This window comes from Mesoplodon densirostris, chromosome 3 (assembly GCF_025265405.1).
Source record: "Mesoplodon densirostris isolate mMesDen1 chromosome 3, mMesDen1 primary haplotype, whole genome shotgun sequence".
Taxonomy (NCBI): Eukaryota; Metazoa; Chordata; class Mammalia; order Artiodactyla; family Ziphiidae; genus Mesoplodon; species Mesoplodon densirostris.
The window spans coordinates 105,006,197-105,078,285 of NC_082663.1; the positions used below are offsets into that span (position 1 = coordinate 105,006,197).

Genomic DNA, 72,089 nt, shown 5'->3' on the forward strand with positions numbered 1-72,089 from the left:
TCCTTTTTGACCCACCTCCTAGAGCAATGAAAATAAAAACAAAAATAAACAAATGAGGCCTAAGGAAACTTAAAAGCTTTTGCACAGCAACAGAAACCATAAACAAGACGAAAAGACAACCCTCAGAATGGGAGAAAATACTTGCAAGTGAAGAAACTGACAAAGGATTAATCTCCAAAATTTACAAGCAGCTCATGCAGCTCAATATTAAAAATCAAACAACCCAATTCGAAAATGGGCAGAAGACCAAAATAGACATTTCTCCAAAGAAGATATACAGATTGACAACAAACATGAAAGGATGCTCAACATCACTATCATTAGAGAAATGCAAATCGAAACCACAATGAGGCATCACCTCACAGCAGTCAGAATGGCCATCATCAAAAAACCTACAAACAACAAATGCTGGAGAGGGTGTGGAGAAAAGGGAACACTCTTGCACTGTTGGTGGGAATGTAAATTAATACAGCCACTATGGAGAACAGTATGGAGGTTCTTTAAAAAACTAAAAAAGAACTACCATATGACCTAGCAATCCCACTACTGGGCATACACCCTGAGAAAACCATAATTCAAAAAGTGACATGTACCACAATGTTCATTGCAGCACTATTTACAATAGCCATGACATGGAAGCAACCTAAGAGTCCATCAAAAGATGAATGGATAAGAAGATATGGCACATATATACAATGGAATATTACTCAGCCGTAAAAAGAAACGAAACTGAGTTATTTGTAGTGAGGAGGATGGACCTAGAGACTGTCATACAAAGTGAAGTAAGTCAGAATGAGAAAAACAAATACCGTATGCTAACACATATATATGGAATCTTAAAAAAAAATGGTTCTGAAGAACCTGGGGCAGGACAGAAATAATGACGCAGACATAGCAAATGGACTTGAGGAGATGGAAAGGGGGAAGGGTAAGCTGGGACAAAGTGAGAGAGTAGCGTTGACATATACACACTACCAAATGTAAAACAGATAGCTAGTGGGAAGCAGCTGCATAGCACAGGGAGATCAGCTTGGTGCTTTGTGACCACCTAGAGGGGTGGGATAGGAAGGGTGGGAGGGAGACGCAAGAGGGAGGGGATATGGGGACATATGTATATGTATAGCTGATTGACTTTGTTATACAGCAGAAACTAACACAACATTGTAAAGCAATTATACTTGAATAAAGATGTTAAAAAGAAAAAAAAACTGAAGGGATTTTACTAGGCAGGGAAACCTTGAGTGGGAGATCATTCCCTTATAAAAATTTCAAGAGTAACGCTCTAATCGTGAGGCTCCAATGTGAAAGGGAAATCTATGATCACATGTCAGGCATACATGTATTTTAAATGGGATATTGTAAAGGGAGAAATCTTCCCAGTAGAATCAGTCATACTTAAGGAACTAATGAGATCATCTGCCAAAGATAATGAATCCATTAGTTGAAAAAGAAATCAAATTGTAACTCTATATCCTATATTTATGCTGTTATATATAAGGATTGAATGAAATATGAACAAAAAATACCTCATCTTATCACCCATGTGTCCAACTGAACCATTTCCAAAGTAAATAAAAAATGTCATTGAAATTGTTTCTAGTTTTCATGATCTCACTGGGAAGAGAAAGGATTTTCTTCAATAGTCTGTTGTAACTCTGTCATTATGCTGTAGTGAGGTATTTGCTAAAACGGCTGCATCTAATGAGTAAACCTTTCCATCTGGAACAGCCAATATAGACACAAACAACCTCATCAGTTTTAAAAAAACAACAACTCTATTTCACAAAGAAGAATTCTATTTTAAGAAATGTGTCTTAGAACTATACAAAAGCTAGAAAGCACGTGGAGGGGACGACCATCTCTGTCTCTCTTGGTGGAGTTGTTCTATCCATTCCCAGGCTAAGTACATACACACGTGGCCTAAACATTTGCCATTTTGATAATGTGTTGCCTCTGGATGGATTACAAAAAATCAGTACATGTTCATAACAGAAACATCTGACCACCGCCCCCCCCCCAAAAAAAACCGCACAAAAGGAATGCTGTTATAACATGTTAACTCTGCCAACTAGAATGAGTAGATAAAAAATATAGATATAAAAACATGTTTATCTTTCTTTTTATTCTGAGAAATTGTTAGTAGGCCCTTAATGTAAAGTGTCATGGTCCATTCAGAAATCCTTGACACCTCACACTGCACTTTTACTAAGAGATATTCAAGGAAAGCTTTGTTATTTGAATAATTGGTGAAAAACTGCATAATGCTAAAATCTTCTTAACTGCTAATTATTTGGGGTGAGTTCTTGTAAAATATTAACTATTTTTCCTTTACCATGTATCTGTTACTATCTTTCAGCAAATATCCAGGCTGTGATTTGAGTGTCCAAACTGCCTATTTTACTTCAACTATAGACATCTTTTCTTCTGATTAATCAATGAAGCATAGGCTACTCAATTTTTCTTTTTCATGAAATTGGTTTATTTAGTCTTAATCTTAGAAATCCAGTCATTGTGATTTCTCTATTTCCCAATATTGTATGCTTCCTAGGTGAAAATTAAATCTAGACATGTGTACAATTGTATAAAAAAAATCATAGAGTTTAGGTTAGGATTGGATTTCACAGCTCTCATCTTGCTGAAATGTTTTCTAACCAAAGGCTAAATAAATGCTCATTAAAATGGAATCCAGAGAGTTGAATCTGTTAAGGATTTTCAGTGCACATGTTGGCATTCTGGTTTAGAGATCATGGATGAGATAGGGGTGCAGTCTTAGCATGACTGAGCCTCCTGCCAGAAGGCTATCAGTCTTCTGGGGGAGACAATAGCAGGAGCTTTAATTTTTCTCCCTGACTCCTGGGTATGATGTGAAATTAATGTGCATCATGTCAAGGTTATGGCAGGACACTGCTGTCTGAAAGAGAAAACAGTTTTTGCTCCCCACCCTCCAAACAAAGCAAATTTCTTTGTTATTGTCAATAATGGCAAGCTGGTAAAGAGTATTTTCCAGCACCAATTACGTAGGAGGAAGTTGACAGACCTCTAAAATTCAGTCTGAAAGCAAAGAAAATTGTTTATTCATAAAACAAATATAGCTCCACCTTATCTAACTTTAATGTCATAAAAGGAAATTCAGTCAAAAACGTTCGTTTAGCAACTTCACTGTGCACAGCATTGTGTCTTAGTACTAACGGGCTATAAAGAACAGATAAGAAATGGCACCTGCCCTCCCAGTGTTTGAGTTTTAAATCAGTGATTCTTGGACTCTGATCTGATCCAGCAGGCCTCTGACCAGCCCAGAAATCCATATTTTTTTCAAGAAACTCCCACATAACTTTAAAATAAATGGTTGACAGAGAATGATAGTTCTACCCAAAAACGATGGGGAAAATTTAACACCAACAACATATCCCATTTGCTGTCATCATCCAACTCTTCTGAGAGGTCTAACCTCATATACAAACCCACAGGTAGACACATCCTAGCATTCACATGATAAGGTGATGTGTTCTTTGGGGGATAGAATACAGGGTTAACACTTTCTTAGTGGAAAAGATTTTTAAAGTTTTTTTCCTTCTAAGAATGATAGAAAGGAAGAACCAAAAACAAATAAATGTCTGTTGAACAAATTTTAAAAGAATTAAATGAAAGAAAGTGGGTTATAAAGATAAAATTAAGGCAAAACATGGGATTTCCCTGGTGGCTCAGTGGTTAAGAATCCTCCTGCCAATGCAAGGGACACGGGGTTCGAGCCCTGGTCTGGGAAGATCCCACATGCCGTGGAGCAACTAAGCCCATGTGCCTAACTATTGAGCCTGCGCTCTAGAGCCCATGAGCCACAACTACTGAGCCCATGCACCACAACTACTGAAGCCCACATGCATAGAGCCCATGCTCCACAACAAAAGAAGCCACCGCAATGAGAAGCCCGCTCACCACAACGAAGAGTAGTCCCCACTCTCCACAACTAGAGAAAGCCCATGCACAGCAAAGAAGACCCAACACAGCCAAAAAATAAAATAAAACCTGAAGAGTCATGCAATGTAAATAAAATTTAAAAATTAAGGCACAACAGTGGATATAAAACCAGTGTCCAAACTAACTTTTCTTAGCAGAGGTGAAGGCAAAAGGACAATATGCTCTGTTACCTGATTTAAAATGTCGAAAAATGAATATACCCTTTTCTGCAACATATTAAATGCAAATCCAAGTAGTCCTCCAAAGGTAAATTGATTTTAACTGTGTCTACATTTTCTCTACTTCTCTCTTCAGTAACTAATAACGTGTAGTATTACATGTGGATTAGGCATAATACTAGAGCTTTGTGCAGAAGACAGACTTCTAGGAATATGACATGCAAGAGCCTGCTTGATGTTTATCTAACTTTTTGAGAAAACTAGAGTAAAAGAAGGAGGCATAAAATTGAGCTTAAATAATTAGCACAACATATTAATAAGGAAAAGTCGGGGTAATTTTGAGAGCTCCCTCACCTTGCCACATTACATGTGCTAGGTGCTCAGGCTACAGATATTGGGGGAATCCCTTTTAGGGTCATTCTATCTTGCCTCCATATGGCAGCAGGATGGACGGGTCTCCTTGGGCTGCCATTACAAAATACCAGACTGTTGTTTCAACAGACACTTACTTTCATAGAGTACTGGGTGCTAGAAGTCCATGTTTAAGGTGCCAGCAAACTAGGTTTCTGGTGAAGACTCTCTTTCTGGCTTGTAAATGGCTATCTTCTCACTGTGTCTCCAAATGCCTTTCTTCTGTGAGTGCTCAGAGAGAGACTGAGCTCTGATGTCTCTTCCTCTTCTTATAAGGACACCAGTTCCATCATACCTAAGGGCCCCACCCTCATGACCTCTTTTAATCTTAATCACCTCCACGAAGGCCCTGTCTCCAAATGCAGTCACAAAATATGCATTTTGAGGGGGACATAATTCAGTCCATAACAGGGTTGGGGAACCCTTGCACAAGACCACATGTAGCCCATGGGCCACCTGTGCATGAGCTAGACCAAGGTGCCCCTTCCTCTCAGCAGATGAGGTCCTAGTGTGGTTTGTTAATGTGGGTAGCCACAGGATCTGTGGAGTAGGTCACAGACTCAATTCCAGCCCTTAATGACCCTCTTGCTCATGAGTCCTCTACAGGGCACTGAAACGGAGCAGAACCCTGTGAGGCCCTTCCAGGTACAAATCCTTTCCATGTCCCCTCTTCTTGTTTGTAGGAAATAGGCTTCATTCAGCCTCCTTGACCTTCCCTGAGTTCCAAAGAGCAGATTCAAATAGTTGCCCATCAGGGAAGGGAAGGAATGCAGAAACAAAGGAGGAGTAGTCAAGAAACAATACTGCAGCATGGGGCATGGTCCTAGGTCCTCCTCAAGAAATATACATAACAATAACTTTGAGTTCTTCTGTAAGAACTAAGGCCCCCACCCAGGTGGCGGATGGTAACTTCAGGCTGAGCACAAGATTCCTGGAACACCACCCTCTTGCCTCACCACCAACCAATCAGAAGAAAGTCTGCACACAGTGGAAGATAATGACTCTCACCCCCTTCCCCAAATGATTCTCCTTTAAAAACTTTCATGGTCAAGCTGAATCTTCAGAGTTGCTTTCTGGACATGAGTCTGCCTTCTCCCAAGGTTACTGGGCTCCTGAATAAAGAAACCTTTCCTTTCCAACCAACACTTGTCCTTCGAGTACTGGCTTTTAAGCAGCAAGCAGCTGAACCTGAGTTTGGTAACAGTACAACTTATACAACCGAAAGCAGATGTGAAGAATCTAAAGAGGAACCTGAGGCACCTTGGGACATCAGGAATAACAAACAGGGCCTTCAGCAAAAGAGAGTAAGAGGTCAACATTCAATTATGGATACAACGTAAACCCATCCTAAAATGTCTTACTTCCATGTTAGACAACTACTAGGTAATCTGGTATTGTAGACCTGGAACTCAGATGACAGCCTTCTTAGGTTCAGATCAAGCACCCTGATGTAGACCTGCAGGAAATGCAGGCACTTCCATGACACAGACAAGAGTCTATCTGAGATCCAAGCCAAGTACAAATATATTCTTAGATCATGAAAGCACAGAGAGTGCCTCCTAGTGAAGATTAATCTAGCCCTCAAGAAGCCCTTGGCCATGAGAAGTACTGGGGGTCAGGCTTGACTTCCTGGACTGCCCTGGCTGCAGTCTCCTTGAGGAAGGGCAGTAATGTACAATGGATAAGACCCCAGATTCCAAGGCCAAGATACCTGGATTTGAATTCTGTATCTGCCCCTTGTGGGCTGTATGACCTTGGGCAACTTACTTAACTTCCTATGCTTCATTTCTTTCATGTGTAAAATGGTCACAAGTATACTACTTCAAAGGTTGATTGTGGGGATTAAGTAAATTAGTACCTGTATATAATCCCTCATCCAAAATTCTCAAACCAAACAGCTGAAAACCTAAAGCACTGACAAACTTACTTGGCGGCAAAACTTGATCTAAACTGAAATTAGGCTATGTATAATCCTTATTTATTCTACGGAGTGCTAATATTTCTTTTTCTGCTATAAAGATATGAAAATATTAGATTACAGAGAGCTACCTCAGACTTAGTTTGGGTATAAATTTATATTTGGTATACAGACCTTTCTAAAATAGAAAAATACAAAATTGAACACAAGGATTACAGGTAAGGCTTATGGACATAGAACAGTAATTAGCAATTAGCAATCTATTGAAGTGTCAGTTTTGAAAAGTCTGTCCTGTGACTAGGTGTTCTGCAAATTAAAAGGGAGAGCAGTGACTCTATCTACTGCACAGACTTAAACTTCAAACTACAGAATCATAGGATAATAGAGCTAGAAGCAGCCTGAGTGATGATTTATTCCAGTCACACATTTGTAGATCTGAAAAACAGAAATTGCACTTCCAGCCACAAAGGAGTAACAGGGACCAGATTCACCCTCCCACCTGAAATAACCAAAAAATACATAAAACAATAGTTTTCACAGGACATTAGTCAATGAAAAACAGTGATCCCTCAGAGATGGGAAACAAACAAGAGAACCCCTATGACTGCCATAGCTTATTGCCTTGGGAGAGTTTCTAGGCTGTGTTGCAAGAAGGGGAAACCCAAGCAAAGCCCAGCAGAATTCCTGAGTTGTGGATATGAAGCTGCGAGACCAGACAGACCAAGGCAGCTAAAGTCTGCAAACCAGAGTACCAGAGAGAAGAGAACTTTGGAGATCAACAGAGGGTACCCTGGAGTATTCAACTAGTACTATCCATACATGCATATGAAGAAACTGTCCAAGGCTTGAGAAAGGAACACCCAAAAAGAGTAAGAGGGAACAGTACTCAGCACTCACAAAGGACTGGGAACGGTGCCAGTTCCCAAGAGCCAGAGTGGAAAAAAGAATGAAGATTTATGGGGCACTGGGTAGAGTATACAGCAGGGTCTTTTTTCAATACTGGGGAATAATTAATCCTAGACTAAGCATTGCTCTGGTCCTGCCTAAAATACCTTAAAAGCAAGACCCAAAAGGCTGAAGCTGTTTCCAAGCAGCTTAAATGAGTCCCAGAACAAAGTTCAAGAATATCAACTGGAATATGAAATATCCCGCCACAACAAAATAAAAATCACAAAGTCTGGCATCCAATACAAAATTATCAGGTATATAAAGAATCAGGAAAATATGACCCATAATAGGAAAAAGAAATCAATCAAAAGTGACATACTTTTCCCTATTCCTCCCACTATGTATAACTAAAACTCTGGACATTATGTAAAAAACAAACATAAGAAGACTCTGAAAAAGGCAGAGAGAAGAAAGTAGATCAGCTAGGGAACTAAGAACCCAAGAAACAATATGGTGGTGAGTTCCTTGGGTTTTCTTTTTGCCTCACACATCCCAGATTTGGTGCTGAACAAGCGCACAAGCCAAATATACCAATATCTGCAGACAGAAAAATCCTCAGCAAAAGCCTCTTCTTTCTAGCCAAAGAACCATGAGAGGGGCAGCATAACAAGACAGAAAACTTGAGACAACAACCTCTCCACTCCAGCCAGACATTAAAAAATAAGAACCGCAGCCCCACACCATCCGCAACAGCTAAGGGCTAGTGGGGAGCCCGAGTTTCCACCCTATGAGTCCCTAATGGGACACCACAACACCCCTACTGGGGTCATGTCAGAGAAGACCAAGGAGGGAGCCAGGTCTTTTCATCCCCACTAACTAGTAACAAGTCTCCCCTCCCCATGATGTCACCAGAGACCAGGTGGGAAAATAAAACTCCTACCCCTACCCTAATGAAGCTGTGTTGCCCCTCACCCTGCCCTAGTGATGTGAAAGAAAGCTATATAAAATGGAAAGTTTAAATAAGATCCAGAGTCTAATAACATAATACAAAAACATCCAGGTTTCAATTGAAAATCACTCATCACACCGAGACCCAGGAAAATCCAAACACAGTGAAAAATGTCAGTCAACAGATGCCAACATTGAGGTAACAGAGATGTCAAAATTTTCTGGCAAAAATTTTAAACAGCCCTGATAAAATGCTTTGTCTAAGAGCAATTAAGAACATGCTTAAAACAAAGGAAAAAAACAGAAAGCCTCAGGAAAAAAAAATAGAAAGTTCCAGCAAGAAGAACCAAATAGAAATTTAGAGCTGAAATATACAATAATGTAAATAAAAGCTCAGTAAATGGGCTCAGCAGCAAAATGGAGTGGACTTAGAAAAGAACCTTGTGAACTGGAAGACAGAACAACTGAAATTATCCACTCTGAGCCACAGAGAGAAAATAGACTGAAAAGTAAAAGAGAGCCTCAGTGACTGTGTCACTGAGTCCCAGAAGGAGAGGAGAAAGAGGGCAAGACTGAAAAAGTGCTCAAAAAAGAAAAAATAAAACAAAATAATGGCTGAAAACTTATGAAATCTGGCAAAACACATGAACACACAGATTCAAGGAGCAGAGTGAACTCCAAACAAGATAAAACCAAACATCATAATTAAACTTCTGAAAAATAGAGACAAAAATTCTTGAAAGAAACCAGAGAAAAATAACATATATAAGGGACAACTATTTGACGACAGCAGGTTTCTCATCATAAACCACTGGAGCCAGAAGGAAGTGGCATGGTATTTTTCAAGTGCTGAAAGAAAATACCTGTCAACCTAGAATCCTATACCCAGTAAAATATTCCACAAGAAAGAAAATAAAATAAAAGCATTCAGGTGAAGAAAAACTAGGATAATTTGTCACCAACAGACGTACCCTAAAAGAATGACTTAAAGAAATTCACTAAACAAAAAGAAACAATAAAAGACAGAAGCCTGGAACATCAGAAAGGAAGAAAGAACACAGTAAGCAAAAATATGGATAAATACAAGAGATTTTGCTTCTCCTCCTGAGTTTTCTAAAGTGTGTTTCATGGCTAAAGCAAAAATCATAACATTGTCTGATGTGGTTCTAAATATACAGAGAGGAAATATTTAAGACAATTATATTCTAAATGGGGGAAAGGAGAGTGGCATAAAGGGAGGTAAGATTTCTATACTTCACCCCAAATGATAAAATATCAGTACTGGTAGACTGCAATAAGATATAGATAGAGTTATAGATGGATATCTATCTATGAGACCACCAAAATAGCCAAAGAGATGCACTCAAAAACATAAATAACTCCAAAAAAAAAATTCTTAGAAATGTTCCTATAACCCACAAAAAGGCAGGAAAAAGAAAAAAGAGAAATGAAACAGAACAAATAAAAAACAAAATATAAATGGCAGACTGAAGCCCTAACACATCAATAATTACATTAAATTTAAATACGTTAATTAAGAGATTGGCAGAGTAGATTGTTTTTAAAAATCACCCAACTATATGCTGTCTATAAGAAAATCACTACAAATGTAGTGACATAGGCTGTAAGTAAAAAGATAAAAAAATATATAACATTAGTAAAAACAAAGCAAGAAAGGATATATTAAGATTAAATAAAGTACACTTCAGAGCAAAAAACAACAAAAATCACCAGCCCCAATTAGGAACATTATATAATGATGAAAGGGTCTATAGACCAAGATGACATAGCAATCTTAAATGTGTATGCACCAAGCAACAGAGCTACAAAACATATAAAGCAAAACTGATAAAACAGAAAGGGGAAATAGACAAATCCACACTGACTATTTCAACATTACTCTCCCAACAATTGACAGAGCAGCTACACAGAACACCAGCAAGAATACAAATTCAACAACACCAACCAAAAGGATCAAATCAACATCTTTATAGAGCAGTACACCTCACAAAAGCAGATTACATATGCTTTCCAAATATCCATGGAATATATATACCAAGATAGACCATATCCTGGTCCACAAATATAAAAGAACTGAAATTGTGCAGCGAGTATTCTCCAACCACCAAAGAATAAAACTAGAAATCAATAACACAAAATAATTTTTAAATCTTCAAACATTTAGAAACTAAACAACACACTTCTAAATAATTCATGGGTCAAATAGGAAAACTAAAGGGAAATTTTAAAAATCTGAAAATGGGTAAATTATACTTTTTTCTTATCATTTAAATCTTTGTAGCAGATAATTGTTTAAACAAAAATGGAAATAATGTAGTGGGGTTTATAACATATGTAAAAGTAAATTAGACATAAACCACAGCAAGACCTTTTTTGATCCATCTCCTAGAGTAGTGAAAATAAAAATAAAAATAAACAAATTAAAAGCTTTTGCACAGCAAAGAAAACACTAAACAAAACAAAAAGACAACCCTCTAAATGGGAGAAAATACTTGTAAACAAAGCAACCAAGGGATTAATACACAAAATATATAAACAGCTCATGCAGCTCGATATCAAAAAAACAAACAACCCAATCAAAAAATGGGCAGACCTAAATTGACATTTCTCCAAAGAAGAGAAATACATACAGATGGCCAAAAATTACATGAAAAGATGGCCAAAAAGCACATGAAAAGATGCTCAACATCACTAATCATTAGAGAAATGTGAATCAAAACTACAGTGAGCTATTACCTCACACCAGCCAGAATGGACACCATCAAAAAGTCTACAAACAATAAATGCTGGAGAGGGTGTGGAGAAAAGGGAACCCTCCTACACTGTTGGTGGGAATGTAAATTGGTAGAGCCACTATGGAGAACAGTATGGAGGTTCCTTAAAAACCTAAAAATAGAACTATCATATGACCCACCAATCCCACTCCTGGGCATATACCCAGAGAAAACCGTAATTCAAAAAGATACATGCACCCCAATGTTCACTGCAACACTATATACAATAGGCAAGATATGGAAGCAACCTAAATTTCCATCAACAGAGGAGTGGATAAAGAAAATGTGGTACATATATACAATGGAGTATTACTCAGCCATAAAAAAGAACAAAATAATGACATTTGCAGCAACATGGATAGACCTAGAGATTGTCATACTAGGTGAGGTAAGTCAGACACAGAAAGACTATCATATGACATCACTTATATGTGGAATCTAAAAAAAAATTGGTACTAATGAACTTATTTACAAAACAGAAGTAGAGTCACAGATGTAGAAAACAAACTTACAGTTACCAGGGGATGGGGAGGGAAGGAATAAATTGGGACACTGGGACTGACATATACACTCTACTATATATGAAACAGATAACTAATAAGAACTTGCTGTATACCACAGGGAACTCTACTCAATGAGAAAAGAAACTGAAAATGAGTCTATGTATATATATATATGTATAACTGATTCACTTTGCTGTACAACTGAAAGTAACACAACACTGTAAATTGACTACACTCCAATAAAAATGTTAAAAAAAAGAAAACCTAAAAAAACAAAAATAAAAAATAAGGAACAAGGAATGTAAAAAAAAAAAAAAAGACATGTCCAAAATAGGCAAGTCTGTAGAGACAGAAAATAGATAGTAGATTAGTGGTTGCCTAGGGCCAGAGGGCATGGGGGGACTGGGAGGTAATAACTAAAGGTTACAGGGTTTCTTTTTAGCAGAATGGAAATGTTCCAAAATTGACCGTGGCAATAGCTGTACAACTTTGTGAATATACAGAAACCTATTGGATTGTACACTTAAAGTGGTGGAATCTAATGTTATGTGAACTATATCTCACTAAAGCTGTTTCAAACCAACCACCCAAAAAAAAAAAAAAGTAAACTACATGACAAAAATAGCACAAAGGTTGGGACAAGAGCAATCAAAGTGTGCTACTGCGTACAAGTGATATATACACCAATACAGATGAATCTCAAAATAATTGTGCTGAATAAAAAAAAGTCAGACCAAAAAAAGAGTACATATTCTATGACTCCATTTATATAAACCTTTAGAAAATATAAACTAATGTGTAGAGTCAGAAAGCGGATTAGTGGTTTCTTGAGGACGGAAGAGAGCACAAGGAGGAAGCAGGGGAGATTACAAAGAAACTTACGGAAATGGTGGACATGCTTATTACTGTAATTGCCGCAGTAGTGTCACAGGTGTACGCATATGTCAAAGCTTACAAACTAAAATGCTTTACATTTGTGCAGTTTCTGTATGTCAATTCTGCAATAAAGATGTTTTAAGACTATAAAAATGAAATACAGAAATCACCTGAGGTCACATAATTTTATACTTTTATATGTATTTGCTTACTCACTTGTTTTTCTGAGCAATTACAGCTTTTGTTGACTTTAAAATATTTCTGTATTTGCTTGCAGAGATATTTGTTTTTATACTTCCCTATAATTAGATTATAATCTCTGTGGCTCCTCTAAGTATGTGCAAAGGCTCTAGACATGGAAAATGGGCAAAGCCAAGACAGAGCGTAAACAAACTAAATGCCGCCAGGGATCAACTTCAGCTGCACATTCTTTGGCTGTTATTTTTAGTAAGTGAAATTAATGTGAATATTGAAGTGTCTCTGTCTGTGAATGAGGATCTCCAATGTGGATGTGAAACTTTCATCCAGTGCCAAATACCAAAGTGGGAACTGGCTTCCCAAAGTTGTTTTTACTTGTAAGATTTCAAGTAGATATATTTCCATGGTTGTTAAATATCAGCTTCTGGGCATCCTGCCATAATTTTAAGACAGCTGAGAAAAGTGATTCTTAAAGTGTGTGGTCCACAGCCTATTGGAAATTTTCAAAGGGCTTCCAGTTGATTCATAAATGCATCAAAAGGACAAATCATAGGACACTGTCGGCACTTAAGTGTTTTTCTCAATTGCAGGTTTAGATCTATGTTACAAGTGACAAAAGTCAACATTCTCTGCTCCTATAGCATTAATTTAACAAAAACTCAAACTGGATATTAAGAGGCTGATTAATTATGAGTAGGCACTTCTGCATTTTTTCCTCAAAGTGTTCTGCAAACCAACTGTGTACCAGAACCATCTGGGAAAGTTGTAAAAAATTCAAGTGCACACTCCTGCCTCCCACCCAAATCTACTGGACTGGATACATTAGAGATGAGAGCAGGAATCTTCATGCTTGACAAACATCCTAATGATTCTTACATATAACAAGATTTGAATGCTACAGTTTTCCCCATTTGGATCTAGCCCCACTTGAGTAGCACAATATATTTCATGACATTTAGAACACACTACCACCTTGTTTTACTGCAGACTGCTTTGTTGGTAACAACTTATCTTATTCTTCTGCTTATCTCTGTGTTGAACTGAGCTACAAGCAGAACTATAAGGTCAAATTCAAAGATGACCGAGAAAACCCAGAGACTTCCGAGAAGTGGTATGAAGGATAAATGAGGAAGCTTCTGGGTGTGTGTGTTGTCTGTTTTGAGGAACAAAAATATTACTTTTAAATGTTGATAACAAAATTCACTTCTAGTGAACAAAATAATTATTGAAGGCATCACAGTGGAAAAAAATGTAGTGATCATAAGCCTGAAACCCCTAATCTGTCACTGGAAACAATTGTTCTTATAATGTAATGTTTGTTTATGTGATAAATTTAATAACAATTCTAACAGAACAAATTTTCTGTCAGAAAAGTTGCACAGGAAAGTTTTCAAAGATTACTGAGGTTTTATGGACCTAAAACTGTGAGGACTAAAGGGCCAGGGAGGTGGAAATGACCAACATCAAGGAATGTGGCTGCACCTGGCCAACCTTCTAGAAATAATTTCAATTTTCATACTCAAAGTTTCTCATTCATAAGAAATTAAATTAGCACTGTAATAATCTAATAGGTATTTATAGCTGTAGGTTAATAACTGTAGGTTAAATACAAATGTTGGGCTCCCTGGTCTACTAAACCAAGAGATGGTGTAGACGCTACAAATAGACAAAGGCCATGTTTAAAAAACAGCTGAATCAAAAAACACTGTTGTAATGGAGCACATCTTCAGCACAAGGAGAAAGTGGATAGGGCCACAGTGTGTCCTTTCAGTGTCAGAGTGGATTACACTTCCAACACCCCTTTATCTGCTGACTCACCAACATACCACAGCCAGTTAGGGGAGAAGAGCTGGTGAGTCTGAAGGGAATAATCCTGGTTTGGGGAGCTTGGACTATATATCCAGCTTGGGTCTCAATCTGTGAGACTCCAATACTAGCTACTTCTTTGGTGTTAACAAGTAAGCCACAAGTGGCCCCTGCCTTATTGAGTTATGTCTGCCAGGAAAGACAAGCCAAGCCTTGGTAGGAGAGTAAAGCCTAGGCTGTGAGTTAATAACGAGGGGTTGTTTCTCTGTGATACTAAGTGCTTCACATCCATTTTGTAAATCATAAGAGGAAGCTTAGAGACACTGGGAAGCCAAGTAAAACAAAATGTATTTACTATGATTTAAAGAAGTCATAGAAAGAAGCCACACAGTAGATATGGGAAGGTCACACAAACAGAAATTGCTGGTATATGAGCCTCCTACAGTAGTCCAGACTCTTATTATTCTGTACACTATGTGCCCCCTCCTCATCTCTAGAAGATTTGGGGAGTTCACATGAAAAGATGTCACATTCACGGGAAGTCTTCACCACCATCCCTTTCCAGGTCAAAATTTATGTCTACCCCAAATTCAGCTACTTTCCTGAAGCCATACTTCCTCCACACAATCAGAAGAATTACTCTCTGCCTCTGCTTTATTCGTAATAGACTTTTGACCTCTTTTATAGCACATACACATTTCATGGTTAAGGTTTTGCCTGTCTGTCCCCTTTGATTAAGCCCCTAAAGATAAGGTTCATGTCTGATGATCATTCCACCATCCACAGCACAAAGCACATTATCTTGCACAGAACTGCCATTTTATAATGTCTAGTCAATTGAGTTTAAGAGTTATAAAAATGATCACAGAATTTTCAGAGTAAATACAGATAGCCAGATAAAATAATGCATATTTTGTCTGATTTTTAAAATTCATAGAAATATCCACAGAAGTAGATATTAGATTTACCCAATTTCAGCATGGATCTACCTGGATTGGAAGTTCAGCTAATGCCGACTACACAGTGCTGTTGCTATATTTAAATGTATCTGAAATTCATGATTCAAGAGCATCATCCTCTTCACCCTGAGCGTTTGGAATATACTATATATTACTTTATAACTATATACAGAGACCATAATGTCTTTTTACAATCACTGTCTTCTTTTTGCAATTCTTCCATTTTGACTCATAGCTAGGAAGTGTTTGATGGAATAATTTGTTTAGATAAACAGTCTTAATTGATGCTTAATCTCCAAATGATCAGAGATCTATTCAAAGGCCTACCGTTCTACCACATTTTAGTGATAGGAATGCATAATTAAACCTCTGTCCCTAAACAGATACATTAAGAAAATAGAAATAGATACAAATATTTTGAAAACTTGATAAAAATCAATTTATATAGGGAAACACTTACATAATACCATTAATACCATTATTGTAATCAGCTTTAAGATAGTGAAATCTTTTGATCCCTTCCTTCAAAATCAGCTAAATACATAAACTTAGTTAAATTCAAATTGGTTTTCATTCTACAGCAACCTATGTCTTAAATATATACATATGTGTGTAAAGTATACCTGCCCTGTAAATAATTTACCTCCGGGGAAGTTCTACTTATTATTTTCCTCTAATGTAAAGATCAGCTAGACAATTTAGAGGTCAATAGTGAGCATTTGGTAATTCAGGAATGATTAAGAGTATCTTCAGCTATCATTTCAAAAACTGCAAACTGCTAGGATCTAGGGAGCAATTTTATTGGCCATTAAAATGTTCTTAAGCTGTAGAAAAACATATAATGCCTTTACTGATGAGCAGAGCTATTAGTGGTCAGCTTAATTTTAAACAAATTTAAATATATTAATTTTCCTAATAAATATTTAATTGTGTATGCTGACGACAGTAAAGTAATTCTGCAGACTGGAGTTATCTTAAGGTAATCAAAGCCTCAGGAGGACAGAGGAATTGTGACTGTGGCTACTTCTTATAACCTGGGGTTGCAATTTATTTTTCATAACACAAAAAGCCTGTTTTCCTCCTAAGCAAGGCACGTGGTAAATTCAACAATTCCAGTTCAATTCCACAAACATTTATTAAGCACGTTCTACAAGAGGAGTCAGCATCACACAAAGGTTAACGGTGTGACCTCGGGAGCTACTTGGGTTGAATCCTCACTTTACCACGTCACACCTGGGTGCCTGTTAAAGTTACTGAACAGCTCTGTGCCTCAGTTTCCTCATCTGCAAAATGGGGATGATAATAACAGTATCTACTCAAAGGATAAAATAAGTTTAACCAAAATGATGTGCATGAAGTTCTTTAAAAATTCCTGATGTAGGAAGTGCCTAATAAACTGTATTAGTCTGGATTCTCAAGAGAAAAAAAACTATAGATATAGATATCCATTTAGATATATATAGGGAGAGAGGGAGAGAGAGAGCAGTGGAGATTTATTATGAAGGCTCATGTGATTACGGAAGCTAAGAAGTTCCATGATCTGCCATCTGCAAGCTGGGAACCTAAGAAAGCCAATGGTGTGATTCAGTACAAGGCTGAGGCCTGAGAACCAGGGGAGCCAATGGTATAAACCACAGTCCAAGGGCAGGATAAGATGAGATATCTAGTTCAAGCAGTGAGGCAGGAAAAAAGGGGTAGATTCCTCCTTCCTCCACCTTTTGATCTATTCAGGCCCTCAATGGATTGGATGATACCCACACACTTTGGAAAGGGCCATCTACTTTACTAAATCCACCAATTCAAATGCTAATCTCATCCAGAAACACCTTCCCAGACACACCCAGAAATAATGTTTAATCTGGGCACCCCATGCCTTATTCAAGTTGACACAAAACTAATCATCACATCAGTGTCAGCTGTTGAGGCGTACAAGGCACTATGTTTGGTGCTGGGATAAGGCATGAATACAACACAGTCTCCTCTCATAAAACAAGGCAGTTCTGCAAAGCTCCAGCTAACAGTCATCATTCTGGCCTTCTCCGTAATTCCAACTGGGAGCATTCTGAGGTGGAATACTAAGAGGAAACCATGAGAGACCTTCATTTCATACTTCCAACATACCTCATTGGCATACTGATAGAGTTACTAAAAAATAGGGAGAGTTTGGTCTTGAGAAAAGAGCTAATGTGAATGAAAGCCCGAGGAGAAATAACTTTCCTTCTGTTGGTGTCCACCAGCCCTCCAGAGAAAGATACTCCCTGGGAATTGCTTTGTCTGACCTGTTGTTGTTTTAATTGGTTTTCACATATTGTTGGTCTCTCTTACCAGAAAACATGAATTCTTTTCTGGTCCCTTTCCACTTGAGATAAAATTTAAATTTATAAGGTCAAATTAAAAGATCAATACACATTTCCAGACCAGCATATCCTCTTATTTTAAAAAGCCTCTTTTTAAGAATTGAGTGGCTTGGCTGAGTGGACCCCTACCGTTTTTAAGAGTCTATCTGGATTTGAAATGACCCTGGAGGGCCACAGCAGGTAGACGGGGAACATCCAGCATTACTTGGGAATTTTTGGAAATTCTTTTTCCCTCTATATCTCAATAACCTTTGTTCTCTTGGCGAGAGAAATCCAAATGTAGTTGGCTTGCACAAACAAAAGAAATTTCTTGGCTCCCATTAAAGCCAAGAACAAAAACATCCTGAGGTAAATTGAATTCAGGGGCAGCTGGACCAGAATTCAGTAAGTATCATTACAGTTCCATCTTGCATGTGTGATGTCTCCTATCAGCCCAAGAGGCCCATCCTGCTGGCTGTGTAACTGTTGCAGGAAGACAGCATGCACATCTCTCTAGCTGCACCATCTCCCTTCTCTTGGGCTGTACTCCCAGCCCTGAACTAATCTCTGTGTCCAGGGGGCTGGAGTACAAGTCATCTGCCCACCCTGAGAGCTGCACTAGCGTGTAGCAGATAAAAGCCAAAGTCTGGCAACACATTACCCAGGTTTGGATCTCAGTTCCACCACTTAACAGGTGAGTGACATTAGACAAATTGTTCAGCCAACCTGTGCCTCGGTTTTCTCATCCAGAGAATGGAGCCGATTAAGTGTCCCTATCATCATTTTGTTGTGCAAATAGCTAAATTAATACATGTAACAAATGCGTAAGAATAGAAGGCATTTAGAACAGTGCCTGATATCTAGTAACCACTCAGCAAGCATCAGCAGTGCTGCCAAGTGGCAGGAAGAGAAGAAGGAGCAGGAATCAGCTACTGATGTCACTACCAGAGCATATGGAGTAGAGGAAGAACAGTCTTAAAAGGATAGGGAGGGTGGGAGGGAGACGCAAGAGGGAGGAGATATGGGTACATATGTATGGCTGATTCACTTTGTTATAAAGCAGAAACTAACATCATTGTAAAGCAATTACACTCTAATAAAAGATGTTAAAAAAAAAAGGAACTGGTTCAAGGCAAAACAAACAAATAATCCCCCCAGACTGGAAGGTATTTGTCTCTAGTCCCTCCATCAAGCTGTTAGCCTCTGCTGTTCCCCAATAGACTCCCACATAGTTTGGGTGCTGGAAGATACCATCTAGACTTCAGTGAGTAAATCCTCGTGCATGTCCTGCCTTGGTGTTATAAATACAAATATGTTGCTTCTGTGCTTTTGAAAAACATAGAACTTGGTAAAGGTATGGTTTAAGGCTCCTCCAAGTAATTTTCAATTTGTAAATTTCCTCGCTATAAATACGACTCCAGAAATGATGCTAACCATGATTGTGTGGCAGGGTGGGGAAAAAAACTACGTTAGATACCTCTTTTAAAAAATAATGTTACTCACTAAAAACCTTTTTCCGACAGAAAATGGACTGCACGTTAGTTGTGCATGCAGAGAGAAAGGAGGTGGAAGACACAAGGAAGCAAGAAAGGAAAGAGAGAACCAAAATAAACCCTCTCCTGTGTCGAGCGTTGAAAATGTGGCACTAACAAAGACTTCCCATTTCACATAGAATAAGCGCTGGCAGAGGCAGCATGCAGGGCTGTGGGTGTACTCAGCTGTGCAGTGCTGATTATAGAAGATGAAAGGGCTTGGCAATTTATTTCATCTCACACTGAAGCACTGCTGACAACTGAAAGTGAGGACAGAAGGATTCATTTGTTCAACTTCTGTTTTAAAAAGCAGACTTCAAATGATACCACAGAGAAAAAAAAAGGAAATGCTGTGGTGTAATAAAATGTCTTCTTTTTAAAAACACACTAACTGCAGCATTTGTATTTTGTAGATGGGTTTGGAAGGCAAAGGGGTTGGCTTTTTGTGTGTGTGTGTGGTTCTTATCAATTCCAGGGAACAAAATGTACATACACAGAATCAACTACTAATCAGATAGGGCAAGTTAACCTAATTTGACCAAAACACTCATGTCTATTCACCCCTGAATCCAAAGATGGGTCAGAATAAAAAAAAAAAAATTTAACCCTGTAGCATTTAGAAAATTGAAAATGAAATGATTTTATGCAGGATCTTTATGTTAAAATTGAATAAATATATACTACATGATAGAGAACATATCTTAAATTTCATAATGTTGGTCTTTTAAAATTGTTTGCAGATCTAGATTTTCTTCATTTACCTATATTATTTTGTTTGCTTGAAACTTTGGAAGAAAGGTTCAACTTCCTTTTAAATAACATGTGGTATTACTTTTCATCAACATATTAGTGTTTGACAGGGAGAAATATTTTTCAGTTCAAAGACTCATATAAATTATTATGAAATCTAATCCACCTAGCAAAGTGGTCTTATCCCAAAAGATTTATAAAGATGGGTAATATCCCATACTGGTAGCACATTAGTTATTTATGATTAATACACAAGAACAGATCCAAATGTTAATGGCAAAAATAAATACATTCTGACTATAATCATTAATACTAAACTAAAACATCAGTAACAAGAGCACATCATTCTTACGCAATTTCTTTCTTAAGCAATTTAGTTAAATGATTGATTTTTTTCTTTGTAACTTATATTAGAAATTTCCACTGTGTTTTCAATGTAGGGTTGTTTTCTAATTCCAAGAAATCATCAAAGCAATAGAAATGGAAAGGATTATGGCTAAAATAAAATTCACTAGCTTCCTTAGCCTCTTAAAACAATTATATTAAAGAGTTACTTTTTTCAACAAATATTTTTGGAGCACTCGCTGTATGCCAGGCACCGTTTTGGGGACTAGGAATAATAGTGTTTACCAAAAGCTCTATCTGTTATGGAGGGCAAATGTGTGAGGCTATGCAAGCTTACACTGCCCTTCTCCAGAGGCACCATTCACAGAGACCACAATGCAACAAGGCCACCTGAACTGTGCAATGCACAGCCTGCTTCTACTCTAATACACAGAGGGAGACAGAAGATGTACAAGTAAACTAACGCATAATTTAGATCAGAACTACAAGTTAGATAAGAAAAACATGCTGATTGTGTGTAGGAAGAAGAGCCATATATGGGGATTTCAGGGAAGGTCTCATCAAAATCAGACAAAGACATTACAAAAAAAGAAAATTTCAGGCCAATATCTCTGATGAATATAGATGCAAAAATCCTCAACAAGATATTAGCAAACCAAATTCAATAATACATAAAAAGGATCACACACCATGATCAAGTTGGATTTATTCCAGGGATGCAAGGATGGTTCAATATTCACTAATCTATCAATGTGATACACCACATTAACAAAATGAAGGACTAAAATCACATGATCATCTCAACAGACACAGAGGTCATTTGACAAAATTCAACTTCCATTCATGATAAAAACTCTCAACAAAGTTGTTATGAACAGAACATATCTCAACACAATAAAGGCTATTTATGAAAAAGCAACAGCTAACATCATACTCAATGGCGAAAAGCTAAAAGCTTTTTCTCTAAGATCAGGAACAAAGCAAGAATGCCCATTCTCACCATTTCTATTTAACATAGTATTGGAAGTCCTAGCTGTGACAGTCAGACAAGAAAAAAAACAAAAGGCATCTAAATTGGAAGAGAAGAAGTAAAACTGTCACTATTTGCAGATGACATGATACTGTAGGTAGAAAACCCTAAACATGCCACAAAAAAACTGTTAGTACTAATAAAGTAATAGTACTTTACTGAATAAATAAATATTATTAAATATAAATTTATAAATTTATTATTAAATAAATAATTTTTATACTTAATTTTTAATTTATTAAATTTTATAAACTTATTATCAAATAAATTAATAAGTTAAATAAAGTACTAGTACTGGATTCAGTAAATTTGAAAGATACAAGATTAATATACAGAAATATGGTGCATTTCCATACACTAATAATGAACTATCAGAAAGAGAAATCACAAAAAAGTTCTCATTTATAATCACACCAAAAAGGAATAAATTTAGCCAAAGAAGTGAAAGACATATACTCTGACAACTCTAGGACACTGATGAAGGAAACTGAAGACAATACAAATATATGGAAAAATATCCTATGTTCACCGATTGGAAGGATTAATATTGTTAAAATGTTCATAGTGCCCAAAGCAATCTACAGATTTAATGCAATTTCTATCAAAATAGCCAAGACATTTTTCACAGAACTAGAACAAATGATCCTAAAATTTGTATGGAACCACAAAAATCCTAAATAGCCAGAGAAATTTTGAGAAAAAAAGAACAAAGCCAGAGGTATTATGCTTCCTGACTTCAGATTATACTATGAAGCTACGGTAAGCAAAATAGTATGGTCCTGGCACAAAAACAGACACATAAACCAATGGAACAGAATAGAGAGCCCAGAAATAAACCCATGTACATACAGTAAATAATCTATGACAAAGGAAGCAAGAAAGTACAATGGGGAAAAGACAGTCTCTTTATTAAGTGGTATTGGGAAAACTGGACAGTTACATGTAAAAGAATGAACTTAGAAATTTTCTCGTACCATATACAAAAAAACAAATTCGAAATGGATTAAAGACCTAAATGTAAGAGCTGAAACCACAAAAATCCTAGAAGAAAACATAGGCAGTACGCTCTTTGACAAAGGTCTTAGCAATATCTTTTTGGATCTGTCCCCTCAGGCAAGGGAAACAAAAGCAAAAATAAATTTTGTTGCATACCTATTATGTTCTAGTTCATGGACCAAACTCTGCATTCCCAGGAAACCCTGTAATGACTAGCAGTTACTTTTCACCAAGATCTTGACTGCAGGCATCCCCTAGCCAAAATTCATATATATATATCCTGGCTCCTCCCCTACCTCTTCAGAGCAGTTCCTCAGAGCCATCTGAGAGGCTGTCTCCTGGGCCACAGTCCTCAGTAACACCCTGAAAAAACTCAACTCACAGCTCATATGTTGTGCGTTTTTTTTTTCAGTCAACATGAAGGACATCTAAGACAAGAATGTAAACTGGTGGGAATGTAAACTGGTGCAGCCACTACAGAAAATGGTATGGATGTTCCTCAAAAAACTAAAAATAGAGTTGCTATGCGATCATCACTAATTATTAGAGAAATGCGAATCAAAACTACAATGAGGTACCACCTCACACTGGTCAGAATGGCCATAATTAAAAAGTCTACAAATAACCAATGCTGGAGAGGGTATGAAAGAATTTGAAAAAGAATAGATACATGTATATGTATAACTGAATCATTTGCTGTACACCTGAAACTAACAACATTGTTAATCAACTATTCCCCAATATAAAATTTAAAAAATTTTTTAAATGCTGGAGAGGTGTGGAAAAAAGGGAATCATCCCATCTTTCCTTGCCCTGGGTACCCCTCTCATTTCTCCATATGACTTACCTCTATTAAATGACTGTTTCAACTCTTCACTTTACCTACATGTTCAGAGTTCTCTCAGACTCCAGTTTCAGTGCCCTAGCTGCCTAGGCTAGAAGCTCAGGGAGGGAAGCAGTGTGCCTATGGTCACGCAGTGAGTTAAGGGCAGAGCCAGGATTTGAACTCTGGTCTCTCATGCTCCATGACTATATTCTTTCACTGGCTTCAGTGGCCCCCTCCAGCTCCAAGGCACTACTATGTCATCCACTCTCCTTACATTTTATTCTAGGTCATTAAAGTCTACAAAGGCAGTCAGCTACAAGACGGACATATTTTGCTCCAGGCTTGTCACCGACTTAGCCTAAATTAAGGAGATTGGAAGCATGGCTGAGCTGGTGGCTTGTGGCTCTGAGCTCCCTTCCATGGCACATCCTTGAATCAGAAGTCATTGACATCGTCAGAATGGCCATCATTAAAAAGTCTACAAATAACAAATGCTGGAGAGGGTGTGGAGAAAAGGGAACCCTCCTACACTGTTGGTGGGAATGTAAGTCAGAGCAGCTGCTATGGAAAACAGCATGGAGGTTCCTCAAAAAACTAAAACTAGAGTCGCCATATGATCCAGCAATCCCACTCCTGGGCATATACCCAGACAATACTATAATTAAAAAAGACACATGCGGGCCTCCCTGGTGGCGCAGTGGTTAAGAGTCCGCCTGCCGATGCAGGGGATACGGGTTCGTGCCCCGGTCTGGGAGGATCCCATATGCCGCGGAGCGGCTGGGCCCGTGAGCCATGGCCGCTGGGCCTGCGCATCCGGAGCCTGTGCTCCGCAACGGGAGAGGCCACAACAGTGAGAGGCCCACATACCGCAAAAAGAAAAAAAAAAGAAAAGAAAAAAAAAAAAAGACACATGCACCCCAATGTTCATAGCAGCACTATTTACAATAGCTAGGACATGGAAACAAGCTAAATGTCCACTGACAGATGAAAGGATAAAGATGTGGTACATATATACAATGGAATACTACACAGCCATAGAAAAGAATGAAATAATGCCATTTGCAGCAACATGGACAGACCTAGGGATTATCATACTAAGTGAAGGAAGTCAGAAAGAGAAAGACAAATACCATATGATATCATTTATACGTGAAATCTAAAATATGACACAAACAAACTTCTCTATAAAATGGAAACAGACTCACAGACATAGAGAACAAACATGATTGTCAAGGGGGAGGAAAGTGGGAGAGGGTTGGATTGGGAGTTTGGGATTACCAGATGCAAACTGGTACATATAGAAGGGATAAACAGCAAGGTCCTACTGTATAGCACAGGGAAATATATTCAATATCCTCTGATAAACCACAATGGAAAAGAACGTACGTATATGTATAACTGAATCACTTTGCTGTACAGCAGAAATTAACACAACATTGTAAATCAACTATACTTCAGTAAAGTTTTTTAAAAAGTAATCACTGAGTTTCTTGTACATACCAGGATAATAATGGTGAAAATACATCCAGGTTCCTGCTTCTATTCCCAACTCCCAGAAGCCTTCCCTTTTTTGTCAGAGTCTCTTCTCTAACCTGCAAGGAGAAGCAACCAGGTAATTCCTCACTGCTTTCCCCTAGGTCTTTGGCTCTGTAAGGCAGGAACTCAGGAGATGGTGCTGGCTGAGTTTCCATGATCTCTGTACTTAGTTTGGGCTCCATGTTGGTCACCATCAAGGCACTATTGTCTTTCAATCTGGACCCCAATGTGGTAAAGCAAGTGTTTCTAGACAAGGCTCTTGAATGTCCATCCTACTGGCTGGGTGCCACCGACTAGATGGTGGACGTGCATGTTACAAGCATGACATGGGGTGAAGACAAGGTTCATGGCCAAAAAAGATTGGTCTACAAAGAAGGATGGGGCTTCTGGATAGCAGTGTAATGGACAAAGGCTTTGGAGGGGAAAAAAGGGTGCTTTCTGGAAGCCCATGTTGATGATCCATGGTAGTGTGTCATCCAACAGAAGGCAGGAAGAGAAAATGCAGTTTCGGTGCCCTGGCTGCCTAGGCTAGAAGCTCAGAAAGGGAAGCAGTGTGCCTGTGGTCATGCCGTGAGTAGTAATTTCATTCGTGGGAGTGGTTCATTTTACCTGGCAATTTTTTCCAACCCAAAATGTGAAGGAATCTGGGTTTACATCTTAGGCCCCTAGTTATGAGTCATCCATGGACTGATTCATTCATTCAAAAAACACTTCATGAAAGTAAATAGGCACTCATGATGTACTGTGATAATTGCTACATAAGAGAATTTCAAGAGCCTGTGGGAACCCCATGGAGGGGTACACAGCCCTGGTTTGGAAAGTTTTCTGGAGGAAATGAAGAAGAAACTGAGCTCTGAAGGAGAACAGGACCTTAACTAGAGGACGAGATGGGGAGTTGTGCTGCATGTGTCTCTAATGGAAAAGATAGAGAAAACAAGGCATATTGGGGGAAGCTGTAAGAAGTCAGTGTGGCTGGAGCATACACTTCGACATGGGAGAGGGGACAGTTGTGGTTAAGGATGTGAACAGGGAATTTCTCGGGCACTGAAATGGTTTGTGGAGGAACACGACACACTCGGAGTACTGCTTGAGAAAGCTCATCCTTTGGGGGCTGCGTGGAGAAGGGATGGGGGGGTCAGAGCCTGCACTTGACAACCATGCCCCAGAAAGGTGCAGTCTCCTCCTCCTCACATCCTAGTGAACTCTCTTAATGCTTGATGGAGAGCTGGACAGACAGACATGAAAGAATGCAAGGTGTACAGGCAGACGGAGGGTCTTCTGTAGCCCACTTAAAAAACCCAGCCCAGGCCACATTGCCAGGGGTAAGTAGACTGGCTGAAATTACTTGTTAAAATCTTCCCTGACAGGGATTTTGATACTTTTGTACTCTAGAAGTAGAGACATCAGACAAAGGAATAAGCAGTCCCAGCCCCCGTGCACATCCAGCTGAAATTCGCTGTTGCCAACTTACTCTATTCCCAGGACACAGCCCAACCAAGCACCACCAAACACCAGCAGAACAAGGGAAGTATTGAGGATTCAGTAAGTATGGAGTTCTGTGCTCACTCTGTTCCCATGTAGTGACTGACCTATGGACACTGGGTAGTCAGAGAGTGACTTTTTGTAACAATTCATGAAGACAGGTTCTTATTCCCATTTTACAAAATAAAAGGTACAGAGAGGTTCAGTACCTAGCCCAGGGCCACATAGCTAAGCCATACCCTGGAACAGGGTATCCTCTGCTATACATACCTAGGCTAGTGCTCGGTGAAACAAGAAAAAGTATCAATAGATGAGGAAGTGTGCTCAGTGGCTAAAAATTCTTTGATGCCACTGGACTAGGGATTCTCACCAAGGAAACAACCTGTCTTTCAACTCAACCAGCCCTTCTGAAACAGCAATATCAAGAGTCATTTTTCTTACTGTCAAGTTTTAGCATTCAGATAAGTTCCAATGCAGGGTCTAATCACTCTGGAGACTTCTGCTGTCTGTTAAGTAAAGTGTCCACAGGCCACAGTCTCTCAGTTCCTAGCTATGATGGAACAGAGCCCTAGGAATATACAGCTGTTTCCTAAAACCCAGCTTGTTCCTAAACCAGTGAGCACAACTGGCTTAGATACTGAAGAGAGCCTGTGTAAACCTCAGCAGACATGGAGGTGCCTGGTGCTGGGAGCCATGGAATATAGTGTAGCATTCATATCCAAAGACATCAGCTACTGAAGGTAGGATCCATGGGAGATGGGGAGTTACAACCAGCTGACTCAGAACCCAGCAGTCTAACTGTGCTGTCCAACAGTGTAGCCAGTAACCACACAAGGCAGTTTAAATATTGTACATACCTATTGGGATATGATTCACATACCGTACAATGTACCTTTTGACGTGTGTAATTCTGTGGCATATTCATAGAGTGGTGCCACCATCCCACTATCTAATGGTGGAACACTTCCATGACTCCAAAAAGAAATCTCGTACCCATGAGCAGTCACTCTTCATTCTTCCCTCACCCCCGGTCGCTAGCAAACAAGAATGACTGTGAATCTCTGTGAATCTGCCTATTCTGGATATTCATATAAATGGAATCATACACTATGTGGTCTTCGGGGACTGACTTCTATCACTTAGCACAATGTTTTCAAGATTCATCCACGCGGTAGCATGTATCAGTACTTCATTCCTTTTTATGACTGAATAATGTTCCACTGTACAGCTATCCCACTTTTTGTTTATTTGCGCATCCACTGAGAGACACTGGGTTGTCTCCCCTTTTTAGCTGTTATTAATAATGCTGTTATGATCATTATTGTACAACTTTTTATGTAAACTTATGTTTTCAATTCTCTTCGGCATATACGTAAGAGTATTGTAGGGTCGTAGAGTAACTCCATGTTTAAGTTTTGAGGAACTACTGAGCTGTTTTCCATACAGCCCATGCACACTGGAGTCCATGTGCCACAACTAGAGAGAGAAAACCCGCATGCCACAACTAGAGAGAAGCCCAAGCACTGCAACTAGAAGGAAGCCCAAGCGCCTCAACGAAGAGACTGTGTACTGTAGAAAGATCCTGCATGCCTCAACAAAGACCCTGTGTGCCACAACTAAGACCCAACGCAGTCAAAAAAAATAATAATAATAAGATACCTAAGAGTAAATTTAACCAAGGCAGTGAAAGATGCATATGCTTAAAACTGTAACACACTGATGAAGAATACTGAAGATGATTCACATAAATGTAAAGATATCCCATGTTCATCAATTGGAAGTATTAATATTGTTAAAATGTCCACACTACCCAAAGCAATCTACAGATTTAATGTAATCTCTATCAAAATACTCATGACATTTTCCACAGAACTAGAAAAAATAATCCTAAAATTTGTATGGAACCACAAAAACCCCAAATGGCCAAAGCAATCTTGAGTAAAAAGAACAAAGCTTGAGGTATTATGCTCCCTGACTTCAGACAATACTACAAAGCTACAGCAATCAAAAGAGCATTGTACTGGCACAAAAAAAGACATATAGACCAATGGAAAAACATAAAGAGACCAGAAATAAACCCATGCACGTATGGTCAATTAATCTACGATGAAGGAGGCAAGAATATACAACGGGGAAAAGACAGTCTCTTTAATAAGTGGTGTTCGGAAAACTGGACAACTACATGTAAAATAATAAAATTGGGCTTCCCTGGTGGCACAGTGGTTGAGAGTCCGCCTGCCGATGCAGGGGATGCGGGTTCGTGCCCTGGTCTGGGAGGATCCCACATGCCGCGGAGCGGCTGGGCCCGTGAGCCATGGCTGCTGAGCCTGCGTGTCCGGAGCCTGTGCTCCGCAACGGGAGAGGCCACAACAGTGAGAGGCCCGCGTACTGCAAAAAAAATAATAATAAAATAAAATAAAATAATAAAATTAAAACATTTTTTCAAACCATATACAAAAGTAAACTCAAAATGGACTAAAGACCTAAATGTATAAAACTCCTAGAAGAAAGCATAGGCAGTACACTCTTTGGCATAGGTCTTAGCTATATACTTTTGGATCTATCTCCTCAGGCAAGGGAAACAAAAGCAAAAATAAATAAATGGGACCTAATCAAACTTAAGAGCTTTTGCACAGTGAAGAAAACCATCAACAAAAGGAAAATACAACCTACTGAATAGGAGAAAATATTTGTAAATGATATATGTAATAAGGGACTAATAATCAAAATAGAGAAAGAACTCATACAACTCAATATCAAAAAAAAAATCCAATTAAAAATGGGGAGGAGACCTGAACAGACATTTTTCCAAAGAAGACATATAGATAATATATAAAAATATCAAATGACTATGCTGTACACCTGAAGCTAAAATAATGTCAACTATACTTTGATTTAAAAACAAAAAGAAAAGGAAAGAAAGAACCAGTCTTGTGAAGATCTGAGGAAGAAAGTTCTAAGTACCCTAGCACAGGAATGAGTCTGTCAGTCACTGGGGTCAGAGGGAAGGCCTGAGCAACTGGAGTGATGAGCAAAGGGGGAGAGAGGCAGAAGCAAGGTCAGGGTACCAAAAGAGGCCACTCTTCAGAAGGCCTGATAAGCCAAGTAGTTTGAATCTTTTTTAGGGACAAACAGAAACCTCTGGAGAGCTCTTTCCATTCAGGAGAGTAATGTTAGAGTTCTCATAGCACAAGAATAGCTCAGCACTGAGGCTCCTGGTCCCATTTTGGCTGCCATTAGAGCATCAGATGATGGGATATTGAGGTAAGAAGAGTAAGTACTGAGATAAATTATAATTAAATGGTAATTATAGTACTGAGGTTCTAATTGGAAAGTCATAATAATCCAAACCCTATAGAAGCAAAACTCAAGCTGGGGCACTATAGATTTATCTGGATGAGCAATTATTTTTCAAAGACATTTGGATACTAAAGTATACATTTTTGCTCTGCCATAATGAATGGCATTTAACCAAAACTGAAGATGGAACAGAAGAGACTGTTTACAAGAGGTGGTCCAGGCACCAGGAGGTTCTGATAAACAGAACACCCTTTACTTAGGTTACATATAGCTTAATATAGAGTATAATATTGAGTGTAATATTGGGTATTCTATACTCAATATTGTTTATACTCAATAATACTCTAATACTGAATATAGCTTAATTATATACAGTTTAATATTGAGCTATATATACCAGACCATATAAAAAATGTGATCACTTTTCTATAGAAGCTAATATTTAATATTGAGAAGACCAAAGATATCCTACGGTAGGTAAAGCACATAAAACTATACATCTACTCTTACAGTAAGTAGCTAATAAATGTTTAAATGAATAAATGAATGCTTAGATTTCAATCATTTGTCATTCAATAAAAATATGCTATTTAATTGAGATCTGATATACAAGTTAGTTTGAATAACATCTCAATTTTTTTATTTATTTATGTTTACTTTTGACTGCGTTGGGTCTTTGTTGCTGTGTGTGGGGGCTACTCTTTGTCGCAGTGTGCAGGCTTCTCATTGCAGTGGCTTCTCGTTGCGGAGCACGGGCTCTAGGTGCGTGGGCTTCAGTAGTTATGGCATGCAAGCTTCAGTAGTTGTGGCTCAGGGGCTCTAGAGCACACGCTCAGTAGTTGTGGCACATGGGCTTAGTTGCTCCGTGGCATGTGGGATCTTCCCGGAACAGGGCTTGAAACTGTGGCCCCTGCACTGGCAGGCAGATTCTTAACCACTGCACCACCAGGGAAGCCCCTACATCTCAATTTTTATGACAGAATTTAAGTCTATCTGATATAAGGGATGCATGGTATTTTATCATATTTTATTGATAAAGAAAAAATTATAAAAATGAGGCTTTAACATTAGCAATTCCATTCTAATATACTGGGAATTACCATAGGTACAGTCAATTTGGGGCATAAATTTTATTTCCATAAAGACAACTTGGGGGGAGTAAAAGTGTTTTGATAAAAGCTATCATAAAGTACACTTTTCTTAAATTAGCATTCACAAAAGAGTTAAATCACAGGAAAATGCTTTAAAAAAATCTAAAGATAGACCTTGTGGATAACCAAAAACATTAAAAATAGATAACTGACCTAAGCACATGATAATATCAATCAACTAGGATGGCAATTGGGCAATATACCTGGTTATTTTTCATACAGTGCCTTCTCTTTTCTTTTCATGAGGTATAAATTACAATCAGTGAAATACACATCTTAAGAATATAGTCCAATGGGTTTTAACATATGTGTACACCCTATAAACAGCACCCATACTACAGAAACTTCCTTCTAGGCCTTTCCCAATCAATCTCTTCACCTTCTGCTTGAGGCAATCATCACCATAGCTTAGTATTACCAGTTTTAAAAATTCATTGATAATCAAACACCTATAGTCCTCCGCTCTACCAGCTGAGCTACAAAAATAAACTCAAAATGGATTAAAGACCTAAATGTAAGGTCAGACACTATCAAACTCTTAGAGGAAAACATAGGCAGAACACTCTATGACATAAATCACAACAAGATCCTTTTTGACCCACCTCCTAGAGAAATGGAAGTAAAAACAAAAATAAACAAGTGGGACCTAATGAAACTTAAAAGCTTTTGCACAGCAAAGGAAACCATAAACAAGACCAAAAGACAACCCTCAGAATGGGAGAAAATATTTGCAAATGAAGCAACTGACAAAGGATTAATCTCCAAAATTTACAAGCAGCTCAATAACATAAAAACAAATAACCCAATCCAAAAATGGGCAGAAGACATAAATAGACATTTCTCCAAAGAAGATATACAGATTGCCAACGAACACATGAAAGAATGCTCAACATCATTAATCATTAGAGAAATGCAAATCAAAACTACAATGAGATATCATCTCACACCAGTCAGAATGGCCATCATCAAAAAATCTAGAAACAATAAATGCTGGAGAGGGTGTGGAGAAAAGGGAACACTCTTGCACTGCTGGTGGGAATGTAAATTGATACAGCCACTATGGAGAACGGTATGGAGGTTCCTTAAAAAACTCAAAATAGAACTACCATACGACCCAGCAATCCCACTACTGGGCATATACCCTGAGAAGACCATAATTCAAAAAAGTCATGTGCCAAAATGTTCATTGCAGCTCTATTGACAATAGCCAGGACATGGAAGCAACCTAAGTGTCCATCAACAGATGAATGGATAAAGAAGATGTGGCACACATATACAATGGAATATTACTCAGCCATAAAAAGAAACGAAATTGAGTTATTTGTAGTGAGGTGGATGGACCTAGAGTCTGTCATACACAGTGAAGTAAGTCAGAAACAGAAAAACAAATACTGTATGCTAACACATATATATGGAATCTAAGGGAAAAAAATTAAAAAGGTCATGAAGATCCTAGGGGTAAGACGGGAATAAAGACACAGACCTACTAGAGCATGAACTTGAGGATATGGGGAGGGGGAAGGGTAAGCTGTGACAATGTGTGAGAGTGGCATGGACATATATACACTAACAAACGTAAAATAGATAGCTAGTGGGAAGAGGCCGCATAGCACAGGGAGATCAGCTAGGTGGTTTGTGACCACCTAGAGGGGTGGGATAGGGAGGGTGGGAGGGAGGGAGACGCAAGAGTTAAGTGATATGGGAACATATGTATAACTGCTTCACTTTGTTATAAAGCAGAAACTAACACACCATTGTAAAGCAATTATACTCCAATGAAGATGTTAAAAAAAAGAAATGAAGAGTGGGAAAGACTTCTGATGCAATGGAGACTTAATAAAGATTTGATTTTGAATCAATAAAAAAATTCATTGAATAGAATTATATGACTACTTAGCAAAAAAAAGAATGAACTAATTATAGATACAACATGGATGAACCTCCAAATCACTAAGCTGGGTGAAAGAAAAACCATACACAAAAGTAGTATATAATGCATCATTCCATTTATATAAAATTCCAAAAAAATCCAACTAACCCTTGCTGACAGAACTCAGAGCACTGCTTGTCTGGGGACCAGGGAGAGGATAAGCTAGAGGAATTACAAATGAGCATAAGTAAATGTGGGAGGTATATTCATATGTCAAAACTTACCAACTTGTACACTTTAAATATGTGTAGTTGATTTTTTTCAACTATATGTCAGTAAAGCTTAAAAATCATAACTCAAATGGCATATCAGTTTGCTGGATAAGAAAAATTTACTTTGCAAGTCACACAGAGCTTACATATTCAATAAGTAATTAAGCTTTCATAATGTGTTTTAACTTAGAAAAGGTTTCACCATTTTTCCTCCAAATATTTTTCTCGAGTGCAATTTTTCTTCCATCCCATGAATCCAATTCCATGTGTGTTCAATACCAATGTTGTCCTACAATAAAGAGGTCAATACTGCTCTTTTTATTTTTTTCACTCTGGGCTTTTGTTTGGTTTATTTCTATTGATTTGCAAGTTCACTGATCTTTTCTCATTGTCCAGTCTGTTGTTATAACCTCATTTCATCTCACTTCTCAAATTTCCATTTGACCCCTTTTTAGTTTCCATTTTTCTACTATGAACCTCTATCTGTTCATACATTATATCCAACTTTACCTTAAAGCTTTGAAAATATTTATAATATTGTCTTAAATTCTTTTTGACTAGAAGGCTCTAGTTAAATCTTCTTTCGGTTCAAATTATAAAACAATTGTATGTCATTTAAATAAGGGAGCAGACTTCCTTATTTAATGTTTTATTTACTTTCAACGTACAGCTCAAAGCACAAACACTGTACACTTTAAATCCAAACCCTTTCCTTCCCCTGTTTATTCAATATTTTGGACACATATTATGACATATGCACTGGACCTAAATTCAAGAGTTCTGTGAGAACCATATCATTGGAAGAAGGAATTCATTGATCTACTGTATTGTTCAAGGGCTTCAGCCTCATATTTGGCTATATGTTACTAACTGATCCACTAAAATAAGATGGCAAAAAACCCAGCTCTATTTTTGGAAACATAATTTTCATTATTATTTTTTTTACAAGTTGTATGTACCTATTGTCTTCTGTTATTAAGAAACGAACAAAATAATGTCTTAGTCCAGATTTGTTTCTAAGTGATGCTTCACTTTATACTTTTTGTTGAGGTATAAATCACAAAAAATAAAATGCATATATCTTAATAGTACAGTTCAATGATTTTGACAATGACTGGGTAACAACCACTGAAATTAATATATAGAACATTTCCATCACTCCCAAAATTTCCCTCATTCCCCCTTTCCAGTTAGTCTGCTTTCCCCTTGAGGTAACCAGTTTCTCATTTCTACTAACATGGTATAGAATTGCCTGTTCTTGGAACTTATATAAAATGCAGTCATATATAAGTACTCTTTTGCATCTAGATTCATTCACTCAGATACTATTTTTAAGATTTATCTATGTTGTTTCATCAATCAAAAGTTCATTCTTTTTAACTGTTAAGTATTCTATTCTATAAATATGCTACAATTTCTTTACCCATTTTCATATTGATGGGCCTCTTGGATTGTTTTCAAATTTTGGCTATTACTTTGTATAAAGCCTGCTATGAATATTCTCTTATACACATTTTCATAGACATATGTTTTCATTTCTCTTGGCTTAATACCTAGAAATGGAATTTCTGTGTCATAGATTTACTCACTTTATATATCTTTTCCCACTCCTCAAACTGAACTTATTTGTGTTTTTAGATATTATAAAACATATCCTGTAAACAAAATGTAGATAGGTCTTGCTTTTTATCCAGTCTTGTAATTTCCTTCTCTCTAATGGAGCATTTAGTCCATTTACATTGAATGGAATTACGGTTTTGTTCAGATCAGTTTAATTCTACTACCTTGGTATTTGTTTTCTATTTGTCCCATCTGTTATGTGTTCTATTGTTCATTTATTTCTATTGTCTTTTGTGCTTACAGAATAATTTTTATCCAATTTTATCTATTTTATTGATTTTTTTTAGCAATACTTCTTTGTGTGCATCCACTATTATGTGTTGTAATGGTTACCCTATAGATAGTAATACACACACTTAACTTACCACAGTCTCAATTCATAAGATATTAAAGAACAATACAATAACTATATAACGGTATAATTTCACTTAATCCCCACTCAATTCCTTGTATATTAGCCATATGTTTTAATTCAACATATTCTATAAACCCCATACCCATTATTACTGTTTGTGCTTTAAACAGTCAAGAGTCTTCTAAAGAACTTCAGCAATGTCATGAGCCTAAAACGACTAAAATTAGAGTTCAAGGGCATCAAGACAGCCAGAACCTAAGATGCCAAGATTATAGAGAGAAGAGTTGAAAGAACTGAGCCCAACAGTCTGAGCCTTTTTTCCTCTTGAGGCACTTGCCAGTTTGTAAGTAGTATAGGCTGAGAAGCACAGAAGCGGCGCAGAAAGTAGCTGCTATGAGTTCGAGAAACTATGCAGGATTTTTGTCAGTTTCATGGTTCTGGGAAGATTTTAAAAATGGGATTAAAGAACCACCGAAAGGATGGGATTCTGATAAAAACCCCAAGTATTCAATTGGACACCAGAAGGGCTAGAGTCTATGCTGAGGTTAAGCCAGAAATAGACCAGCCTTACAGACTTGAACGCAGCTGTGAATCAGCGCAGCCCGTTTGAATTAAAGTAATCCACGCCGACTCTAATTGACTGCCAGAAGCTAAAGAAATCCCCTCTAGAGAAAGATAACATTTCAAGAATCCCTATAATTTTTACACATAATTTTAGTAATTCAATAAAAACTTTACCAGGTATACAAAATAAAAAATAAGCGGGTGGGGGGTGGGGGATGGGGGAGGCAATAGAGACTGATGCACAGGTGATCCAGATACTGGTTTTCATTAAAATATTTTAAATGACTGTAAAATGGATGACAAGACAGAGAAATCAGCTAGAAAACTAGAATTTATATCAAAAGAATAAAATGGCACTCCTAAAACCAAAAATAATATCAGAAATCCAGGATGCAATGGAGACCACCTCACATCCGACAGAATAGGTAAAATTAAAGCAACGTACTTACAACAGGCCGTGGTGACGGCGGTTCCTGCAGTCGCTGTGAGCTGCGGGTGGCTCCGAGGGCAGCAAGAGCAGCTCTGGGCGCGCGGCTCGCGCGGTTGCGACCCTTTGAATACTGCCCAGCCGCGCAGCGGCCTAGACCTCGGCTTGGCTGAGGGCTCCGCGCAGCGCAAAGGCAGCAGCTTGAGCTTGGAGGCGTTTCCGCCCAGCCCGCACATGCGCACTTTCCTGGATGCGCAGAAAGCCGCCTCCCAGGCTTCCACACGCAGGGCTCGGAGTTCGAATGCACCGAGATCGCCTTCCCCAGCCAGACGCAGACGCGCCTCCCAAGGTCGCAGCACTAGAGGCCGGCTCCGTGTGGAAGCTGCAGCCGGACAGGTGGACTCGCAGGTGGGCTGACCCGTGCGCATCCTGCAGAACCAGGCGAGAATGAGAACGTGGGCAAGACCAGCCAGTTGGCTAAGTTGAACTTCAAAGAAGATGAAGACGATACTTTTTACAGGCAAGATGTCTCATACATGCCTGCAGCTACTGGGGAATACCCCATCCCGACTGCATGGTTTACTGTGATACCAGCAAGAGTGGTTCAGTAGATCATGGAAATGCTTCTGGCAGCCACATTCTAAGTCACCTCTGAGGGCAAAATGCAAAGAGATGACTCTGCACAAGGGTGGGCCCCGGGGGAGACGGTTCTGGAGTGTTATGACTATGTCAGCAGCAAGGCCTTCCTCCTTGGCTTCATTCTTACCAAAGCCACCTGGGTCATGGGGCAACTGTGCAGCCAGCCCTAAGCCACTCAGAGCAGCCTCAAGAAAATCAGCCGAGAGAGTTCACAGTGGAAACCCCGGATCCAGGACCACTACTTCCTGTCCTGGCTGATCACAATCCCTTCTGAGCAGGAACAGCTGTGGGCTCACAGATCACCACAGAGTAGATGAGCCAGCTTGGGTAGCTCTGCAAGGAAAATCCTTCCACCACCTTGGAGGACCTGGAGAAGCCAGGGTGGAGGCAGGGCCCCAGCGTATCATCCCTAGGTAGGAGGACTCTTACCAGTACCAGAACATATTTGGCCCTCTGGTCAAGCTGGAGACCAACTACTCTAAGAAACTGAAAGAGTCCCAGAGTCAAGGTAACATCACTGTCAGGTGGCACCTGGACCTTAACAAGAAGAGAATTGCCTACTTCACTTTGCCCAAGACAGACTCTGATAATCAGGCTTTAGTAATAATTTGGTTAGGAGACATGCACCTCATGCAGGGGAACAAGATTTGCCTGTGGTACAAAGGGGACCTGGTGCCCCTGTGGAAAGGGATCGGCCACGTCATCAAGGCTCCTGATAATTATGGCAATGAGATCGCCATTGAGCTGCAGAGTAGTTGTGGGTGCACCTTGGAGGTAACTCATAACTTCCAGGTGGATTTCACGTGGGAGTCAGCCTCATTAGACAGAATGCAGAGTATTGAAAACATCTGCTGTGGAGGAGAGCTCCATGTTGGGCTACATCTACCATAAACTGCTAGGCGTGATCAGAAAGTGCCAGCTGCCCAAATACTTCACAGCACAAGAGTTCCAAGACCTCCACCACTCTCAGGTTGACTTTCTGAGGATGGTGCTGCAGAGACCACTGAGCTGGATCCAGGGACCGCTAGGCACAGGCAATATGTGACCTCAGCCACCATCATCTACCATCTGGCTCAGTGGGCCTGTGCTAGTCTGTGCCCCAACTAACATAGCCAAGGATCAGCTGACCAAGAAGATCCACTGACCAGGCTGAAAGTCATGCAGCTCTGCACCAGGGTCCTCGGCTCCCCATTGCACATCCTGGCCCTGCACAAGCAGATCAGGAACACAGGTAGCATGCCAGAGCTCCAGAAGCTGCAGTTGCTGAAGGACAAGACCTGGGAGCTGTCATCTGCAGACCAGAAGTGGTACTTGGCCCTGAAGCAGACTCCTGAGAGGGAACTGCTCGTGAACACAGATGTCATCTGCTGTACATGCGGGTGACCGAAGCTTGCCAAGATGCAGTTTCACAGGGACCCAGGCCACTGAGCCCTGGAGTGCATGGTCCCTGTGTCCTCAGAGCCAAGCAGCTGATCCTTGTGGATGACCACTGCCAGCTGGGCCTCATGGTGATATGCAAGAAGGCAGCCAAGGCTGGGCTGTCCCAGTCACTCCTTGAGTACTTGGTGGTGCTGGGCACCTTTCCCATCTGCATCATCTGCCTCCAGGTCCAGGATCAGAGGTACCCTGCACTCAGCGCCTTCCTGTCCAACATCTTCTGCAAGGACCCTTGTCAGAACAGCAGCAGGTCATGTGAAGATGCTCTGTGTGATCCAGGGCCAGGAGGAGATCATCAGGTCAGGTACCTCCTACCTAACAGGCCAGAAGCTGCAAACATAGAAAAGATCACCACAAAGCTAAAGAAGACAGCTGCCAAGCTGGACCAGATTGCCATCATCATGTCTGTCATCATGTCCTATGAGGGCCAACACTCCTACCAGTGCAGTACATGCAGCCCACTAACTCCCTGCACACCAAGCCCTACCAAGAGGTGGAGAATGGCAGCGTGGATGTATTTCAGGGGCTCAAGAACAATTTTATCATCTTCTGCATGTGGGCAAGTAAGCACCAAAGCATTGGATTTTTAAACAACCCCAGGCACTTTGGCCCTGACCAAAGCACATTATGGGCAACCCAAGGGCCCTGTCCAAGCAGCTGCTCTGGAACCACCTGCTGAACTACAACCACCTGCTGGGGGCGGGGGGCACTGAACAATCTGCAGGAGAGCCTCATGCAGTTCAGCAAGCCCAGGAAGCTAGTCATCACCATCAACCTTGGAGCCTGCTTCATGACAACATCCATGTATGACTCTGGAAAGCCATCATCCCAGGATCAGTCTATGATCAGAGTAGCCAGGGCCAGCCTTTGAACATGTGCTTCCAGACCCATGACCAGATCAGCATGATCAGTGCCTACCCCAGCCTCCTGACCTCCATGAACAGTCCCCATTGCCTCCAACCTGGTCATGCCACCCATGCTGCCACCGGGGTATTTTGGACAAGCTAACAGGCCATCCACAGGTGGGGCACCCCAAAAGGCAAGACTGGTCATGGGGGATTCTAGAAGAACAGCTTTGGGCCTCCTGGGCCAGCCAGAGGAATCTCCTCAACAGCCAGGCCAGCCAGGCATGTGCCATCAAAGCTGTCTCACAGGGTGCCCTGAGGACAGGCTGCATCTCCATCAGCCAGCCCTTCCAGGTGAGCCAGGCCCACCTCTCCCAGCCCAAGCTGTCACAGGACAGTTATCTTGGCAGCATGGTGCTGTCACAAGACTCCATATACTCCATGTATACCAGGGCCAGCAAGCATACCAGCCCAGCAGAGTGATGGGGCTGCCCCAGTACTAGAAGGTGGCCTCCTCCACTAGCATCTTATTCTGGGTTAAAAAAGTAAAAATAAATGGATACCTGTTTTCCACTGCTAAAACTGAAGCATCATTTTGAGCAGCACGAGAGGGAGAGGAGCACCCAAGGGAGAGAGGAGCCTAAGTCAGAGCAAGTGTCCAATGTGCTTGGTGAGGAGGAGGAGGAGGGGTAGTGAGAGGTGGGCTCCACCACGAAAGACCATCCACCATCAAGCCTCACCAGCATGGGTGGCATGACCAGGTTGGAGGCAATGGGGACTGTTCATGGAGGTCAGGAGGCTGGGGTAGGCACTGATCATGCTGATCTGGTCATGGGTCTGGAAGCACATGTTCAAAGGCTGGCCCTGGCTGCTCTGATCATAGACTGATCCTGGGATAATGGCTTTCCAGGGTCATACATGGATGTTGTCATGAAGCAGGCTCCAAGGTTGATGGTGATGACTAGCTTCCTGGGCTTGCTGAACTGCATGAGGCTCTCCTGCAGATTGTTCAGTGCCCCCCGCCCCCAGCAGGTGGTTGTAGTTCAGCAGGTGGTTCCAGAGCAGCTGCTTGGACAGGGCCCTTGGGTTGCCCATAATGTGCTTTGGTCAGGGCCACATTAAGTGCCTGGGGTTGTTTAAAAATCCAATGCTTTGGTGCTTACTTGCCCACATGCAGAAGATGATAAAATTGTTCTTGAGCCCCTGAAATACATCCACGCTGCCATGCTCCACCTCTTGGTAGGGCTTGGTGTGCAGGGAGTTACTGGGCTGCATGTACTGCTGCCAACAAGGCCCAGCGCCCACAATGTCCACACCTGGGTCTGCCACCAGGGCAGAGTGAGGAAGACCCTCATCTCAGAGGAGCCCTTTTCCCTGTTCTGTTCTTTTTCTCTTTTAGTTAAAGGCGAACTACGTTTTAGCAGGAAAAAAACTTTGCACTCTGTGCCCAGTCAGGGCTCCATGCAGTTGACAGCTGTGCTAGGCTGAGCCCCTTTGAGGTGTGCTGTCCACACCAGCTCTGAAACTGCAGAGGGCATGCTGCCTGTGTTCTAAGAGGGTTTTCCTGTAAAGAATACATGTTTGGAAGGTTTCTGGTTGATTTTTAAAGATTCTTTCAAAGAAGTACTGAAATAAAGACTTTCCTGAGTTTGTCTCCCAAATCTGAGTGGTGGACCTGGATGATGTGAGTAGCTTCCAGAAACAAAGTTTAAACAAACCAATACAACTAGAGACTAGGATCAACACCTGTGATGCAATTGCAAGAAGGGTTTTTGTTTGAAGTTTTAGCTTCCAGCAGCTTCTCCCTGCAGGTGAGGGAGCAGTATTCAGGAACAGGAGGCTCCTTTCTCCACTGGACTCTGAGAAGCAAAGCATTTCCCTCTAGGGCTGGATTTGCCCCTCACTCCCTGTGAAATTTGGACACAGAGACAGACACGTAGAGGGAAGATGATATGAAGATACACAGAAAAACAACAGCTATGTGACTGTAGTGATGAAGCTACAAGCCAAGGAATGCCAAAGGTGGCTGGCAAACATCAAAAGCCAGAAGCAAAGAAGGATTCTCCCCCAGAGCCATCAGAGAAAGCATGGCTCTGCCAGTGTCTTGATTTCAGACTCCTAGTCTCCAGAACTGTGACACAATAAATTGCTGTTGTCTTAAGCCACTCAACTTTTGATACCTTTTTATAGTCGCCCTAGGAAATCAATACAACTACTAGTATAGTTAACAACATGGGTGAATTCTCAAAAGCATTATGTTATGTAAAAAAATCTTACATAAAATATACTTACTGTATGATTCACTTTATATGAAGTTCTAGAACAGGCAAAACTAACCTATGGTGGAAAAAAATCAGAACAGTGATTGCTTATGAGTGAGGAAGTTGGGACTGGCTGGGAAGAGGCATGAAGAAACTTTCTAGGGGGCTGACTATGTTCTACATCTTGGTAGAGGATTGGGTACACCAGTGTTTGCATTTATCAAAACTCAGCAAATAAATATCTAAGATTTGTGTATTTCATTGTATATAAATTCTACCTCAAAATAAAAACTACTATAAACAAATACTGAACTCTAGCTAATGGTATGCATGCTGAGGTGTTTAGAAGGAAGTGTAGTGAGGTCTGCATTTTAATTTGAAATGCATTAAAGAGTAAGATGGATTGATGACTGTATTGTTAGATGGTTAGGTAGATATGTGTAATGCAAGTATAATATAATATTTATGGCAGAATCTAGTTGGTGGACATATGGCTGTTCAATGTAAAATTCTTTCAACTTTTCTGTGTGCTTGAATATTTTTATAATAAAATGTTACAGAAAAAAGAATGTAATAAAGGAGTTAACCAGAAAATTAGACATAGAAGTTTAATCAGGCTGCAGTGCAGAATTTTAAAAAGAATGGAAAATACAGAAAGGAGCATAAGTGATACCAGTCTCAGGGATAAAGACTAACATAGGTATAATTGGAGTTGTAGAAGCAAAGAAGAAAAAGAATTGGCTAGATGCTATTTTTTAAAACATCATTTTTGAGAATTTTTCAAAGTGGATGAAAGACTTCAAGCCACATATTCGGCTAATAAAATGAATTGCAAGCATTTCTTTTGAATACAAAGGAAAACAAAATGAGGTATATTTAGTTAAACTGTTGAAAAACAAAGACAAAAACCCCTTAAAAGCATTCAGAGGTGCAACAATGAGACAGAGAACTGACTTCTCAATGGAATGGCATCTTTAAAGTGAGGCCTGTGAATAGAGCTGGCATTTATTAGGCTTCTATTATATGTCAGGCTCTGGGCTAAACCCTTTACAAACATTGGACCATTTAATCCTCACACCCTCCCAATGAGGTAGAATTAAGAATCCCATTTTAGGGCTTCCCTGGTGGTGCAGTGGTTGAGAGTCCACCTGCCAATGCAGGGTAAATGGGTTCGTGCCCTGGTCTGAGAAGATCCCACATGCCACGGAGCGGCTAGGCCCGTGAGCCATGGCCGCTGGGCCTGCGCGTCTGGAGCCTGTGCTCCGCAACGAGAGAGGCCACAACAGTGAGAGGCCCGCGTACCACACACACAAAAAAAAGAATCCCATTTTAATAAAAAGAAATTGAGGGTTGCAAAAGTTCATTATTTGTGTAAAGTCAGATGGCTAACCAGTGGTAAAGATTACAATTTAATTGTGACAGACTGTAAACATATTCATCGTAAGCATTGTGCTTCCTCCCATATTGTAAGTGTTCTGCTTTTTTCCTCCACTTCTGTGCATCTGCCAAGGCTCTTGATCTCAGCATTCCCTGATTTGGTAATCCCCCTGCCAAGTCTTGTAATGGTTATGAAAATATGCTTGGGTTTAATATTGAAAATGGAGAGAGAGAGAGAGAGAGAGAGAAACTGAATGTGGTGGAACACTAGTATCTAGTATCGGATAACAAGGATACAGATCACATTATTGTATGATACTGGAGCACTGACTGTAGAGAGAATACATTTAATTGGCACCTTTTCTTTGAATGCAGTATATCTAGTCTCCATTTTGACACTCTAGTAGATGACTGAAATGCTACCTTGTGTCTTGTTAGCACCGTATTGTAAAGTGTATATTATTATAGAAAATTGACAAGGTGATGAGCTGTCACTTTAGCTAAGAGAATATCCTATTTTTAATGAATATTATTTCATAAGGAAATGTGTTGATGACAGCTTATTTCAGTGGAAACTGTTGATGCGTAACCTTTTTGCTAGACAACATTATATCAGTAGTGACTATACCTAAAAAATTATGCTAGAAGCTAGAAATGTGTTTGCAAGAATAATTTTTAAGAAATGAGTACATAAGAGTAAGCAAAAGTATTTTTGAAATATTGTGTTAGCATATATTTATTGTAGGAGATTTTGTGGGGGTATATTTCTGACAAAATAGTAATTTATATCCCAATAATATTTTGTTTTTATATATTTTTTCTTTACATCTGTGCTAAGATGTAAGAACACGTCTTCAGAATAAATTTACATATGTAGATGAATGCACAAATGTATGTATGTATATACTGATATACATATAGATAAAAAATTCCAAAGTTTGTATTATATGTCATATAAATTACATCCAATCTGGCAGGGAAGCACAGATCCTCCACTGATTACTAGAATTAGGAGAGCTAAATTCAAGTCCTGGTTCTATCACTTTTATTTTGTAATCTTGGGAAAGTCCTTTAATCTCTTATTTAAGATGAGTTTACTTCTCAGTTAAAAATGGAGAAAATAATATTTGACCTACATACTTCACAGGGTGGTCAGGAGGCTTTTAAAAGAGATAATGTGTATGAAAGAAACATGATATTGCAAAAAGATATTATATTTAATAATATATATATAATTATATATTATGACATATTAAATATAATTGTGTATATAAATACAAGTATCATTATATGACCTGAATTATTCTAGGAGTTACCAACTTATGGCTTCAAATAAGGTCATGTTAACAATAATAACTAAATTTCTCTACTCCATTGCTCACAACCTAATGAAGCCACCTCAAAATATGACCCAGCTTGTTCTAGGAGAGCGAAGGGGGGGTGGAGTTTTAGGAGCTCATAGTGCATCTGCTCAGGTTCCACGCTCTCTCACTCACTAACACTTTCAAGAAACCAGCAGAAGTGCTCTTGCTGATGCTTCACAGCCCACCCGCTCACGGCAAGAACATCTGCATCTGGGCACCATCCTCTAGGACCCACAAAGTGGTCAGTGTCCAAAGAGCCAGAGTGGGGCTGTGTTCCTGCTCTGCACCCAAAAAGAGAGAATGCCTGTCACACTGGCACAATTTCCAAGTCCCTCTTTGTTACACAGGCAGCAAGCTGTATTTCTAAGTGCTCTATGTCTCTTCCTGCAGGACCCTGTCAGGAGCCCAGGCTTATAGCCCAAAGTCTGAAGCAGGCAATGCTGTTTTTCCCATTCTTTCCAGCCGGTCCCTTTGCTTTCCCCCTATATATGCAATCACTTGTCTCATTTTCCTCTAACCAAAAAGTATTTTTAAAATGGCATCCTGTCTGGCATATTTCACATTTCCCACACTTGCCTAGAAATGTCTGAAATCCAGTTGGGAGCACTTAATGCTCTAGCTACTCATTGCTGTGTAACACACTGCTCCAAAATTTAGTGACTTGGAGCAATATCGATGTTTTGATTTTCACTGTTCTATAGGTCGTCTGGGTGGAAGTTTTGCTGGTCTTCTGGAACTACTCAGCTGAAGTCAGCTGAGCTGACTGGGGACTAGACTCAGCAGTGGCACTGGGATGATTGGGCCCCTCTTCCCTCATAGTCTCTTGTCATTAGGCTAGAATTCCTTTAATAGCAGCCAGAGTATACCAAATGAACAAGGACAGAAGCTGCCAGGCCTCTTAAAATCCAGCTTCTCAAATACACCACACCATTTCCATAGCATTCTGTTGATCAAAGTATGTCACCAGGCCAGCCCAGATTCAAAATGGTCTGCACTTCTTCATGGAAGAGGCATGCAAATAGTGAGATGATAAGAATTTTTGGAGAGTCATCTTTGAAGACCAACAACTACCATTCAGTCTCTGGCTAAAACAGTGCAGATCCCTTGCACATGCAAAATATACCATCCCCCTCCCAATACCCCAAAAGTCTTATTCAATTACACTATTAGCTCTAAGTCCAGGATTTCATCATTAAACATGGTCCAGGTGGGGACAAGTTTCCACAGGTTCAGAGACTCAGATGCAGTTGCTCAAGTGTGGCTCTTCTTGATTTGTGAACTAAAATGACAAGTTATCCGCCCTCCCCACCTCACCTTCACACATACATGCAAAATGCAATAGTGAAAGAGGGATATGATAACTATAATAGACACTCCTGTTCAAGAAAGAGGAAATGGAAGGTGTATAGAGCCACTGATCTGTAGCAATTCTGAAATCTGGTCAGGTACATATTTTCAGGGCTGCTACTCTGGAAACAGAGAATGCTCTTTGACTAGGGACCAGCTCTGCCCCCTGGGGGCATAATAATAATAATTTCCTGATTCACTGTTCTCTTAGCTCTTGTCTTGTGCACTGGAGTCTTGGCTCTGCCCTCTGAGTCATTACTTGCTCTCAACACAAATAGAGAAATAGCCACCATTTCACAATTAGTGTACCATTTTTTTCCTAACAATACACTCTTCGTGCCAACAGGTGACCAGGACTTATTAAAAGTTCAAAATGAAGTGTGTGACCTTTCCATTTGTGTAAATATGTTCAACTATGTATGTGAAAATGCTTAAGTCATTTGTATAAATTCATCAGTATAATTATATAATGAATACATGAATAATCTATACAGTTTTTGTACTAAATTAAGCTGTCTTCCAATGTAATAAGCTGTGAAGGAATATTTCTTGTGACTAAGAAATGCTATATTATTTTATGTCTCTTAAATCTGTTCTTTTACTTAGTTCTAGAAAGGGAAGGAGTATATGGCTTTATCCAGAGGCAAAAGAGGAGCTAGGTAGTGTCACTGACTTCCAGAATGGTGTTGAAAGAATGAAAGAGAGGAAAGAAGGAAGGAAGGAAGGAAGGAAGGAACAAGGAAAGAAAGAAAGAAAGAAAGAAAGAAAAGAAAGAAAAGAAAGAAAGAAAGAAAGAAAGAAAGAAAGAAAGAAAGAAAAAGAAAGGGAGAAAGGGACAAAGAAAGACTTGCCCAAATTCTCTCTCTCTTGGATATTTGCAATAGGGAGGAGTGAAATGTTACAATTGGACATGGCCTTGGACTCTTTGGGAATAATACAATACTAACAATACTTCAGTTCCTGGGCTCTCTACCTAATATTTCTTGGAAGCTCTCTAATGAAAGTTTTCAGTGGGAAATCCAGAATCTGAGAAATTCTCAGGGTTTAGATACCTAAGATATTGCTATGTATCCTTGTAGTGGACCCGCATTAACTGCTTGTTAATGCTAAATATGGTTCCAGTATTTTCCCTCCAGCTATCTTTTAGACATTTTTTCTTAAGTAAATTTAGGTCATTATCAGATGCAACACTTTAATATAAGTATGACAAAGATTGAGTTCTTCTTTTATTATAGGTCTTCTTTTATATTTTTGAAACCCCTCCCCACCCCTGTTTCCTCAGGAATTCCATTTGTGTATTTATTGGCTTTTCTTTACCTGTCTTCTGTGTATTATTATTCTAGTTATCAATCTTTATTCTTTGACATTTTATTTTGCTATGCTTTTTTTTTTTTGCGGTACACGGGCCTCTCACCGTTGTGGCCTCTCCCGTCGTGGAGCACAGGCTCCGGAAGTGCAGGCTCAGCGGCCATGGCTCACGGGCCCAGCCGCTCCGCGGCATGTGGGATCCTCCCGGACCGGGGCACGAACCCGTGTCCCCTGCATCGGCAGGCGGACTCTCAACCACTGCGCCACCAGGGAAGCCCCCTTGCTATGTTTTTTGATCCCTTACTATATGTCTATGATTGTGTTTGTAATATATCCATTTCACATTTTATTACTTCCCTGTTATTGTTTTTTCCCTATGATTGTGTTATATGTTCCTTTCATTGTTTTCCAGCTCCCCTTCCATCTCTTCCTTCTGAATAGGATACTCTGAATCTATTTTTTTTTTTTTTTTTTTTTTTTTTTTTTTTTCTGTACGCGGGCCTCTCACTGTTGTGGCCTCCCCCATTGCGGAGCACAGGCTCCGGACGCACAGGCCCAGCGGCCATGGCTCACGGGCCCAGCCGCTCCGCGGCATGTGGGATCTTCCCAGACCGGGGCACGAACCCGTATCCCCTGCATCGGCAGGCGGACTCTCAACCACTGCGCCACCAGGGAAGCCCTGAATCTATTTTTTAACGATTGTTTCAAAAAGTTTATCTTTTAATGCCTGATACAGCAATAAAGAAATGTTTAACTTTCTGCCATAATTTTTCTTCTGATGTGCAGTTTCACTGTCATTTTTTGTTGTATTTCTTGCCTCCTCTTTTTCTGCTAATATTGCTCACTGTTTCCTTTTTATTATTACTCATCTTTTAGTGGGGGCCTTTTCCTCTGGGTGAGCCACTTGTTGTGGAACAGAACAGTAAGGTTCTGGGAAAGTGGGCTGGGCTATGTGGAATGCCAATTTAGATATGTTGCCCCAATGTTGCTGGTCAGCAAGTCTGTCACACACTCTATCATGAGGGTACACTTCACCAGGGCTCTGGTTATCCTGGTTTCTCCCTGTGGGCTGACAGGCAAAGCCTCAGTTGTGACATATACAAGTGTTTTGTGTGATCATTTGGTATTTATTTCTTTCTGTTTAGCCATTGTTATCAGCAGCTGCAAAGCTGATGTACACACACTACTCCACCCTTCCTGAAAAGAGAAATGGGTGAGAGAATGAACAACTTCTCATCCAAGCCAGATACCCCCACTCCATACTGCTGGGTCAAATGTGACTGGGAATGTTCCTGCTAACAGACTTGGTCCACAGCTGCAATCCCAAATAAGGGATTGTTGCTTGAGTGTCTCAGGGCCATGCCACCTACTTCTGGATTATTCTATATACTGCCCCAAATCTGTAATGCTATGAGATCTCCCTTAATATCCTCCCTTGATTTGATAGAAATAGCACATTCAGCAGCTGTCCTGCATAGTTTGAGGTAGGAATTGAGGCAATATTTTAATTTTTGTTGAAGTTAAATTACAGAGTTTCCTCTGTGTTTTTCATTCTTCTTTTTTTTTTAAATTGTTTTCATGCAGGAAAATGAAGCCAAAAATTTTTTCCATTCTTTTTTCTGAATTTCCACTCTGAATGCCATAGAGTTGACCCTTGAACAACATGGGGGTTAGGGTGCCAACCCCATGTGGTCAAGAATCCGTGTATAACTTTACACTTGGCCCTTCTGTCCATGGTTCTGCATCCACAAATCCACCAACCACGGATCGTGTAGTACTGTAGTACTAGAAATCCACATGTAAGTGGACCATGTAGTTCAAACCCATGTAGTTCAAGGGTCAGCTGTAGTTTAGAAATAATGTGATTTGCAGCAAGATCTTTTTTCACTCACCTCCTAGAGTAATGGAAATAAAAACAAAAATAAACAAATGGGACCTAATGAAACTTAAAAGCTTTTGTACAGCAAAGGAAACTATAAATAAGATGAAAAGACAACCCTCAGAATGGGAGAAAATATTTGCAAACAAATCAACGGACAAAGGATTAATCTCCAGGCTTCCCTGGTGGCTCAGTGGTTGAGAGTTTGCCTGCCGATGTAGGGGACATGGGTTCGTGCCCCGGTCCGGGAAGATCCCACATGCCGCGGAGCGGCTAGGCTCGTGAGCCATGGCCACTGAGCCTGCGCTTCTGGAGCCTGTGCTACGCAACTGGAGAGGCCACAACAGTGAGAGGCCCATGTACCACAAAAAAGAAAAGGAAAAAAAAAAAGAATTAATCTCCAAAATATATAAACAGTTCATGCAGCTCAATATTAAAAAAAACAAACAACCCAATACAAAAATGGGCAGAAGACCTAAATAGACATTTCTCCAAAGAAGACATACAGATGGCCAAGAGGCACACGAAAAGCTACTCAACATCACTAATTATTAGAGAAATGCAAATCAAAACTACAATGAGGTATCACCTCACACCAGTTAGAATGGGCATCATCATAAAATCTACGAACAACAAATGCTGGAGAGGGTGTGGAGAAAAGGGAACCCTCTTGCACTGTTGGTGGGAATGTAAGCTGATACAGCCACTATGGAGAACAGTATGGAGGTTCCTTAAAAAACTAAAAATAGAATTACCATATGACCCAGCAATCCCACTCCTGGGCATATACCCAGAGAAAACCATAATTCAAAAAGACACAGGCACCCCAACGTTCACTGCAGCACTATTTACAATAGCCAGGTCATGGAAGCAACCTAAATGCCCATCAGCAAATGAATGGATAAAGAAGATGTGGTACATATATACAATGGAATATTACTCAGCCATGAAAAGGAATGAAAATGGGTCAGTTGTAGAGACATGGATGGACCTAGAGACTGTCATACAGAGTGAAGTAAGTCAGAAACAGAAAAACAAATATCATATATTAACGCATATATGTGGAATCTAGAAAAATGGTACAGATGAACCGGTCTGCAAGGCAGAAATAGAGACACAGATGTAGAGAACAAACATATGGACACCAAGGGGGGAAAGCGGGGGTGGGGGGTAGTGGTGGGATGAATTGGGAGATTGGGATTGACATGTATACACCAATATGTATAAAATAGATAACTAATAAGAACCTGCTGTATAAAAAAATAAAATAAAATTCAAAAGAAAAAAAAAGAATGTGATTTGTGAAGACCAACAAAATTACAAAGTCTCACTCAGATCATATATTTAAAAATAAAAGAGATGGCTTGCCCTTCATTCATGGTAACTGATACCCTTCAAGTTGGAATAAACTTTAAAAACACTACACAACTTGCATTTCCTTAAATTAAGGGCGACTTATTTGGCCAGTATCTTGAGGCAAGTAACAAGAATAATATATGAAAATGCTGTATTCCACAATTCAGTGTAAAAAAATGTGAAACTTCTTTAAAAGTTACTGCAGGCAACTATAATTTTTATTCCACCACTCTCCCTCTCTCTTTTTTCACTCTTTTCTTCCTTTCTTCTTCCTTTTTTCTTCCAAGGTATTGATTTGATTTAATTCAATGATTCATACCAGCCTCCCTAAAAATTACTCAAACCTCTGCTTGAGCTTTCTACCCTCCCCACCTTGGTTCAAACTCTTACTCTCTTTGTAGAATGTCTATTTCTTCTTCTCTGGTCTGCCAAACTTTCCACATCTTTCAAAAGCATTTTAAGGGACTTCCCTGGCAGTCCAGTGGTTAAGACTTTGTCTTCCAATGCAGGGAGTGCGGGTTCGATCCCTGGTTGGGGAGCTAAGATCCCATGTGCCTTTTGGCCAAAATACCAACACATAAAACAGAAACAATACTGTAACAAATTCAATAAAGACTTTAAAAATGGTCCACATCCAAAAAAAAAAAAAAAAACTCTTTTAAAAAAAAAAGCAGTTTAAGTTCTACTGTTTAGTGAAACTTTTCTAAATCCTGCTGGGTTCTCATGTGAAAGTATAAAAAGTACTTTCTTACAACTCCTATGCCAGTCAATAGATTGTCTTGTGACCTCAACTTTATGTGGTTATTTGCTCCTATATGGTTATTTAACCCCACACCTAGATTTTTAAGCTCCTTGAGGTCAGGGACCAGGAATACTTTTCAATTTCCTGGACTCTGGTCCAGTGATTTACACAAATATGCATAACAAATTTTGGCTGATTGTGTGTAACAGGAACCAAAATGAGATATGCAGAAGGTGAAAAGCTTTTCAAACTTTATATAAAAATGATGAAAAAATGTGATTTACTTATATTAAGCATGAAAAATATGGACTCAAAGAAAAATTTGAGAACCTTAAATATATGTCAGCCCTGACATGTTTTAATCACAGTAGACACAAAATTTCTCCGGCACACAGTTATCCATTATGAAGTTATTGGATGAAAGTGAAAAAACAGAAGATTTTCCGAAACATGTAAAAAAGCCAACAAACAAAAAAAACTGGTGTCTCTGAGGACACCAGTTTCACTAGCCAAAATTTCTCTATTCAATTTCTCCAAAACAGGAGTAACTTTATTTTCTTCCTAATTAAAGCAGAAGTAAACCTAATTTAAGTTTTTGCTTTCACTCATCACCAATAAAAAGACATAATTAGCTTTTTCCTATCTTGACCTTGACTGAGAGATGAAAACTAACTGGAAAAGAATTATCTCAGAAAGAGTAATATAGAAATTATTTATTTCGGGGTGAGGGCAAGGGGAGGTACATAACTATAACACGTGGAAATGTATGAAAGATAAAATAACAGTTCAATGTTTCTACCTTCTGAGACAAATATTTAGATAAAAGTACATTTTCCATTCAAAAGAAAGAGAGATCTGAAAATAATGAATAGGTATATCTATACTTATAATACATTATGCATCTGTTATAGAAATGTATTTGTTAACATGGAAAGATATTCATCATATATTGCTAATGCTTTAAAAAGCAATTAAAATAATGCATACTATGTAATTTTACTATGTAGGTAAAATAATACATATTCGTTTAAGTCTAGAAGGAAAGGGTAGTGGATGCTGTAGGTGCCTCTTCTATATCTGTCACTTTTACTGGGTCAGTGCATCCACACTGAGCTGCTATAAGCATAGCCTGCTGACAGCTCACCACTGCCTCCTTCCTCTGAAGAGGTGTCCTTCACCAAATAGGAACTGCCTTGCTTGAGCCTCTGGGGGCATCCCACTATCAATGACTGAATTATAGAGAATACAACTGCCTGGGCCCCTTGTCTCAAGTGGTAACCAACACTGGGGTGCAGTCCATGCTCTGAGTTCCACCTGAGATTGCAACCTGAGACTTGAGCTGACTCCACAGACTTCCTTAGCTCCTCCCCCCACCTTATCCCACTCCTTCCCTTGCCCTGAGAGCCCTCTCTCTATTAAACCTGTGCACATGATTCCCTTGTGCACATGATTGCAGGCTTGGCTTCTAAGGAAACTCAGAAGGACATGAAATGTTAAAAATAATTCTACAGGTGCTGAGATTAAATATCATTTTTAGTTTATTTGTCCTGCTTTTCTGTAATTAAAATATACTGCTTGTATATATAGTTTAAAAAAGTATATAGAGTTTCAAAATACTGTTTCTAAATTGTTATTTATATGCTCTTGTTTGGTAGAACCAGGGAAGTTAATTTTAAAAATACAGACAAAAGAAAATTTAAAAGAAATATTTAACATATTTTGTTCTAATAAAATATGTTTATTTAAATAACACTAAAATTACTTTGAATCCTTCAGGAAAAGAATTTTGAATACTTGTGAATTTCTAAATTATTAATAATAAGTTATTTTCTGACACTAATTTAGGTCTTTTATTAGAACCAACGTTAGGATTTTATACTAGATGAAATATAAATATTAACTGGAATATTATTGACCCTTTTCACCTTCCTTTCTATAATTGCTTAAATAAGTATATATTAATGTCTAGATAGACTTGAAAGGCATACTATAACATAAAGCAGGAAGGATTTCATTTTCTTTGGCATTTTTCTGTTTAGTCATACCTAAATCACACAAATTTCAGCAAAGACAGGTTTGAAAATTTGTGGAAGGTTTTGGCATTATCTATGTCCTACTTGAAATCATTCATATTTAATATGATATGCTTTCAATTATACATCTATCTCTGTATAGATCTAGACATAGATCTTAGATGTATAGTATTTATCCCAGACACTGTGCTAGGCATGTTACGCTAGTTTTTCACTTAATCGTTGCAGTACCCCTTCAGCATTACTATTATTATTCATAATTGAGCTCAGAGATATTAACTACCTTATGGAAGGTCTCATACTACAGAGTTCTAACTTTGTATCACCCCTTTCTTACTTTACAGTGTTTAGGAATCAGATTTGCTACTTTCTCCTACGGTATATTTTATACTTTTCTCCACTATGGCTAATAACTGACCACAAAGTTTTCCCTAAATAAAATGGCAAGTTATTATCTAAAATAACCAAAATTCAAATAATTTGTAGGGGAAAGCTTAATAAAGGATAACTTATTATTTTAAGGGCATCCCTCAGAGTTATAATGATAAATGAAATTATATTACATTTCTCAATAAAGAGGAAACTATGTTCTCCAAAGCACATAAAATTAGTTCCAAAATTAAAAATTCAGAAGTTAGACTTAAATGAATGCCATCAATTAATTTTTATGAAAGAACTAGAACCATTTTGAAAAAGTTCAATTGTCTTCTAAATGAAAATTAGATAAATAACTTCATTTTATTGAGAAAAATTATTATGATCTGAGAGATAGAACTAGCAGGCTTTTTCACCTTCAATTAAAAATATCAATCCTCCAGTGGAGTCCCCCAAATCATTCATCTACAGATGAGCAGAACTCAAAGAGGATTTCATCTAGAGAGCAAAGGAGCAGTAGTTGACAGAAATGCTTCCTTTTATTTGTGATTCCATTGTCTTCAGTGAAAATGAGATTTTTTTTAAAATGAGATTTTTAAAAAATACCCTAACAATGATTGAATAAATATTTAAGTTGTTAAAAGTTCCAGGTACTATCTTGTAAGCTGTACCCTACAATCTGAGGGAACCCTAAAACAATGAACATATTCTCCATGTACTTTAGGTTTTCCTAATTTCAGTGCAATCTTACAGCTGCTTGAAAAGTCACTGCCTGCTCAGTTCTTCATAAAGCAAATAAAGAATAAAAAGAACTCTCCCTTCATTATTGTGTTGTTGGAAAGGAATCTATAAAGATACCGTGCAGGTTCTTAATTACTCAGTATGTGAGAATCTGACCAGTAATATGGAAAGACACAAAATGTTGACCTATTTACAGTGTTCCACTTTTTTTTTTTTTAACATCTTTATTGGAGCATAATTGCTTTACAGTGGTGGGTTAGTTTTTGCTTTATAACCGTTCCACATTTTTATTGTTACTATTTTTCTTTGAAGTAACTGTAAGGAAGGAAACAATATGGTATTTCTGTGTCCCTGGTCATCCTTTTCATTGACTCTGTTTTTTCACTACTAGAGAAGCATTTGTCCTTGTGTGTTGAACTAATTTAAGGAACTAGAAACATCTATGAATTCTATAGAAAATTTTATGATAGAGCGAAAAGTGACTAACCCATTTGTTACCATCTTCTCAATGGCACAAATGGCCCAAATCATAAATATCGTAATCTAACCGAGACAAGATGAAATGGACCATTTTCTGTGCAGTATCACTTTTCCTTTTTTTTTTTTTTTAAGCATGGAAGCATTTGCTGAAATGTGATATCTGTAATGACAAGCCACAGGGGGAAAAAAAGCAAAACATCCTTGCACAGTGATGGTAGACTATTACATTTAGCCTACCCACACAAATTGGTCCCAGCAGTTTTCTCTTTAATTCAGGATTTATGGAAACATCTGAGATTATAAAATTAACCAAACAAAAACAGATGCTATAATTGTGAGGGACCCAATTCTTGGATGAATACCAGATCTAAACATTAGTATATGGAGTGGAAACATTTTAACTTAAATTCTCATATATCCATTTACAAGCTGATGTGAATATTCCACATGAAATAACTATTTTAAACAGCTTGGAGAAATGAAATTATGTTCACATAAGTGGCCCATTTTTCTCCCTTTCAAAAGGAAGACAAGAGCTATTAAAATGATCATTTCCTCAAGTTTCTTAATTAATAATATAAAATCTCCCACCTATTAACAATTCCTAGGAAAGATAGGGAGAGAGGTATATCTTAGATATAGCTCCCAAATTGTGCTTTTATAGTACCCTGGGGTGATACATAATAATGCCACTGTCATTTAGTTTGCATATTTATTGTGGAAGATCAATTTTGAGCAGTACTTAGCATTTTGGTCAGTGGTAGCAACAACTAAAAAGAAAAAAGAACACCTTTATATTTAAATAAGAGTAACTATTTAAAGGTAGTAGAAAATACTCTTCTAGTCTAGGCTACACTTAGATATTGTAAAAGATGTAGAAATTACTCTTTGAAAAGAGATATAAAAAATGAAGTTTGATAGTCTTATTTCCACTAAGGGCTGGGTGTAGTTGTAGCACCTGACTCCTTGTGGCTATGCCTTTGCTGAGACTGGTTTGAAGGTAAAAATACAAGGAAATTAGAGACTTGAAATCAATCAAAAATGTGTTCTTTTTAGGAATGAAGGAACTTTAAGTGATCTAAGATGCTTTTTCTGTAAAGTAGTAGGTTTCTCTGAATTAAAGAACACATGGCAGAGGCTATGGTTCTAAGACTGGGTGAAAAAAGCTTTGTAAACACACTCAGATAAATGTCAGGATAATACCTCCAAGGGACCCTGGCCAAGATTTGTTTATTGAATTTACACAATTGAACCAATCATGATTAAACTGCCTCAGGGCCAAAGTTCAAAGGGATAACAATCAGAATGCATAAAAAGTAGAGCAACGACTGGCATATATTAAAATAAATAAGATGTCAATGTAAAGAGATGTGTCTTTCAGTTCTTTACAGTCCTGCTTGTAGAAGGTTATTAGATAAGGATTGGACCAAACCATGATGAACAAAGAATCCCACACACAAGGTCCTTCCACAGAAATCTAATTTCTTCTTGAGTTCTTTATGGATGAAATGTGATGACTGTTACCTGGATCCCTCCAGTTCATTTATATTTCTACGAAGTTGAGTAAGCAGTGTTTTCCACAGTGCATTCCAGAGAACACAAAACCCATGGAACGTTACTAAACATTAGCCAACCGCTCTCCTTTCTTACCAAAGTGAATCATTGAGTTAACATGGATTTAAATCTGGTTTAACAAATTGTCTGTTTTTCTAGAATCCAGGTTTCCCAAACTTATTTCCCTTCATAGTCCCTTTTTCTGAGGCAAATCTTGCAGGAACAGTATTCTTTTGGAATACACTTTGGGGAACCCAAATCTAAGTTAATTAATGTACAAGATCTGTGCATAGTCCTAGGCCCGAAGGTGAAGAAAATTGTTTGGTTGGTCCATACTAACTTCTTAGTTCCAGTCAGCCCCATGTTTCTTCCATAATAGGCAGTCTTCCTTCCCACTTAAGAGCTTAGTCCCAGGGGCTTCCCTGGTGGCGCAGTGGTTGAGAGTCCGCCTGCCGATGCAGGGGACACGGGTTCGTGCCCCGGTCCGGGAAGATCCCACATGCCGCGGAGCGGCTGGGCCCGTGAGCCATGGCCACTGAGCCTGCGCATCCGGAGCCTGTGCTCCGCAACGGGAGAGGCCCGCGTACCGCAAAAAAAAAAAAAAAAAGAGCTTAGTCCCTCACGCTCCTCTCTATCAAATGTTAATCTGACTCTCCTTAAAATAAGGTAAAAATGCTTGATAATTGCTGGAGTGTGTTTTCTCACAAACACATTTGCATGCAACATAATAGACCTTTGATGTGAAAGAATGTAATTCTTACTCATATTTTAGGCAAGCAAGTAAGAACAATATTTGAAGGAATAATAAAGCTATTTATAGGCATCTTGTGCCCATATGCCATAAATTGATAGTCATACCTGAAAGTAACTCACACCAAGATACTGAGGGCTCAAGAGCTCAAAATTAGCACTTTGAACTGGACCTGGAGGTCTCTGAAGCACTTGTTTCTCAATTTCCCTGTATCTGAGCGATTCCATGAGTCATCTGATAACAGAGTCACCATGAGGTAATGGCATCAATGTCATTTAATTGCTAACCCTGGACTAGATGTTCCCTACTAGAAAGGCACCCAGAACAAGAGCTGCTCAGTTAGCTGAGGCTAAGCTGACAGTGGATGTTTTGAGGTTTGTCTTGGCATTTATGGGTACTAAACTCTCCAGGCAATGTTCACACAAGCTGTTAGCACCACAAGTCCATGAAGTCCAGTTCCCCAAGGTACCCAGAAAGTCAAAACTCAAAAGTCCAGGCAGAAGGAAAGGGAGCATCTTGATTATTTTCCTATTACATGGTTTATTCAGTCACTAAACAGTTCCTGAGCCATGTTGTTCTAGGAACTGGTGATAGGAGAAAAAGCAAGACAAATAAGGCCCAAAGATTCATGATACTTACATGTTAGTTGGGGAGAAGACAGGCAAGAAACAAATAAACAAGGAATTATCAAGAAATGCATGAGTACATGAAAGAAACCATAAACAAGTGACATAAAATATAGTGACGGGGCTCTGGGGCCAATGTACAGAGAGAACTCCAGTATCCAGAGATAAGAATGACAAATACTAGGCCAGGTCCTAGAAGGAAGCTAAGACATCTGGTAAGAAATTGGGACAAAGATAAGAATATGGATAGGATCTTAGATATATGACACCAAGTGGGTGAGTAACTCAGGAAGCCAGGTACAAGAAGAACGTTGAACAGAATGAGGGTGAGGAAGGGTACAACATGGCTGTTACCCTTTGATCACCACTGATCATGTTATGAGTCTAATTGCAGTTGAGAAATATAAAAGGCAACACTGGGGCGGCAAATGTTACTTACAGAGCAGGCAAAGTAAGCCAACAAAAGCTCCTACACCAAAGAGTTGCCATTTGATTTTCTACTCCAGTTAACATAGATCTGGGATCTGGGGTAAACACATCTCTACCACTTAAGGAGATGAGTAAAGAGTAGGAGCCTGGCATTTTACAACTATTGGATCAAGAGATTATATCCTGAGGATTCAGATATGAAAGAGGCATGCCTCATTTGCTTATGGTGATGGCAGCTAGCACTTGGCTGGAATTTCTAACTGCAAGTTCAACCCTGGCTCCACACATTTGATTCATTTCTTGGGCTGGTGTGATAGCTAATTTTGTGTGTCAACTCAACTGAGCTAAGGGAGCTCAGATAGCTTATAAAACAATATTTCTGGGTGTGTTTGTGAGGGTGTTTCTGAAAGATTAACATTTGAATAAGTAGACTGAGCAAAGATCCACTCTCACCAAATTGGGTTGGCATCATCCAATCCATTTAGGGCCCAAATAGAACAAAAAGGTGGAGGGAAGGTGAAGTTGCTCTCTCTGCTTAAGCTGGGACTGCCACTTTCTACCCTCAGATATCATCACTCCTGGTTTCCAGGCCTTTGAATTCAGACTGGGACTTACACCATTGGCTCCCCTGGTTCTCAGACTTTTGGCCTTGAACTAGAACCACACCACTAGCTTTCCTGGGCCTCCAGCCTGCAGACGGCAGATTGTGGGACTTCTCCACCCCCATAGTCATGTGAGCCAATCCCTCATTATAAGTCTCTTTTTATGTATCTCTATATGTCTTACTGGTTCTGGAGAATCTTAATATAGCTGGTGTAATAAGTGGCAATTCCCTGCATCAGCAGCAGAGAGAATATCATGTATGACAAATAGACTGGGCAGGTATTTGACAGGATATGCATTTTCTTTTCATGTAAAAACCCATATCTTCTAACCTGGTTAAGTCAGCAGTTATTGGTAATATTTGTATATGGGCTCTAGACTTTATATCTCCTATGCAAACAGATGGTCAAAGATAAATTTTCTACATATAAAGGTTTCAGAAAATTGTAAATTTCCTAACTGGTGAGAGTTCATCTTTACAGACATTATATTTTAATGAATAGTTAAATGAAAATATATAATATTAAACATTGACTTGAGGGTATTATTGGAATCCCAAAACTCAGACTAGAGGTTGAGGCAGAAAGACAAATTAACTTTGGAGGGATTCAACATTACAACTGCTTGGGCTCATCTGTAAACAGCTCAAGAAAATAATAGCAAAATTAAATGAAATGATGGATTAAACATGATTTAAAATATGTTTATATGTCTCTACCCATCTTTAATTTGGCATGGATTACAATGGAAAAAAAATTTTACAATCCATTTGTTTCTTTCTCTGTCCAGGTAACCAAATATGGTCCTAAAAATTTAGGGAGTTATGCTTAAGAAATTGTTTTAGGGGTCAGTTTTTATCAAAGTGCTAAAATGAAAGAGAGGAGGGGGGAAGCTATTTTGGGTTAAATTACAGGATAAAATAGAAAACAGATCTAAAATTCACTTGACCAAAAACTTAACTGAACTTAATGCTTTACACTCAGCATTAATATTTCAGAACATCAGTACTTTCAGTATTTGCTCAAAATTTATTTTCTATTTTCAACAAACACTTCCTAAAATAAAAGATATTACATACATTCTGTTACATGCTCTGAAGGCTAAAATAATAAAACTCATCCTAATTCTGAAAAGGCCCTTTATATATGTTTTATAGGTACAAACCCTAGATTATAAAAACATAATCGGTGCTGTCAAAGGGTGCCATGGGGAAGCTTTAACCTCTACATAATCTCTACCAATCCCAAAACCTGTCCTGAAAACTCACAATGTCACTAAAAGAAAAATGTTTGCCATGCCAATACAGTTTTAATACATTCCCTTGCCCTCTCTTCCAGTTTCCTACCTTTAAGGCCCTCCCTGTAGAAAGGCTAGACCCTCCAGTGGATCCTTTGCTGTGTAACAGAGGAAGATCAGTCCAATTTTAGAAGAAAGGGCATGGACAGGATGTGAGAAAACCTCAGAGAGGAGATATGACTTGAGTGAAACTTTGTGGCTCCATTAGATTTTCACGAGCAGGAATGAGGGCAGGCTGAAGAGCCTGCAAGCGCAAAGATCTAGACGAACTTTGACAAGTACCAAGAATAATCAAGAAGGATTAGGAAAACCAGCCTGACTCCAAGTTTAGCATAACCCCAAGGGCACCACTCACATCCTACCTGGTATGGAGCTATGCTCCAAGGGACCCCCCTGAAGGTTAGGGCACCTGCTTGGATAATAATATTGACTGCTCACTCTTTGGTTTCCACTTGAGAAAAATGCTCTTTCTGAGTAGAAAGTACTCCGTAAAGGCTAAATAATGATAATGTCCTCTCCAGTGTGTATAGATTGGTGAATGCGTTTTGACTTTGCTATCTTTCTTGGGGGACTGTGCACAGAGACTTGGATATATGTGTCCTTTTCTGTTGCTTCATTTGTCTTTCTCTTTCTACTGTAATAGCCCTGTCTCCAGTTCCCACTTTCCACTGAGATCAGAAAATTGTCTCCCTGTCACTGGGGCTGCGGCTTCCTTTCGGCAGACTTTTCCATCTCCGTTAGTCCATCTGATCGAATTTCATGCTCTCCACAGACCTTCCCTTATTCTGTCATAGATCTTACTTTGAAAAATCTATTGTGCTTTTTAGATTCTCTCCGCAGCCCTGACTTGTCCACCTCTCTGACATCTCATTTTCTTTCACGGCTCTCCCATGGACCTCACTAGGCCTTTATTGAACACTCCAGAAAGGGTAAAATGGGAAAGGGTGAGCTTATAAATTATAGAGAGAACCAATCTCTTGACTACTAAAATGGCACTCTACTGATGTAATTTGTCAATATGTTGTTTAGTACCTCACAAAATCAGACACGCACGATTGGTAGTAAAAATTGACCAAATCGGGAGACGTAAATTCCCTCTGATTGCAGGTCCGAGAAGCGGAAATCCATACGCAGGAGTAGAGAAATACTGATGGAGCTGCATTGGCTTAAGGGCTTAAAATCACATTCCTGACCCTCCATGAAAGTGTAGGGTCCTAACACCCAAGTTACGTTTTGGAGGACCTAGCAGTGTGACTGTAAGAAGAAATGAAACCTTTAAATACACCTCCATATGTGCTTGGCCTCCTGAGTGTCTCCTCTCTATTAGGTGAGTGTGGGAGAGGCACACAGGTATTCACAAGGACAATATAACCCAAAATTTTCACAATTTAACATGTTACAGCACTTCCTACTGAAAATGAGTATTTCTCAAAAAGACAGGTGTTTACCATAAGAGTTACGGAGAATCGCATTGCTATGGGTATGCTGGGTTTCCCTCATTTATGACACGTTCTCCTCAAGATGCAAATATGGGTCACTCACAAGAAACATATTTTAGCTAGCTTTCTGAGATAGTGAAAGCCTTTACCATAAAAAAGATATCAAGGAGGAGTTCTGAAATGTTATGATCACGAAAATTACCACAGCTGTAACTTTAAAATAGCTTGAATGTTCTATTTTTAGGCTTTGATCCCTCACATAAAGCAGTTTCTCCTTTTAAATGACTTTGTCAGCTACAGATTATTCCAAACATACACAATGACAACAAGTAAACTATTTTACAATGGCTTCTGAGCACAGATCTAACCTGTATCTTTTTTCCTGTGTTTATTTTTCTCCTTATGGCTTCTTTCTTCTTTCCACTATTTTATACCGAGTTTCTTGATAAACTTTAACTACATTGTCTCAATTTATTTGTGATCTAACTTTATACTTCTTAAAAACCTTTCCTGGAAGATATTTCAGGGAATTGTGTAAAACAACTGCTTGTTTCTCCTATAAAACATGTTAATAGTGTCTTCTAACTCTGTATTTATACTAGTTTCCCTTTCATCCATTACAACTAATCAATGACTTAGATGCAGCATGCTTGTAGCATGAGCTTGCCTATTTCCACTAAATACTAAAATACGCTCTTTAGAATGATGTCATTTGGTCAGTCTGGAGACAATCAAATTGCTGAACACCAGAGAAGAACTCACTGTTTTAAAAAAAAAACGTAGATAAGGAAAGTAAAGGAGCACTTCTTGGGAAAATGAAGAGAGGCAAAAATATCATATAATACATTATTCTTCCAAGTGCTCGTCTTATTTTGTGTAACTTCCCTCAGCTTCTAGGTTCTTGAAGACTGAGAATTTAATAGAAGAAAAAACCAGACTGCGGTAAAGAAAAGATTAAGTGAGGGTACTGTATATAATAAAAACATTTTCTGGGCAAAAAGAGGACCATTATCAGATAGAGATACACATGTACAGATGGGAGATATATATATGTATATTATATATATATTTCTCATGGGGTGATTTTTAGGCACCCTGACTTTTCTACTACTTGATTAAAAGACTAGACATTTCCCCTTGAGATTTGTCCCTCTGCCTAATGTGCTGTAATTGCAACAGAGTGCTTGGTACAGAAGCAATGAGCAATCTTCTGTAATAAATTTGGGTCACTGCAAGAGTTCATCGTGCAGTCCTCGGCAACGGGAGATAAAGTGCTGGTTACTTCATCTCTAGCTTTCAGCTGCAGTGTCACTGGTTCTCCTGCCTAATGATATTAATAGAGCTAAATGTATGCAAATTATCCATGTCCTGGCTCTTTCCCCTCCCCGTTTCTACGTATATTTCATCTCTAGAAAACATTTCTCACAACGGAAATGTGAATCAGAAATGTGGCAGTGTCAGGTGCCGACAAAAAGACGATTCCCCTTTCCTTTGGCTCATTCTTTTTCTTATCCTGTATTTCTTCAGATCAACATTTAAAAAATCTTTTAGTTCGTTTAAATTCTCTCATCTATTTCTCTGGTGGAAAAACAAACAGAGCTTGGTGTAGGGCTCTCCAAAGTGCTGACTGCAACGGCTAAGTGGTCGAATGAGCTTAGTGAGTGCTTTTTTTTAGAGAAATGATTTTTCACTTGCTTCATTACCCTTACTCTTCAGAGTTTCTTATTTACAGATTGCCGGTCACAGAATTCATTTCTGCCACCTGTAAACACATTTTACAGGGCTACCGGCGAGATTTAACCCTCCACTTGAAAGTCTGGACAACTTTCCAGCCATCCCTTTCCAGATTCTTCTATGACCGCACCCACATCACACACTCTCCTTCTGCACCACCCCTCGCCGTGCACCGAAAAATCCAACAGCCGTTCATTCTCAAATTGTGCTCTGTAAAACTTTAAAAAATCTTTTTTAACAGAACTGGGGGGATTCAATTAAAGGAATTAAAACAATAGAGCAGGAATCAGAACTAGAAAAATTAGAGAGAGCGAATGGTTTCCTTTTAACTCCAACACACATATTTAAATCAGTGAACTCTGTGCAGCCGGCTTCAGGCAGAGGGCTGAGACATGCGTTTTGCTTTTGAAGATCTTTGCCTGAAAATGCTTTTGAAGCATTTAATAAGTGAGTTAGGACTGTGTAAATCTTGTTAAAGCAAGTGAACATGAAGTGCATCGCCAAAAAGGCAGCCTGTTAACGCTTGGAGGGAAATCACTGTCCTTATTCTGCTATTACATCAATATCAGGGGCGAAGCTAGAATGTGCACTTGACCTCGCTTCATATTGATGAAAATTCTCAACCTTTTAAAAAGAGAAAAGATTTTATCATAAATAGACACCCCTGCTTGCTATTTATTTCTTATTTTTACAAGAACTTTTTTTTCTTCTTATGGGCATTACAAGACTTCTTCTGTCCTACGTAAATGTAGAGTACTAGAACCTGCCTCAGCCGTATCAGTTACTCAGACTACTCCCGTAACAGTAAACCCCTCAAAATGAAGGGAGAGGCTCAAAACAGCAAAGATCCACCCCCAGTGCTTTGTCACCAGGGGTAAGCACAGGAATATCCCAACGATGCAGGTGGCCTAGGCAACTAAGGGCTAAATGCCTGAGGCAAATGGAAGTCTTTCATGGTACCAGAGAACCAAGTTCCCCAAATTACGTGTCATATATGTCATACGTGTCATATATATCACATACATGTCATATGTGTCTCCAGATCTAAAACAGTCACTGGGTCTTAATTCCAGTTGGCACCAAATATTCTGAAAGGAGCACAAATAAGTAAAATTTTCTATAAGCGTACAACCACAACTTTTGCTAACTAACCACAGGTTTTTGCATACAACAACCTTCTTACTTCCCCGTGACCTTGAACAGGTCATTAAACCTCTGGGTCACACTTTCTTCCTCTGGATTATGGGACAATATTTATTCTTGCATGTTGCTAAGAGAATTGAATGAGCTGGTATAACTACAGCACACAGCACACAGTACCCACTTAACGAATTTCAAGTCCCTGCTATCCGCACTCTGAAATGCAACAACCGTGTCTCATGATACAGGGAAAATGTATTTAATAATATCAGCGATGGACTTAGAATTTTATCAAAACATAGTCCACATTCAACCCATTGTAGACTCTTAGAGAGCTTACTGCAAGTGAGTGTTTTCTTGCTTTCTTTTTCACCAAAAAGGATGCTGGAGTCATTTATTTCCTTGCAAGAACACTGTGGAGCTCTTTGTAAGTCTGATAGCATTATCTGACAAATAATCAATGTTTGGCTGTAACCTGAGGGCCTCCAAAGCTGGAGGACATTACTCAGCATGGTATCATGGGGAAGGAGGCAAAGCCAGCATCAATTGTTTTCTACATAGAAATTATCATGTGATTTTTGCCCAGGACTCTCCATCATAACACTTCCTATAAGATTAGATTTGAAGCTCAGAATTATTTTGATTATTCATCATGTCATCCTTTGTATCGAGACAGATTTTCTTTCACAAACTACCAAAAGCACAAGCCCAGCTGCATGTTTACTGACGTGTATCGGTAAAGTGACAGAAAAGCTATACATCTTTAGGCTCTTCATTTCTCAGAGAGGTTAAAGTGACCTTTTAACAGACCCACAATAAAATTGGAATCTGAAAAGAGTGTAGGGCCCAGGTATAAAACACTTTCCAACCTAGCTGACATAAATACTAATAGGATGGAATAATTTGAGTGGACACAGGAAAAATAAATCAAATTCACTCACACTTAAGGTTATAAAACTATTGTAGAGACACAGACCATGACTAAAGGTGTGATTTATTTCTGACAAAGCGCAGTAAAACTGAAATACCTAATACCATATTCCAAACCACCTTCAGAAAAGCACACATGTTTATAAATTTTTTCTTGCTTCCAAAATATGTTCTTTCTCTGTTACCTGCTAATGGGGAAGCATAAAGCCTGTGGACTGATATGAAAAATTCCCTAGTATATTCTTTTGAACTATAAAAACAGTGAGCATATAATTTACATATAATAAGGTCTTATGTTGTAAATACATGATCCTCTCTTGTCTTAACTACCTGACTCTACCTAATATACTGTAAATAGAGAGTTAGGCAGAAAAATCTAAACTTGAGTGGGAAGTGGGTATCAAGAAACTCTGCATCATGAATTTTTTTTTACCTTATATACATAAAGAGATAATTATGAAAACCTGGGGTATTTTGGTGACTGCAGCTAGTTTTGTTATTATTTTGAGGTATCTGTAAAATCAGAGCCATTGTCGATGTAGAATTGAAAAATGCAATAGGATATCCTTGCTGAGATACAATAGTTAGGGAACAGCAGAAGAGTGGGGAAAGAAAAGTTCAGGGCAGTACTGAGGTAACTGGAGACCCCTGAGAGGTTGGTAATCATTAAGAATAACCACATCAGGGGCTTTCCTGGTGGTGCAGTGGTTAAGAATCCGCCTGCCAATGCAGGGGACACGGGTTCAAGCCCTGGTCCGGGAAGATCCCACATGCTGCGGAGCAACTAAGCCTGTGCGCCACAACTGCTGAGCCTGTGCTCTAGAGTCCGTGAGCCACAACTACTGAGACCACGTGCCACAACTACTGAAGCCCACGTGCCTAGAGCCCGTGCTCCGCAACAAGAGAAGCCACTGCAATGAGAAGCCCGCGCACTGCAACGAAGAGTAACCCCCGCTCACCGCAACTAGAGAAAGCCTGTGCGCAGCAACAAAAGACCCAATGCAGCCTCAATAAATAAATAAATAAATAATAAAATAAATAAATCTATTAAAAAAAAAAAAAGAATAACCACATCAGGAATGATGGTTGCACTTACAAGGGTCTCTTAGACAACAGGCTTAAGAATTTAAGACCTTGACCTGCGAGACAGGTCTTTAAAGTAAGCTACTCTTGGAATATTAACTTGATAAATTCGGTTCTGAATTTCTACTCTCTTTGGACTAAGTCCAAAGGACCCTGGATGCAAACTCCAAACTACAGACTCTCATGATGGGACCTACATTCACAATTCGAAACAAAGAGTGTTCTCAGGGCAGTCGGCTTTCAGCAAATAATCTTGGCATTTTTTACATGATGTTGAAAATGTTTCATACCATTAAAACTCTTTTACAGTTTGAACCTAAACGAGCATTCTGAAGAGTATGGCAAGGATGAACCCAGGCTGTGCAGCAAATTCAAGGTACTAAAAGATGTTCTTTGAAATGCCTTAAATTCAAAAATTCCAACATGGGGTATCTGGAAGAAACTGCAGAAGGGGAAAACTTTAATTTTTCATTTACATTTTGAAAATGATGAATGTGAAATTTATAAAAGAAGTTTTATAATCTCTCTTAACTTTGGGAGCAAATTTAAAAAGGTAATTATTTAACAAAGAAGATGTAACTGTAGATGACTTACCTCAAGGAGCCCATCTACCATGATTCGAGCAAAAAGCATTTATTAAGCACCTACTATAAGCGTTTATTGAGCATCTAACATTACACCTGAAACAAAGCTGTATAACATTGCTCTTTTGAGAAACGGCTCAATCACAAATCAATGACTGCATTAAAGAGTTTCTCCCACCTGGCTTTTGATTTCAGGTTCATCTGTGAATTCAGTTTTGATCTTCTCTGTCCACAGCATCTTAATATGTATTCCATGTCCTACCTAAGGCAGTCACACAGGTCTCTCATTATGCACCTTGGTTCAGCCCCTCTGAAAGTGTGCTGATCTATGTGAGGTGCTCCCAGAGGCTCCCGAATTTGTGCCCATGCCACATAGCCACCACATAGCCTATACTTTCATCAACCATCCCAAATATAGCTTTTAAATTCAGTAAAAATCCACGCCATGGCCCCAAGTGTTACATAATATGCAGCAAAGAGACAGAAGATATTTTACTATATGGATATCTCCCATAAGGGTGATCATATTTGACATCTATTCAATACAGTGTTGTTCATCCAAATGCAGAACAAAGAAAGGTCAGGAATGCTATAAAATTGATTCCTGCATCAGTTGACCAGTTGGAAGAGTGTGTAGGTTATCAATCCAAATATTATTAGCATTACCTGGGTGAGGTTACAGTGTGTGCTATGGTTGCCACAAACTGAATCAACTCTGAGGAAATATGATTCTGATTTGAACTTTTCAAACGCTTTAGGTTCTTATGGAAAAGACTGAGGGCTCTGGAAGCTTCTCTGAGATGAACATCCTCTTTATTTAGTTGTTAGTTGCAGCCTGGGCCACGTGTCTTCTGTATCATATAACACATATGCTCAGAGCAAATGAGTCCATCTTTCTGTGACAAAACTGAGGTCCAGAAGCATTTGTTCCCCACCAGCACATGTCAACGTGATGGCAAGGTTGGCAACGGGCCACTGACATCCCGTCTACATGCACCATGACCCAGGGCCAACCTCTCCACTAAGCACAGGGGGCACAGTTCTGGGCCCACAGAAGTTTTAGGACCCATGGAAATGTTTTCATTTCTTTCAATATCAGAAAAGAAAAAGAAATTTTAGGTCAAAGAAAATGCTAACAATTCATCTTTATAGCAATGCAGTTGTGAAATATGATTTTTATGAGGGAAGGGACCCATAAAGGCAAAAGAGCCTAGGACCTGTGAGGTCACAGGCGGACTTGGTTATCCTGGACTGTGGGTGGCCAGCTATATAATTCCCAGGGGCCTTAAGAAAATGAAAAATTCAGGGTCTCTTGTACAAAATATTATGGATTTCAAGGTGGTACCATCAGAACATTAAACCAAGCATAGGGCCCTCAGAGCATGGGGTCCCATGCCATGGCCCTCGTTAGCTGATGGAGGGCACCATTATACTGTTAGGAACTAGTATTGCATGAGTGAAGACTGGGGTCTTCATCTCTGTTTTTACCTTGTCCAATCCTTTTTCTTCCTCCATGCAACTCCTTCAACCAGAGCTAGCCAATGAGAGGACGAGAGTGCTGAAGAAGGATGTGGCTCTTCTGGGCATTGGGTTGAGAAATTTCATTCCCTTCATGACTATCATTACTTTGACAACACTTTTAAGTTCCACCCTGTCATTGGGCAGAGGATCTTTTATTTCCTATTCACCGCCCACAAATACAATGTTAAGTGACCTTGAAATTTGAGCATTGAAAACATATACCTTATCTTAGCACATGTCACTGTCACCAGGTAAGGCTCCCAACCCCCCTTACTATTGCTTTGAAACATATTATGGCTGGTAAAGAAACTTCTGCTGTTAAACCTACCTCAACACAAAGTCTGTGTTATTTATTTATGATGTTACATGAATCATCTGTACTTTCCCTGATAAGCCCTGGGCTGTGTGTCTTTCACTGCAGCTGACATCTTGCTGCCATTTGCCAAGCTAAGTAACTACTGTGCAATCACTCCAAGCTGATGCATGGTCATTGTTTTGCACAAAATGGATTTTTAAGTCCACTGAAAGTCTTTCTGAAGAATATAATTTGACAAAGTAAATTTTTGCCCATGTAACAGAAATCAGCCAGGACTGCACCAAATGTATTTTTTAAGATAGCTGAAAGGATTTCTGCAGAGAGTTTGACAAAGTATTTTACTTTTGTGCACAAAGAAAAAAATGATTAGTTTTGAACAAAAAGGATTTCTCAGGGCGCTGAAAGGCTTTTCTCTGGAATTATATTCTTCAGCTTGTGGGATAAGATATTTGAAAGGAGTGTCTTTGAGAAGACAAATAGTTGTCAGTGACATTTTTTTTTTTCAGGAACAAGTTAAAAGAATCTACTTACATGACATTTTCAACCACCTAAACCTGGTTTGGTTCCAGATGTCTTACTACTCACAGAAAGATGACCCATTTTCCAGTGAATGAGACTTACTGCATGAATCAGTCACTTGTTTGATCTTGCTTCTAAATTGATAGAATCACTGAGTAGACATTTCACTGAACACTTTTCCCCTTCAGTTTAACTACAGAAGACAAGAAATCTGAACAAATTGGAAGGCACACAGTTTTAGCTTAAATTGTTTAGCTTCGGGGAAATTTTGCTGACAATTTTCCTGGTATCCACAATGCTTCTATTTGAGGAGGGGAGGTGATATGGAAACATGCAACTTATACAAAAACTGCTTCAGTTTTTTCCAAAAGCGTCAGTCTGCTGCCTGGAAAGTTTTGAAGTTGAAAGATAAATGCTATGACCTACTTATTCAATGTGCTGTAAGAGCTTTGTGCTCAGGTGCGTGTGTGTGTGTGTGTGTGTGTGTGTGTGTGTTAGTGCAGGTGGCATGTAAGCAAGTATGTATGGCTATAACATCAATCAAATTTTTGAGTAGTGATCATTTCTTAAATACAAAGAATGTGTTTTAGAGTATATATAAAAGTAATAATTTATAACATCCATATTTTTCTGTATATATCTTTGGGGTTTTTTGTGCTTTTATAATTCACCAGTATAAACTTGGAATTTCTTTTCCCAGCTCAGTTTGTATTCTCTGCATAAAATCATGACAGGACAGAGAAAAACCATCCCTGTCCCTCATTCTTTGGTTATACAATTAAATTAAATACAAATACAAATCTAAATTTTCTTCATAAGTTGCTGAAGCTTTAGAAGTTATGTATATTTTTACCTATTGTATATCTAGAAATTAAGGGTAGTTTGTTTTTAACAGTTCATTATTTAACAAGGCTGTATTCATATTTATGAAACAAATCTTTGATTTGTTTACATTAACTATCACAGAAGATTGCAATATGTAATCTTATTTTTGTCCTCTTTTCTTGTCTGAAATCAAATAAAATCCTCTTCTCTACAAGATGTTCCTTATCATTCTTGTTTTTTAAGCAACGATATTTAAATAAAGGAAATGAGAATCAGTGGGTCAGCTTCTCTTCATCTTATCATTCACCAGCAGGAGGAACACACACACCCGCATGTTCTCATACACATCATTACTATAGCACTACCTCCCTAAAGCTTGACAATGGACAGCAAAAACAGTTTATTGACCAAATTCTCTGGCTTGTTATCAAAACAAAACAAGCAAAATCAGTATTACAGACCTACAGGACTTTGATTACTAACCTATTTTTAGGAAGGGACTAACACAACACACCATTTCACCTCATGTCTTGACTAAGACCATGCCAGCTCTTGACCATGTTGTAGCACAAGCAAGTTTAGAAGTTCATGGCTTACAAAGTAAGGTCATTCACTGTGGATGTCAAATCCAGGGGGGCCATAGGTGGATGAATCACCCTGGAGGTTAACTCTTGGCAAGTGATTTCTTTGGACACTTTACTCTGGAGACAATAATAAAGTGATGATGGTACATAGCACGCATAACCAGTTCATATGAATATTTGATGCTGTACTAATTGCGAGAGTGAGTCAATAAGACCAACCCTTCAAATTGAAAAGGCAGAAAAATACACATATATCTTTAAATGCTTCAGAAACAGAACAACGTAATAGCAGCAGGAAAGCAAGATGAACTCCTAAGAGCCCAGAAGGAGCCAAACACTGATAGAAAGATAGGAAAATGTAACTGCCCATTAGGGACTACTTCATGATGACAAATGATGACATTTTCTTGGGAAATGAGAGAACATAAAGCCTCTCAAGTTGCTGAGGAATAAATAGTCATGGAAATGCTAGATCATAACCATTGCTCACTCAAAAGCTACAACTGATGTTAAGAAAATCACAGTGTGGAAGTCAGGACTTTTCCCTTCAAATTCACAACTGTAAACTCCTTTAAATGCTACAACTACTTTTGGAGGTGCTATAGTGAGTTGATTTCTTTATACATTGGTTGTGTAATTTTTTCAGTGATGGTATACTCCATCTTTCTAAAGGTGACATTAACTCATGTTTGCTCAAATAGAATAGCCTTAATACCTGGGGCAAAAGAGAAGGAAATCCCACCTATGACCAGTAGTGAATTTTCTGCCCAGTCATCAAAATATGGGCTAGCAACAGATTTAGCTTGATTTTAGGGAAAAATAAATAATTGGATATTTCCTGCACCTGAGCATGGGATTTGCATATTTGTACCCATTATACTCCCATCATGATGTGCTGGGCACTTACTAGGCCCCGTGAAGAAAAAAACTGAGCCTCAGAGAAGGTAACTCAGCAGAGCCAGGTTCCAAACCCAGTCCTATCTGAAGACAAAGCCTCTGCTTCTAATTTCAACACTATAATATAACAGTCCCATTGCTGGCACACGTGAGCCATGTGCCCTTAGATGAGTTGTTTATTCCTTCTCTATTATATGTACATCCCTATTTACTCACCTAGAAGGTGGTAATGGTATTGCCTACTCCATGAGATTTTTATTCTGAGGATTAAATGAGAAAATACATGTAAAATACGTCGCATGGTGCCTGGCACATCAGAACAGTGCCCACCTCCCATTTGCTTAATTATGGATTCATGCCAGGGCAGGGGGTCCTGACCTCAATTCATGGATGAGCTTCAGGGTGACAGAAAAATCACTGAGGTTGAAAGCATTAAATAGCGGAGATGCACAAATACACATGTGTACAGCATGGTATAGATTAAATAGCTGGGTGCATGGGGACTGAGAAAATAAGAATCCTCCGCCTGGGAAGTATGTACCAAGATTTCATTCATTGAGAGGAGAAAGCATCTACCCTACAGGGGGCCTGCAACAGTTGAAGAGACACTTAGATCACTTTAAAACTCTTGTAACACCAAGAACCATCTTAACAAAGCAACCATTAGTCAATCTTGCCAACTGAGAACCAGACTGCATCTGTTAAAATTTGAAGAATAATTACCTTCAGAACTGCTTCTTCAAATTTCTGGATATGATATTGAGGGTCAACTAAAAAAATTCTGATTTCCCATTAAGCTTCATTTTCTCACTCCTTTTCAAATGGCCATCTATAAAATTTCAATTTTGAAAAAGGGAAAAGATCTTTCAGGAAAAGTTGCAAATCAGGTTTGAAAACCCTCCCATGCTTTTTCAAAGTTCTAAGCACTACTAAATAAGATCAAGGGAAGTTATTGGCAGCTTAGCACATTGGTTTTTATTTGGAAGTGGCAAAATAGCCATCTATTTTTATTTTCCTTCCACATTGTGTTTTGAAAATCTGGAAATGGCACAGATAAATCCAGATTTTTATCTTCCCTTGAAACACTTGAACATCTGCCAATATGCCAATACTAGGCCCACGTTCTCAAGTGGCAACAACCAGCTGGAGCTGCAGGGCAGCCACCCCTATTGCTGCATCTGCTCCCCAATATACCACAGTCCCCACCATTCTCTTACGTCTCATACCAGCCCACTTGTCTCATTTAT

At 39.0% G+C, this 72,089-nt stretch overlaps 1 pseudogene; it reads left to right on the plus strand.

Annotated features, from left to right (window-relative positions):
• Positions 1 to 5,587: 5,587 nt before the first annotated feature.
• LOC132486822 (regulator of nonsense transcripts 1-like) lies at positions 5,588 to 39,231 on the plus strand (annotated as a pseudogene).
• The last annotated feature ends 32,858 nt before the right edge of the window (positions 39,232 to 72,089 follow it).